Source organism: Onthophagus taurus, chromosome 3, assembly GCF_036711975.1.
Source record: "Onthophagus taurus isolate NC chromosome 3, IU_Otau_3.0, whole genome shotgun sequence".
Classification (NCBI taxonomy): domain Eukaryota; kingdom Metazoa; phylum Arthropoda; class Insecta; order Coleoptera; family Scarabaeidae; genus Onthophagus; species Onthophagus taurus.
The window spans coordinates 14,965,510-15,037,598 of record NC_091968.1 but is presented as its reverse complement, the minus strand read 5'-3'; the positions used below and the strand labels follow the sequence as shown (position 1 = coordinate 15,037,598).

The 72,089-nt window shown below is 34.9% G+C and overlaps 8 protein-coding genes across 10 annotated transcripts in view; 5 read left to right on the top strand and 3 right to left on the bottom strand.

Annotated features, from left to right (window-relative positions):
• Positions 1-1,809, top strand: part of LOC139429370 (uncharacterized) — a 3,142-nt gene extending 1,333 nt beyond the window's left edge. For all 3 annotated transcript variants that reach the window (XM_071195067.1, XM_071195066.1, XM_071195065.1), the window contains one exon: positions 1-1,809. This exon is cut by the window's left edge. In XM_071195067.1, coding sequence (XP_071051168.1) covers positions 1-579 — 579 coding nt within the window. In that variant the 3' untranslated portion in view covers positions 580-1,809.
• Positions 1,810-5,324: 3,515 nt separating this feature from the next.
• LOC139429460 (uncharacterized) lies at positions 5,325-9,517 on the bottom strand. The gene is made up of 2 exons (XM_071195223.1): positions 8,599-9,517; positions 5,325-8,539 (listed from the first exon to the last, which is right to left on the bottom strand). The coding sequence occupies exons 1-2, from the start codon at positions 9,155-9,157 to the stop codon at positions 5,325-5,327; spliced, it is 3,774 nt and encodes a 1,257-aa protein (XP_071051324.1). The 5' UTR covers positions 9,158-9,517.
• An 11,913-nt stretch (positions 9,518-21,430) lies between these two features.
• On the top strand, positions 21,431-22,159 carry LOC139429459 (uncharacterized). Its single transcript, XM_071195222.1, has one exon. The coding sequence runs from the start codon at positions 21,431-21,433 to the stop codon at positions 22,157-22,159; it is 729 nt and encodes a 242-aa protein (XP_071051323.1).
• Positions 22,160-42,356: 20,197 nt separating this feature from the next.
• LOC139429458 (uncharacterized) lies at positions 42,357-44,128 on the top strand. The gene is made up of 4 exons (XM_071195221.1): positions 42,357-43,275; positions 43,362-43,484; positions 43,545-43,628; positions 43,701-44,128. The coding sequence occupies exons 1-4, from the start codon at positions 43,188-43,190 to the stop codon at positions 44,126-44,128; spliced, it is 723 nt and encodes a 240-aa protein (XP_071051322.1). The 5' UTR covers positions 42,357-43,187.
• A 1,514-nt stretch (positions 44,129-45,642) lies between these two features.
• LOC139429457 (uncharacterized) lies at positions 45,643-47,407 on the bottom strand. The gene is made up of 2 exons (XM_071195220.1): positions 47,072-47,407; positions 45,643-46,692 (listed from the first exon to the last, which is right to left on the bottom strand). The coding sequence occupies exons 1-2, from the start codon at positions 47,405-47,407 to the stop codon at positions 45,643-45,645; spliced, it is 1,386 nt and encodes a 461-aa protein (XP_071051321.1).
• A 2,210-nt stretch (positions 47,408-49,617) lies between these two features.
• On the top strand, positions 49,618-51,280 carry LOC139429456 (repetitive organellar protein-like). Its single transcript, XM_071195219.1, has 2 exons — positions 49,618-50,371; positions 50,757-51,280. The coding sequence occupies exons 1-2, from the start codon at positions 49,618-49,620 to the stop codon at positions 51,278-51,280; spliced, it is 1,278 nt and encodes a 425-aa protein (XP_071051320.1).
• Positions 51,281-55,829: 4,549 nt separating this feature from the next.
• On the top strand, positions 55,830-57,122 carry LOC139429455 (uncharacterized). Its single transcript, XM_071195218.1, has one exon. The coding sequence runs from the start codon at positions 55,830-55,832 to the stop codon at positions 57,120-57,122; it is 1,293 nt and encodes a 430-aa protein (XP_071051319.1).
• A 9,461-nt stretch (positions 57,123-66,583) lies between these two features.
• Positions 66,584-67,240, bottom strand: LOC139429454 (uncharacterized). The gene has a single exon (XM_071195217.1). It carries the CDS (start codon positions 67,238-67,240, stop codon positions 66,584-66,586), a length of 657 nt encoding a protein of 218 aa, XP_071051318.1.
• Positions 67,241-72,089: the final 4,849 nt, after the last annotated feature.

The window sequence follows — 72,089 nt, the reverse complement described above, 5'->3', positions numbered from 1 at the left end:
TTGTCAAGGGGTTGCGTGAAACAAACTACCCGCCCAAACCCTTCTCCTGCTTCACAAGACTCCTGTAGATTGCTGCGCAACGCATTAGCCAAACCTCCCCGTAACACACGAAGAGTACCTACACTCGCTACAGTAACCAGACCTGCAACGGTGGTTACATCTCCACCAGAGGTGACCATCGACATCCGTGACAGCCCGCCAACTATCACAACTATCCCACCACAAAATGTGGTGTTCCCACCACCTTTACCTATCCCTACTATCCCGCAGAGGCAAAATCTTCCAGCTGTAAATACCGCACATCCCGACCCATGGGTTGATGCGTTTCTGCATTCAACAACCAACTTGGCAAGCAGTCTTTTGTCCCAAGAGGATTTTTTCATCTTGGGCTTGAAACCTCAATTGCAAACCAAAGTGACGACTTTGGAACATCATAAGCGCCACTTCGTGAACGCGTTGAATGCAGTAAACCAGAATCCCACCATCTGCTTTGCTGCTTCTTCAAACATCCTTAACATGTACAACACCAAAATTAACCTGTATAAGTCCCTTCTCAGGCTGCTGCCTGACAACGGTTAATAGCGTTTTTTTTTTGAAGCTCGTTCAGTTTTTTTGTCTCTTGCAGTGTTAACGTTGCAGGAGTTGGCTATGGAGAGCGTTAATTCGACGATTTCCCGTAAAGACCGTACGTTGCGGTTAGTAGATGTTTTACCAAAGACTCTACTACTAAACGTAATGTACAGCTGGGACATATGCTTCTGGCGTCGAATATCCCGAAAGGGCGATCGAATCAATCTTGGGGAGGTTTGCTTCCCCACCGTGGAACGCTTTGGAAAGAAAATGTCGCAAGGCACCGTACATAAGTTGTTCCACGGTTCTCCGGTTGATTGGAGTTCAACTTTCGGAGTGGGTCTTCAGTATCAAGCAAGGTATGTTTTTTATGAATCACATTTGGGCAACCTTTGCTATCGTTGTCGACGCCGCCTACACCATATTAGTATAACGAACGTTTTACAACTGGATTGTCGTGTGAAATTGCGCTCGAAAATAAAGTATGCATCTTCTGAACGATTGCAGACTATTATTTTAAATAAAAAATATTGGTGTGCGATGTGTTGTCGTGTGTCTTTGTTTCGAGTCTGTTTTAAACCACAACTTGAGGAGGATCAAAGTACTGAGGAATTGTCGGAGGGATGTCTCAGCAACTAATATGTTGTAGGTGGTTTTTTCAAATTTGTACACCATCCTTGTATGATACTGAAAATCGTTCGAATTGATGATATGACAACAAGTTCGCTTCCTTTTCACCTTTTCCGCTCCCATGCTTTTGTTTATATGTATTATTAATTATTTATTTGAATATTTACCGTATCTACTTATTGTTACCGCTCCCATGCTTTTGTTAATATGTATTATTAATTACTTATTTGAATATTTACCGTATCTACTTATTGTTAATTTAATACTAAGTAGTGTAAATTGTACTGTGACTTACACTGCTTTATTTTGTTTAATCACATAACATCTGTATGTGAATAACCCACTGGTGGTTCTACTACATCAACCATACAGATACTTTTGAAATCATGATAATAAATAATTTTGTAAATTTATGTATACCACGTCTTATTGTAAAATAAATATTGTGTAATATTACGCACGCTTTAAATAACTTTCAAACTCAATGTTAACAGTTTATATAGTTAAAGTGTTGTAAACCATTATTTTGAAACAATGATAATAAATAATCTGCTGAAATTTTTTGTATGCTACATTTTATGATAAAATAAACATTGTTTTCTACTACGACTTCATTTCTTGTTAATCTCCCGTTCAAGTATCACCCGTCAGCATGGTTGAAGACGTTAAGTTTGTTAGCCAACCTTTAACACTACCAATCTGTAATCTTCATAACGACTTCGCTGCAAATAAATTTAAACGACATAGCGAATTATTTGGTGGGGAATGTAAACGTGGTTTGATAATTGGTTCTTCGGGTGCCGGAAAAACAAACGTAATGTTAACTTTATTGACAGCTCTCAACGGGTTGCGCTTTTTGAATGTATATTTGTGCTCTAATTCACTCTACCAAATCAAATACGAATTTCTACGACAATTACTTAAACCTATCCGCTCTTGCGGCTATTATGAATACTCAGATGTCGGACGATTTCTACCACCGTCAAAGGTGAAAGAATATTCAATTATTATTTTTGATGATATTGCTCCTACAGAGCAACAGATTATCAAGGAATATTTTTCATACGGTCGTCATAGAAACGTTGATACTTTTTTACTCGCTCAAAGTTATAGCGCCATTTCCAAGCAGCTTTTACGTGACAATTGCAACCTTTTAGTTTTATTTAAACAAGATCTCACTAACTTGAAACATATTTACAACGATCATTTGCTAGGGGACATTACGTGGGATGATTTTGTCAGAATTTGTCGAACTTGTTGGGATACACCGCACGGTATATTAGTTATTGATTTAGATTGCGATAAAAATAACGGACGCTATCGGAAAGGTTTCGATGAGTACATTATACTGTAAAACCATTGACTTTACGACTGCATGCTCAGTCTCTGTGCGATCATTACACTATCACGTTGAACTATGAATCGTAATGTTGCACAACAGTTAATAGCTGCGCGAGAAGATGTTAAACATAAAATACGCACTTTGAAAGGAGATATAAAACAGAAGCAGTCCATTGCCGAAGCTCAACTCGCTCCACTGAAAGAACCTCTGACAGATATTTCCAAAAAATTACAAACTGTCAATTTATTAGCGCTCGACAATAAATTCGGGATAAAACGTGATTTATTTACCCCGAAAAAGGAGCAGTCACCAGATATCTCAGCCTTACTGGCTGACTTGCAGAAACCTTCTAAAGGACTTAAACTGGAAACTCCTAGAGTGAAACCTAAACGTAGAGTTACGTCAACACCCATTAAACCGGGAGCTAGCATGGATGTTTCACCGGAACTCGCACGGAGTCCGCAATTTCTCAGCGACGAAGAGGTGTTCGAGGGTCGAGATACTACACCTGAGGTTTCTGTTCGTGAGTCAGACACATCTTTAGATGTCTACGAGCGGGACGCTAGGGAGCAGTTGGCGCGCATGAAAGAGAATATGGAGGGAATGATGGAACAGACAGTTATTCGAGAAGCTTTAGGACAGCTGGACCCCTTACCACGTACCTATGTTACGGGTTTAACAGTAGATGTAAATAACGAGTTCGATCAAACTTACGGTGTTCGTGCACTTACCGATGGATTGTATATCGCAAATCAACCAATAACGTTTGACGGGAAAAACATTTTGGTGGGTGAATTTACGTATACAGGAACACCGGGGTTATACGAGTTGTTATTCAAAAATAAACCGGGTAAATTTACTTTACCAGATGCGAGAAATTACAAAGATATCTTACAACGTTCGAATGTACATAAAAGAGATTATGACGCTTCAAAAAGTATCATAACTGATGATGAAAATGAAAAGTTTGTGAACATAATCAAACCAATTTCCTTGGGTCAAAGACCAAATGTGTACTGGGCTCGATATTGGCCAAAACCTAAAACTGGATCAGGTCACTTAAATAAGTTGTTAGTACCTGCTGCAATTAAAGAGTACGAATACTGGGACGACGTGAACGAATTAGTTGATCGGTTGCGTTTACTACTTGCTTCCGAAGCAGCAGGTCATACTGCTCATCATAACGAAATTATATCCCTCATAGAGGAATTACGGGAAGCGCAAGTCATTCGTTAAGGGTATATAAACTTTTTTCTGTTTCTGTGACGCTTCAGAAGCCAATATGCCTTTAAACCGTTTTGGTGAACATGGTTCTACATCTATCGATAAATTTGGTAAGCATGTTCACCACCATGTTATACAGAACCACATAGCAAGATCCGAAGTTCTACAACCTTCATCAACATTTATTTTAACTTTACGTGGTGATGGAGATGTTGATCCAAAAACAAAACTTTATAAAATCACAAACAAAAGTGGAATTACGGATTACATCAATTCTTTCTACGAAGGTATGATAAAAGATGTTGTAAAGTCCGCTCATGTTCAGTTACTTGTTAACGATATCGTTATTAAGTCGCTCCAGGGAGTCCAACTCAAACGCGGAGATACCATTAAGTGTAAAAATAATGCACCGATAGGAGGACTACCTTTTCTTGTAGAGTTGTTGATTGAAGGGGTTGTAGAGTAATGGTTAGTGTTAAGCGAGATCTCGTTAACGAACTACATGCACCTGCGAGACGACATTATCGGCGACGCCGCGTTCTGCTTCACGGACTATTGGATCTTTATCAAGCTGATTTGGTTGAAATGATCCCATATGCGTCGGTCAATAAAGGTTACAAGTATATACTGACTGTTATCAACGCTTTTTCAAAATACGCATGGGCCTTACCACTCAAAACCAAAACTGGGAAAGAGGTTACTCAAGCTATGAAGGACATTTTGCATAGTAAAAAGAATATTACTCCGAGCAACTTACAAACCGATAATGGGAAAGAGTTTTACAATAGCGATTTTCAAAAATTAATGGAACAACTTAACATTAATCATTACAGCACCTATTCCACTTTAAAAAGCTCGATTATCGAACGGTTTAATAGAACCCTAAAAAATAAAATGTGGAAAGAATTTAGTATGCAAGGAAATTATCGCTGGTTAGACTTACTACCCAAATTACTAAAATCTTACAACAACACAATACATCGCACCATTCACATGAAACCTTCAGCTGTTAATCGACGAAATGAATCTGCTCTGTTAAATACTGTATACAATTCCATTAAAGTTGTCGACCCCAACCACCATAAATTTAATGTGGGGGAACACGTGCGAATTAGCAAGTACAGACACGCTTTTGCTAAAGGTTACCAACCAACTTGGTCCAATGAAATTTTCACCATAGCGACAGTTCAAAATACTAATCCCAGGACTTACCTTATTAAAGATGGTAGAGGAGAACCCATTCTTGGAGCATTTTACGACGAAGAATTACAACGTGTGAAACACCCGGATGTATTTTTAATTGAAAAAGTTCTTCGTCGAAAAGGAAATAAAGTCCGAGTGAAATGGTTGGGAATGGATAGCTCTCATAATTCTTGGATTGCAAAAAAGGATGTATTATAATTTTTACACTAAGAAAATAAAAAACTTTTTTTTTTAATTTCGTTGATTTTATTTCAAGTAACCTTTTTAACAACCTACTTTCTACTTTATATACAAGTTTTGTGATACAAGCAAGTATTTTTTTTTTTTTTTTACAAATTAACTGATCGCAATTTAACTAGCCATACATGTTTACGTTTAACAACTCCAATAAGTTGTCCAAAAGATCTTCCCTGCGTAGATCTTCAATAAGATAGTTTCCCCAAGCTAACGTATGACATCCATCCTCCATCACGTAACGTTTATCGTCATGTGCAGAGAGCGCCACTTTATTCTTTAGTTCTGTATACATCGTGTGATAGGAGGAGCGAAAGACATACATCTTTTTTCGCACAGAACCTCCATCTTCGATAATCCGTTTATATTCTGAAACACTTAAGTTTTTATCGATAACATACTTTTTCACACCCTTGGCACGCTTGACAACTCCTTCCAAAGTGTTAATACAATAAGCTTTAGCTCCTGTACCATAAAACGATGTTAATATCGTATTTGGGTACTCATCTTTCATTTTTCCAACTATCGGCGGCCCTGGAGGAATATTATGTCTGTTGTTTAACTTGTAATTAGAGGTATCGAACATCTCTATATTTTCTTTGATATCCTGGTATACATTCTCAGTAAATATTTCGAGAATTAACGAATCCGTATCTGTATATAACAATAATACGTTTTCACCATATTTCTCTTTTAAAAAATTATAAAAAAAGTTATAAATGACCGCTTTCGACAATTCCAGTACGCTAAACCCTACATACAGAGGTTTGTTATATTTGACCTCCACCTTCTGCATTTCAATGGCTGCCAAATTATGGCAGAAAATTTTCGATGACTTGAAAGTCGGCTTTGCGATAAGAGCTTCTGCACCGGGTCTCCTGTAACGATTCTCCCAATGTGACACTAATCGTATATCGACTCTATTTTCAACATTTTCCATCGTTTTCCCATACACGATATTATTCATTTGTTTATAATGATTTTTCCCAAATTCATTCGTAGCATTCATTCGTTTCTCAGAGTTAAAATCGATATATAGTTTCATCCACGGCGATTGTTGAAATTGCAATGCACGGTGTATTTTGGTTAGCTTAAGACCTTTTTTCACACATTCACGTAGGTTTACATAGTGAATTATGTATTTCGATTTATTTTGTAAGTTCGCAATCAACTTAGGATGCTTCGATCCGGGAGCGATTATGTTTTCGGGACAAAACGGTAGATCATCATGCTGGTTGTGTAACCTTTCGGGATACTCCAAATCCACTTCAAAGACATAACCAAGGTGTTCATCATCTAAACACTCCACATCTATATCTGCTATTTCTTGGTTCGACAACCATCGAAAACCGCCTGTTGGTAATTTACAACTCATTGCATACCCATACAAATTGGTAGCGTCCAAGTATAGAATATATGATGATGGTTTTTCCGGGTTAAAATCGTCAAGGAACTTGTTGTTTGCTATTGCAGATCGTTTTACACACATACAGAGACCGCCTCTAATTCCTTTCTTAAAAAAGTGTAACATGTCAATGTCTGATAACAATTCTAATTTTACACCTGTCATTTTTAACAGAGCATCCCACCCAAACCCGGGCGCAGTATAATAATGGCAAGGATCCAGATTGTAATTCTCCAAAGATATTGTCCTGAAATTTTCAAAGACGTCAGTCAACATTAACACATCTGACGTCAAATACAGGTCACTGTATTCTCCCAACGTTGTACACTTAAATTTATTCCATACAGTCTGTGCTCTAGAGTATTGTTCCTTTGAAATATTACTTGAACTCAATATGTCGTAAAACTGTGTATGATCAGGCAATTTACTATACTCCAACTTTTCAAACGAATCTACGAACGAATATGGAAATACACCTTTCTGGCGCATCAATCTAAATTCTTCAGAGTCTTTGAATTTTTTTTTCACTTCCACACAATCCTTATCATCCAAATATGAAACCAACTTTTCCAAAGAACTCGCCATAAATCTAAACGAGTCGACGAATCTTATTTTCATAAACACTTTGCGTTTCTTTCCCTTGTTATCGGTTGTTTCTCCGACAACTATTTTTTTGGAAAAAGAAATATATTTTTCTTTGTTTTGTGCTATCACCTCTACTTCCTCCTTGTTTAGGGCAATACTTTTCACAAACATGTGGGCATCGTAATTCGACAGGTTGTGGAAAAACACAGGGATAAACATCGGTAATTTATAATTTATATTGCAGACGGAATGCGCAGGACCCCTATACAATCCTGTCAAGTGATCGTGATCACACACTTTCTCTTCTTTGTTTATTGGTTTATCACAAATGTGACATACGGAACTCAGTTCATGTACAAATTGGTCCAGACAGCTTAGCGGTATCATATCCTTTGTTTGCCTCAAATGTTGTTTATAGATCTCTATTACATCCTTCTCCAATCTTATAATAAATTCCAGAGCAGCGTTTCGCCCTCGGTATATTCGGAATTTCGATAAGTTATCATCGTAAGCACACTTAATGTAGTACGCAAACGCGTATGGTTCGTGTTCAAAACATCGGGCCGTATATGGTTTATTATCATCGTAAACTTTTCCTTCTTCGGGCGTTAAGGGTTTCAGAATCGCCTCGAAATCGGCGTACACCACAAACGGAACTTTCATTTTTTTTTCAAATCCTTCAAATTGTAAAACATTTTCCTTTTCTAGATGTCCGAACTTATTCACTTTTATTTGTTCGCTTGGTACTGTTGCTTTCACTTTTTTACAGTCATCCATCTGATGTCGTACCAACTTGTCTTCAGTTGAAAAGTATTGCAAACAACCCTCACAAATATATCTTTGATGTTCATGAGTCGATGATTGTGTATTTATCAGTCGAGATAAGTTTTTTATCCAACAATAGTGGTTATTCCCGAAATTGTCGCTGACTACTAATAAGTTTACATGACGCTCCCGTTTCTGTTTACATATACATACAGTTACAATATCATCTACCATTTTCTCTCCATTATACCAAGAATTTATACCATAGACGTTAATTGAAATGTTATTTTCTTCCTCAAATTTTGGTATGTCTCTGATGGGTACTGGGAATGTTACGCAGTCAAACTTTAATTCTGTTTCCCTATAATCTGGGTATGATGATATTCTTTGCGGTAAACCTGTGGGTTGGTACAGCGCGGATATCAGTGCCCAAGCAAAGCACTTATTATCGTTATTTTGCACGTTTATTACCGCTCTCTTCCCTTTTATGGATGTCGGTAAGTCGATGTAGCTCGATGCTCTTGTAGGATTAAACTTGTTACAGTTCACTTCAAGATATAATATTTCCAACAAGGTCCAACCTGCAGTATTAACGCCTTTAGTTTCGCATTTTACTACTTTTCTATTCTTATACTCTTACCTGAGTCCCGTTCTTGGAATTCCGACATTTTCACCATAATCTCGTCCATAAAGTCCTCGTATGTTTGGTACAAGTCTACGGCTACTGTTATAATTTTATTTTTTGTGTTGAATGATTTGATTTCCACTTCTTCCTTCGTATTTATGAAATACAATCCAAAAATTTCCGTATTCACTTTTAAACTACCATTTACATTCCTCACGGACTGTATCAAACTGATAACTTTTTCTCTAATTCGGTTACTGAATTCCTTCATGTCTACGTACTTCCGTTCATGATCGCTCACTCTAAAACTACATATTTTATCTCCAAATATCGAATCTATTTTTTCTACACCATCATCTATTATTACGAAGGCTTTCTGTTTATGTTTGTTGCTGCGCAGATGTGAGGAATAACATTGTCTGGTTACGTGTTCATCACATATTTCACACACTATAACATCTCCTTGTTGATCCTCTTCCACCTTTCGACGTTTCCCAATACATGCTGTGCGTTGATGTCTCACAAGATTATCTGGTCTAGTAAACTCTTTGTAACACACGTCGCAGGTCAACATGTTCACAACACTCTTACTTCAATACTGTTGAACACGATTTTCTATCTGCTATTTAAAGCATACCTCCTCCGAAGTGGGGTTTTCAATGAACTCACGTCGTGTAACCTTCATTTCAGGTCACGTACAAGGTCAACGTCATGGTCACAATTAAGGTTGACTTCAAGGTCTCCGTTGAGGTCAAAGTAAAGGTCATTGTTCAGGTCAAGGTTACTGATCAAGGTCATGGTCACTAAACGTGATCTTGACCTGAGGTGAGCTCAAAGTAAAGGTCATTGTTTAGGTCTAGGTTACTGGTCAACGACCCCCTTTGCAATAGCCGATTCTGGAACCTCCTCCCAGAACCTCAGGGCAAGGTCAAGGTCATGGTCACTCAACGTGACCTTGGCCTTGACCTTGACCTGAGGTTCTGAGAGGAGGTTCTAGAATCGGCTTTTATCTACTACTTATTGTATTGAAGAACAATATGTAGGTTTATTTCTTTGATTACAGGGTATCAATGAAGTAGTGTTTTGCAGGTGGCACTTTTGTTTTTGTTTGTCAATCATTTTGTCAATTAAGTTTTCTGGGAAATTATTGTTTTTTGTTATCTGTTTGATAATGTTCAATTCCTTCTTTAAGCTTTCCGGTTTTAAATATGTATTAAAGGCTCTATGTAAGTATGTTCGAATTGCTGCCATTTTATGAGTGTTTGACTGAAATGAGTTATAGGGAATAATTGAGTCTGTTTGTGTGGGTTTTCTGTAAATGTTGTAATGTATGTCATTGTCTATTTTATATATTTCGACATCAAGAAAGTTTATTTTATTATTATTTTCAATTTCTGTGGTGAATTTTATGTTGGGGTGTAGTTTATTAAGGTATGAGTGCATATTTTCAGCTATGGAATGGTCTCGGGTATCAAATATTACTAAAATGTCGTCTACATATCGTTTCCATGTTATGATCTTGTTCCTAAAAGGGTTGATATCATTTATTATATGGTCGTTTTCTAGTTTATTGAGGAAAATGTCAGCTATTAGTCCACTGAGGGGTGAACCCATTGGTAGACCTTCGTTGTACATATACATTTTATCATTAAACAGGCAAAAGTTTTGTTCGATGCATAGTTTGAACAAATTATATATGGTGTCATTTCTCCTTTATCCTTTAGTTTAGTTTCCAATATGGTTCTGATAATTTCCAATGATTCTCCAGTAGGTATGTTAGTGTATAGATTGGTTATGTCATATGAAACTAGAATCAAAGAACTCTGATTGACAAACAAAAACAAAAGTGCCACCTGCAAAACACTACATCATTGATACCCTGTAATCAAAGAAATAAACCTACATATTGTTCTTCAATACAATACCCAGGACATTTAACTACTAAAATAAAGAAAATTTTTACAAAATATGATCTTAATATAACTTTCAAAACGAACAACACTTTAACTAATTCCTTGATAAATAATAAACAATCGTTCAACACACTCGACAAAAATGGATTATATAAATTGGAATGCACAACTTGCAACGCAACATACATAGGTGAGACAGGTAGAGCACTAAAAACACGAATAAAAGAACATAAAACATAAAAAAAAAGAGACAATTCTAACTTTGGTAAACACCTAATATTTAATCATGACCACGAATTCAATGAAAACAATGATGCACACATACTCCACAATATTAATAAGGGACGTTTAATGGAATTACTGGAAGGATACGAGATTAAAAGATTTATATTTAACAATCCCAATACCGTATGCCTTAACGAACAAGTACAAACCTTCCAAAGACCAATTTATTCATTCCTAAAACAACCATTCACACCTACTAAACACCAAAATAAACGAGAGTATCAAGATAAAGTAGCGACTTGATTCTGCAATATTTTGGTTCCTTGGCTACTATTCCCATCCTATCCACAAAACTCCAAAACTTCCCATCACAACTCATCACAAACCCAACACCAATTTATAGAAAGTTTGATTTGTATTTGATTTTAATCTTAATTTAAGTTTGATTTTGTTATATATAGCATAACGATAATACGTCATCCAAAACTGGTTCCATAATACATGCCGATGAATTCCAGAATCTTCCGATTCAATTTTAATAGTTTATTTCTGTTTAATTGTTTAGTCGTAAGAGTTTTGAATTGTAATCCGAGGGATATGGTTATCTTTTATTCAAAAATTGACGTAAGTAGAAATAAGGACACAATAATTTTTAATTTTTCTTTAAAATTGACATAACCTAAAAATAATTTTAATTTTCTTTTCTTTTACACACTGTTTTAAATTTCAAACTTAATTTTGATTTGATTATCTTGTATTCATGTACAGGAATTTTCCTGAAGATGAGGACTGGATCCTCGAAACATGTAGAATAGAGAACTTAAATAAATATAACATTGAAAAAGTATAGAAAAAAGTATTTTCATCTAAATAGATATTGTTGATATTTGTAAATGAATTGCTTCTTTGTAAACATTTGTCACCGTGAGCGTATAGGTTTCCAAATGAAACACATCAGCATATTTTCAAGAACTCTTTGTAGTATTTTCTGTTAATATTTTTTTCTATCTTTATCCAGTCAGGAATTGTATAGTTTGATGATGTTGATGGTGAATGTGGTAGCGGTGCTTAGTCATGTTATTTTAGGTGAAAAATATCGAGTAATTGACATTCTTCGTGTTTTCGTTTTTTTTCTTTTTCTTCTTTATATTTTTTTTTTACTTCTTTATATTTCTTCTTTTCTTCATATTTCTTTTTCTTCTTTATATTTCTTCTTCATATTTCTTTTTCTTCTGTCTTCTTAGATGTTAATTGAGTCGCGCAGGCAATCGCGTTGGCAGGATCGCCATGTAATAACTTAATAAGTGTTCTTCTCTATTAAGTATTGGGAAGATTGGTAAAGGTGATCAATTAATAATTAAAGACTGTATCGTTGTCTTAACTTCTATTTGACTTCTTTGTAACTATATCTTTTACAATTAATTACACTATACTTATACTAGACTTACTGCTAACGTAGCACAACAAACCTTGTTATGTTTGTCGTACTAACCTTATTAAATAACCTTATTACTCCTAACCTACTTAATATTAATAGCAACATTACTATTAGTCATACGTTACAGTGGGGATAAAGAGAATAAAGAATGAGCAATTGAATCTTTACCACAAAATTAATTAAAATCTTGTTTGTGATAGTAGTGTTATTGTTGTCATTATGGCTGTTGAATCAAGTTTATTTTTTTTAATTCAATGTGATTTTTATAAAGAGTTGGAGCATACTTACTTTTATCACTTGAAAAGGTTTAGAGGAGAAGACAATCTTGCTGGTGTTCAGACCATTTTTGATAAAATAATGCTTCCTGATCGAATATTATCATATGCAAATTTACGTTTAATCTCTATTAACCTTTTAGAAGTAATTTTAAAAGAGAAACTCAATCTCGATCGCTTTTTTAAACACTCTATAAAGCTTCTAACTGATAACGACAATCATAATGATTTAAATCTTAAAGATTTCGATTTGATTGTTAATAAACTTGATTGTAAAATTGTCGATGAAATGTATAGAAAGTATTTACTATTAAAAGTATTTAAAATTAAAGACACTATTTCGATTTGTAATATAGCATGTAAATATAAAAACTTTTCCTACTATTACAATAAACTTATTTGTGATGCTTTGTATTGTGCAGATAATGAATTTGTAAAGAAATGTTTAGATCTATCATCAGAGTTCAACTATGAATTTCAATTGGAACCGTTCTCACCGTATATCATCAAAGCGTATTGAATTGGTTAACAAATAATGTAAGAAACGCAAATAGAGGAGATCTAGTTGGATGGTTATCTGGACCTGATTCAGCAATTTGGCCGTCAAAGAATCCTCAGGATTACACTGATGCTTTGAATTTAATTCAACCATACATAACATTTAATTCATACTACCTCCACTAGCACGTTTTATACAATAGATTTTATACAACTATACAGGATGTATCTCCATGACTGCAACAAGGGGTGATTCTTTACTGAATTTTAAGGGTAGTAATTTTAAGGGGGCAAAATTTTTTTAAATGACAACACCAATTTTTTATGCGATAATGTGAAAGAATACATTTTCTTGAGTATCTTAGAGCAAATTTTGCATTCAATTTTCTTATCTCCTCCCGAATTCGTACCTTTAAATCATCGATGTTCGCGGGTTTATTAACGTATAACTTACTCTTTAAATGACCCCATAAAAAGAAATGCAGGGGAGTTAAGTCTGGGGAACGAGGTGGCCATTCTAAAAACCCACGTCTACCTATTCATTTTTGTAGAAAAATATCATCCAAATACGTTCGAACGGGAAGGGCGTAATGAAGTGGTGCTCCGTCTTGCTGAAACCATAGTAATCTATCGAATTCATCCGGTTGATCTGCATCTGAGTATATCGCTATTAATGTTGGAACCACATCTTCCTGTAAAAATTGCAAATATCTAGCGCCTGTCAGATTTTCATTAAAAAAAAATGGTTCCAATATTCCGTTTCTCACTATACCAGCCCAAATATTAACTTTTCTTGGAAACTGTATGAGTCTCCTGCATCCACCTGGGATTCTCTAAGGCCCAATATCTGCAATTTTGTCGGTTTACGGTTCCACTTAAAGAAAAGGTAGCTTCGTCCGAAAACACAATATTTTTCGCAAAGATTGAGTCATTATTACACAGAATTTGCATTTGTTCGCAAAATTGCAGTCGACGGTCAAAATGATCTTCTACTAGTTCTTGAGTTAGTGAAATTTTATAAGGATGGAATTTATGTCGGTGTAATACATTGAGAACAATACTTTGACTCAAATACATTTCTAAACCTACTTCACGAGAAGCCATATGAGAATTATCAGCAACTCTTAAAAAAATTTCAAGTTGCGTATCTTCAACGATTGTGGGACGACCAGAACTTGGCAAGTCACGCACATGCCCATTCATTAAAAAGTAAAATGTTCAACAGTAAAATGATCAAAATTACCAAACAACTATTTATTTGTTTATAAAAATATCATTCAACGTAACCATAGCTACGAACAAAGCAAAGCCACTTGAATTATTTCGATAAGTTCATGCCATCGCGATAGTTTGAAAGCACTTTGAATTATTTTCAGCGCCTATTAGAAATTTTTCCAAATAAAACGTTTATTAATAACAAAACGTTCGAAAAAAATTTTTTTCGCAAAATTTTTCTTTTGCAACCTAATTCAAAGTTTGCTCTAAGATACTCAAAAAAATGTGTTCTTTCAGATTATCAAATAAAAAATAGGGTTGCCATTTAAAAAAATGTTGCCCCCTTTGACCCCGAAAATGTACGCCACTGTAAAAAAAATTAGACATAGGAAAACACGACAAATTTATTATAGTCTTTGCCACCTGAAAGGATTTTTTCAAAAAGAAACTCGTTTTGAAGATATTTCAGGTGTTCCAGATTTTTTATTCATCCTGTATACAATTTCTTTGATTTAAGAAGTAACAGCTGTTGTAACAATATGGCGGTCGGCAACATATCAAATTTTCCTAGTGTAATTATTTTGAAAATTGATCAATAGCAACCCTAGTTTTTAGCGTTTCAATTTGAAAACACTCCTCCGAATTAAAAAATAGGGTATAGTTACAAAGGAATGTTCTTACATAAATATCTCTCTGCAACTTATTTTAAATAAAAAAATATTTCAAAACAATTCTTTATAATAAATTCAAATAAGACGTCAGCGACATCCACGATATTACCAAACAACAAAAACGAAGTTTCCCCAAATAAACATATAACCTCAAATCAACTTTGGCGGCAAAGTGCATGACAGCACAACACTTCACAAAATTTAATCCTCTCTAATCATAATTTTACAAAATTCTCAGTGTAATTTAAAAGTGTAAACACAAAAAGAAATGCCCAGTAACTTTTTTAGTAAGATGTTTTTGTAACCATTGACGAAAGTTCTCTTTTTTAAAAATATTAATGTAATAATTCAAATAACGTAACACGCTTGTTTTAAGATTAACATAAAAATTGTTTTGTATTAATATAGGTATTCTTCTGATGATGCTATAACAAATAGCGAAACCGGTAGAGAAATAATAAAAATCCATTTAAAGTGCGAAAACGAATTTTATTTACATCAAACATAAAATGGAAAGAACATCATTAATAGTTATTTAACCAACAAGTCTATTAATCGCATTTTAATATACGAGTTAGTTACAATATTTTTCCGTTGACCGTCTTTTCAACAAAATAGAGAAAATCCATTGTTGAAAAATCTCCCAATTCTGTCACTGGCAAAATAACCTCATTTTTAATGTGTCATAATTTATTTTTGTAGTCTTACCGAATAGATATAGTGGTCGGTTGGGTCGGTATTACAAATTTCATTAGAGAATATTTATTAAATTGACTACTATATTAGTTCGGTCGGACTTTCTTAAAATCGTTTATTAATAGAAAATCGTTTATTAATAGGTGTCATTAATGAATGATTTTGTATACATTTATAAATCATATAAATACACGGTCGACGGAAAATAATATTAATTCTCAAAGTCACGGACAGGAAGACTAAGGTCTATAGCCCTTTTGGACTCTTTTTTATATTTGTTTTATACAGGGTGTATCTGAATGACTGCAACAAACTTCAAGGGGTGATTCTTTAGTGAATTTTAAGGGTACTTTGATATATGAACCATGGGCGACTTCGGCTCCCCTAAGGAGCTACACCCCTCCAAAAATGGCGGAAAATTTTGGTTTAATTTTTTTTTCTCAAAAACCATATACGCTAGGAAAATGAAATTTGGGGAATATGTTTAATTCATCATAGGGCACGTTTTGACCCTATTTGTACTTTCAACCCACCCTTCTAAACTACTAAACGTAACCACCCCCTTTACATTTTTGCTCAAATTTTTGTATGCAGATGATAAATACATTAGAAAATTTTTACATAGATAGATGAAAGTATTCTAAAACTTTTTTGTTTCTCTGAAATTTTTCCAAAAACGTCTAATTCTTGAGAAAAAATATAGTAAAGCAAACACTACCCGTTAAACAACGGGGTTGTCGATCAAAAGTTGGAATGAATTTTTAATGAAAAAATCTTAGTAGGCTTGCAATCTTTGTCAGAAATATTTTTGACGTTTAAATATCAGTTTTTCTTACTATTATTATTGTTTTTCAAATTAATTTTTGAATAAAGTTCTATCGCATTTACGCTCGTTCACTCGACGTTTCAAAATTTTAAATAAAACAATAATAAAGTAAGAAAACCACTGACATTTAAACGTCAAAAATATTTCTGACAAAGATTGCAAAGCCTACTAAGATTTTTTCATTAAAAATTCATTCCTCTTTCGATTAACAACCCTACAGCTTAACAGTTAGTGTTTGATTAATTATTTTTTTTCTCAGAAATTATTAATTTTTAGAAGAACATCAGAGAGACAAAAAAGTTTTAGAATAGTTTTATCTATCTAACTGAAATTTTTCCAATGTATTTATCATCATCATAAAAAAAAATCTAGGCATAAATTGAACGGGGGTGGTTACGTTTAGTAGTTTAGAAGGGTGGGTTGAAAGTATAAATAGGGTCAAAACGTGCCCTATTATGAGTTAAACATATTCCCCAAATTTCGTTTTCCTAGCGTTTATGGTTTTTGAGAAAAAAAAATTAAACCAAAATTTTCCGCCATTTTTGGAGGGGTGTAGCTCCTTAGGTGAGCCGAAGTCGCCCATGGTTCATATATCAAAGTACCCTTAAAATTCACTAAAGAATCCCTTGAAGTTTGTTGCAGTTATTCAGATACACCCTGTATATTAAAACTAAAGTAATTAATACAATGTATTTTATTATGTTTAATTTATTCATTCATTTTTAACAATTTTTCACGCAATATTTTGTCAAGAATTCGTTCAATTTCTTTAATACGTCTTTGAAATTGTTGTCTATCAATTACCGCCTCTATTCCCGTCCGCTTCTTGCTCTTTTATATACATCATCACACTACTTTATAAATCTCTATCTCCTCCTTAAATCGAACCGATTTCATATTTATTCCAGTGAAAACACGTCATATATGTAGGATCAAATTCCCCTAAGTACCAGTTACGAACTAGAAGAGAGCGGAAGAAGAGGGGATGCGAGTGTTACATGTGAGAGCTGGCAGTGTGTAACTAGCAATGAGAGATAGACATTGATGTTTGACCAAAAGTGGTGTATTTTTGAGGTTAGAAAAAAAGAACTAAATATCGATTTATTGTGTGTGCGTGTTTTATTTTTCTCCCACAACATCCAGTTTCCACAAATTTTGGGGGCTCAGCCGGGATTCTGGTTAATTAAAGGAACTGGAACGGTGTGCGGACGGGAAGGCGAGACGCTTGTTGAGTGACCTTGAAGTGACAACGTTTGTTTTTTTTTCCCGAGAAGTTGAGATTTTTGAGAAAAAAATGAATAAAAACAATAACCAACACGACCAGGGTGCGAGTGGCGATAATGTCGATAATTCGACGGGCAATGTGAACAAAGAGTATGAGCTGTTATTGCGTGAGCGAGAACTGATCCAACGTGAGCGAGAACTTTTGGTGCGCGAACGCGAACTGATGAATAACACGTTGGATAGATCGATGACATCATCATCATCTAACGATTTGAGACAGGTAGTACAAATGATTCCGGAGTTTAATCCGTCGCGAGTGGCCGGCTTATCTTCGAAACAATGGGTGGCGAAGATCGAACAAATCGGGAGTTCTTACGGCATTGACAATGATATTTTGACACTGCACGCTTCGACCCATATATATACTATCTCCTATATCGCTGACTCCCTATCTAAGCAATGAGTGGCGAGCGTTTCCATCAAAAGAAGACGGAATGATATATGTTTTGTCTTTGTCGTGCCCCCATGTCGCGAAGGCGCTTGCGCGAATCGTAAATTTTAAAGAGTTTGAAGTGCTTCGCGCGTATTTTATGCAGCTTTGAAATGTAATTATTGCAGATAATTGACTTTAATTATAAATTATCATAGATGCATCAAATAAATTAGAATATATGTACTTTTGTGTGAAATTGACGTTGAATATTGCTTTAAATATCAACTTTATGTAGGTTGTTCATTAAACATTATATTCTTTAAAATTAAATTAATACATATATACATAGTAATTATTAAAAATGTGTACCAAAATATAGTTATTAATTTTTAACATAATTTGTGAGTTCACGCCCTTTAATGAAGTTGTTACATTAATTAAAGATATAAAATATGTACTTAGGGTACTTACTATTTAATGTACATAATATTCTATCAAAATTTTCATCATATCGATGTAATTACTAATTAAATTTTTAAGAAAAATGTTTCAAGAAAAGGAGTGCTTTGAATTCTTTTTTATTACACTGAGATCGTTCCTTCTACCTGCTCAACCAATTTTTAGGCCCTAAAAATATCTTTTAACAAATTTTCTTCACTTTCTTAACAAATAATAATTACATTTTAAATTGCTTAGTCCTAAAATATGTTAATAATTATGTTATTATACACATGAAACCTATAATATACATAACTAAATATTTAGATTTTAGGTTATGTTTATGTCAAACATTTATTTGGTGATTTATAAACATCAAGGTCATCAGCTGCTATTAATTTTTAATTCACCGTCCAATAAGATAAAAGCGTACTCACCACGTGTTCACGCATGTCTCTTGAGTAGACGGGGGCACGACAGAGACAGATATATATATATCTGCACTCTAGTGTTTACACTCTTTTGCTGCCTTAGTCAGCGATATAGGAGATAGTATATATATGCTTCGACCAAACTTCGTGGGGCAGCGCGATTGTGGTATGACGGCGTACCTGAATGCGCCACAACATGGCAGAACTTCAAAACCGAGTTTTTAAAAGCTTTTCCTACCAACTTTGACGAATCCGCCATTCACGCTCAATTGATGCGAAGAAAAAAGAAGAAAGAAGAAACTTATGAAGAGTATTTCTACGAAATGGTGGCGATAGCGAAGAAAGGGTCCATCTCTGATCAGACTGTGATCAAATACATCATTGGAGGATTAAATCAACCAGACTTAGCAAAGGTGTTAGCATTACAGTTTCATTCTGATCCAATTGATTTATTACAACGTATCAAAAACTATGAAGCTACTTTTCAGCCGGAAAGATATGAAAAACCTACACTTAGCAGAGATCAGCAGAATTTCAAGCGAGAGGAGAATAGACTTCCCAAAAAGTGTTACAACTGCAACGAGAGCGGACACTTAGCGGTAAATTGTAGCCGACCAAAGAAACGACGCTGTTTTTCATGTAATCAACCAGGCCACATTGCAAGCGAATGTACCAATAAGAATTCGATTGGTAATAATAGAGCGAGCGTATCTACGGTAACAGTTACGGACTTTTGAGTTATGATGATTAACGTTGACGGACATGAGGTTAAGGCACTCATCGACACAGACAGTGATGTAAACCTTAACTGTCGAACTGCTTGGATTGGGAACTACAAGAACTAGATCATTTGGAAGCTGTACGACATGTGTGAAGATTAATGGCGACGAATATAAAACAAAAATGAATATGTATTGATTTTAGAAGACTCAATGAAAAAATTGTTAAGGACAGGTATCCTTTACCATTAATAGAGGACCAACTGGATAAGCTGAGGGATGCTCGAGTGTTTAGCACACTTGATCTAAAAAATGGATTCTTCCACGTACCTTTGGAACGAGAAAGTAGGAAATATACTTCATTTTTAACTCCAGATGCCCAATACGAATTCTTGAGAACTCCTTTTGGATTGTGCAATTCCCCAGCCGTTTTTCAGCGGTTTATCAATGAAGTCTTCAGGACACATATCAGAGAAGGGGAAGTACTAACTTATTTAGATGATGTTGTAATAGTGGCATCCGATGGAGAGCAAGCTTTGGATCGATTAACCCGTGTAATAAAAGCGGCAGAACGTTATGGTTTGTAAATAAATTGGAAAAAATGTCAACTGATGAAAACAGACATCACCTATTTGGGACATTATATTGAGTATAACCTTATCAGACCATCAGAGGAGAAAACGTTAGCTGTCTAAAGATTTCCAAAACCCACAACTGTTCAACAGGTACAGAGTTTTCTCGGCTTGACGGGGTATTTCCGTAAATTTATTAGGGATTATGCATACATTGCAAAACCATTAAGCGATTTGCTGCGTAAGAATATTAAATTCAAGTTTGAAACACCACAGGAGGTTGCATTTGCGACTTTGAAAAATTTATTGTCTAGCAGACCAGTGTTGGGAATTTATCATCCCGAAGCGGTAACTGAATTACATACGGATGCGTCAAAACTTGGTTATGGAGCAGTACTTCTGCAAAAAGGTGAAGACTGCAAAATGCATCCTATTTACTACATGAGTAAGAAAACAACTCCGGTAGAACAAAATTATTGCAGTTACGAACTTGAAACATTAGCTGTGATAACAGCCTTGAAGAAGTTCAGGATCTATCTACAGGGACTCAAGTTTAAAATTGTAACTGACTGCGCAGCGTTATCCATGACTTTGCGGAAAAATGATTTGTCACCTAAGTTAGCGAGATGGGCTATGTTTTTGGGAGAGTTTCAATATGAAATTGAACATAGACCCGGTACAAAAATGGCGCATTGTGATGCTCTTTCAAGGAATATTTTAACTGTTACCATTAATTCCGAATTAATAGAGCAGGTGAAACGAGCTCAAACTGATGATGAGTATGTCCGGGCAGTGATGAAACTGTTAGAATATAATCAACCACACGAAGACTATCAGTTGAAGTACGGAATATTGTATAAAACTGTACAGGGAATAGATTTGATTGTAATACCAAATAAGATGAAAATGGAAATAATAAGAAGAACGCACGAAGATAACGGGCATTTTTCCATCAGAAAAACTGAAGATATGATTTTACGTGATTTTTGGATTCCAAACATAGATCAAAAATTGAACAATGTATTAAAAACTGCATCAGATGTATCCTGGCTGAGCGAAAATACGGAAAGCAAGAAGGTTTTTAAACCCAATCCCAAAAGAGGAAATTCCATTACAAACTTATCACATGGATCATCTAGGACCACTTGAAACTACGGCTAAAGGCTATAAGTATTTGCTGGTAATCATTGATAGTTTTACCAAATTTGTGTGGCTATATCCTACCAAAACTGTTACAACGGAAGAAACTATTAGCAAATTGGAACAACAGAAGATGATATTTGGTAATCCCGAGCATATTGTCGCCGATAGAGGTACAGCTTTCACGGCAGAAAGGTTCAGGGCTTATTGTCGAGATGAAAATGTTCAATTAACCCACATAACTACCGGTGTTCCAAGAGCCAACGGACAAGTTGAGAGGATCAACCGTATAATAATACCGATATTAACTAAATTAACTGTCAATGACGAGTCAACATGGTTTAAACATGTCGGTAAAGTGCAACTATTCTTAAATAAAACGGATCAGAGAAGTATTCGAACTAGTCCAGGTGAAATCCTATTTGGAGTATTTTTGAAACACAAAGACGATATCAGATTAAAGGAAATAATCGAGGACGAATACCTAAAAACTTTTGTAGAAACCCGAGAAGAATCCAGAAAATTAGCAAAGAAAAACATACTGAAGATCCAAGACGAAAACAGAAAACAATTTAATAAAAAGAGAAAATCTTCAACACAGTACAAGTGTGGTGATCTCATCGTTATAAAACGAACCCAATTCGTAAATTGCGGTAAGTTTAAATCCAAATTCTTGGGACCTTACAAGATTGTAACCGTTAAAAACCATGATCGATATGATGTTGAGAGATTTGGTATGACAGAAGGGCCAAAGAAGTGGCCAAAAGAAGGCCACAGCGATGAAAGATGCATCTTCGATCATCAGAGGTTCAGTGCCTTTAATATGTTTAAATATATTAGGGTCGATGTTAAAAAAAATTGAAGAAAAGAAATTGTGTTTTAAAATAAATATATTAATTTTTATTTATTAACTTTGTGTTTTATTTATTCACCACATTCAAATTTAGGTGGCGCCATTGTATTTAAATTTTTCTGTTTATTTTATAGTTACTTTTAATACCAACCTATTTTTTTTTCCCCAAACTACAGTTGGCACCGCTCCCTATACTTACTACATTGAGACGTGACGTCACCGCAGAATTGGCAGGATTAACTTCCGGTCTAGAACTGGCATTCTTACACTACTGGACGGAGCGATTATCGGTCTACTGTCAGTGTAAATTGTAAAAATCTTACCTACCAAGTTGGATCTGACAATAACGTTAGCGGCAAGTTGTATGGCGATTAACTCCGCCTGTATGACGGTGGTACTTTTACCTAGAGGTTCAGATACGTGGAGTCGGAAATCGTACGAGAAGACTCCGGCTCCAGCTCCTTCCCGTCTCCTTGAACCATCAGTGTAGATTTTAAGGCTGTTGTTTACCTCTACTTCTGTGGAACTTGGGTGGGTGAGATATTTCTTCGTAAAAATGTGTTGTAGGTGTGTGAAGTCCGTTCTACATTCCAGAATTGGTGAGTAGTCCACCATTTCATTCCAGAGAATGGCATTTTTGCTATATCTCTCACCCATTAGAATTTTTGCTGCTCGCAGTCGAATCATGGTTACCAGTGCCACCTCTTGAATGAACAAATGAAGTGGCGTTAGGTTCGACATGTTTGCCATGGCTGCAGTGGGGGTAGTCCGCAGCGCACCTGTAACATGCAAACACGCAAGTCTGTGTACTTTTAAGTGCAGCAGTGGATGTAGAATGTAAGGTGTTTGACCACCATACTACTGCACCATATGTAAGCATAGGTCGGATTACAGCCGTATAAATCCAGAGGGCATTTTTGGGTGACAAACCCCATGTCTTACCTATAGCCCTCCGGCATTGACCGAATGCAACGTAACACAACTCTCCATGTCATTTTATTGTCAAGTGTGATGCCCAGATATTTGTCTTCTTTTGACAATACCAATGAAGTATTGGCAAGGGATGGCATTCTGGGCTTGCCAAACTTCCTCATCCGTGTGAAAAGAATCAACTCTGTCTTCTTAGGATTCACAGAGAGTCTTTGTTCGTCACACCAAGTCTTTATCAATTTGAGAGCTACTTGCATCCTATCAAAAAGCATGTTTATGTACTTGCCTTTGACGAGAATGGTTAAATCATCTGCGTAACCAACTGTAGTAAAGTTGGCTTCAGCGAAGCGTTTCAAGAGGCTATCCAGGGTAAGGTTCCACAAAAGTGGGGATAGTACACCTCGTTGTGGACAGCCTCGAGTAACTCCTCCTTGGAGACTGACATCGCCAGCCCTAAGCTTAACTATCCTATGTTTAAGAGTGTTCTCAATCCAACCACAAAGAGTCGGTAGAACATTATGCTCTAACAAGGCATCGTTAATACCAGAAGAAAGTTGTTTTATCAAAAGCTCCCTTTATATCTATGAAAACACCCAGGGCGGACTCTTTTAGGTCCAGCGCTCCACCAACAAAGCTGGTCACTGAGTGAAGAGCCGTTAGTGTGAACTTGTGTAAGCGTGTTGATTAGGATTTACTGGTTTAGTTGGAAGACAGAAATCTCTGATGTAGCGATGACACAGTCTTTCCAAAGTTTTCAAATGAAAGGAGGAGAGACTGATTAGGCTAAACGATTTCGGTGTGAAGACCCCGTTTTGGTATGAAGTTCACTGTGACCTCACGCCACCGACTGGGTATATAGCGCAGCGTCAGGCATGCTTGGAAGATTCCCACTAGGTAAGGTACTAAATCATCCAAGCCTCATTGTAAAAGGGCAGGTATAATACCGTCTGGTCTTGGTGTTTTGAACGGCGAGAAATTTTCACCGATTTCGTCACGTCGAAGTTGCTTCTGAAGAAGGTTGCAACATGGCATAAGAAACGACAAACATTTTTTCAAAAACGCACTGCTTAACCCGAATGTCTAACACTAAGTTCTAGTTTGAATTTAAATAACTTCATTTGTTAATATTAAAAGCGATATGAACACATCGGGATAATAGAAGAAGAGTTTATAACACTGCTTTGATGAAATAATCGACTCACTAATTATTAACTTTGGAGAAGACTGTGATCAAATTTATTATAATTATAGATATATTATAATAGAATCATAGAATCATTATAGAATCATTTACTTTAACCGATTGTGTACCAAGTGAACCTCTTTAAAAGTATCTAAAGGTCACATCCATAATTAACGAAGCGGAAGGAAGGGTAAAAATCGATTTTCATAATCGAACATTTAATCATATGTATTGAAAGTCTCTACACAAACTTTTCCATTCGTCCCCATAATTACCGACCAGTAGCATTCAATATGAAGAAAACACCAAGTTTTTATCTTTTGGAACAACGTTTCCGTAAACATAATTGTTGGCCCACCTCACAGAATTTCCTTCGTAACTTTCTCAGCGCAACAAATTTGATTGCTGTGAATACAGTGTGGGTTAGTTACCCATTAATATTAGAAATGATAAGTAAGTGTTATGTAATGATATCGATGAGAAATATTATCATCGTTATTATTTCAGATTACAAGACGAAATTGGAAAAATGTTTATTTCATATGCAGTTTAGTCTAATGGGAGCATTATTTGTTGTTTGTATCATCCAAACATTGCGTCATCGACACGTTTTATTTAAAATGATTAAAGTTTTGAGCGACTTTATTGAATTAGGTACTCCGGAAAAAGTTAAATTAGTTGAGACAAATACGAAAATATCATTGAAAATTGTCCGTTATGGAGGATTTCTTGTAGTATTTCTCATGACACTCTTTATTATGACCGATGGAGATTGTGCTAAACTGAAACGTGTTGAAGATTGTTTGCTACTTACAGTATTACTTTCCTTTTGATTTAAAACATTGGGAAATAACATTAATGATGATATTTCAAATGTACACGATACGATTTGTACTAAATGTTTTATTATTTATGTGTTTATTGTATTGGTATTCAGTGGAAAGATTGCTTTTGCGTGTTGAAAATATTAAGGAAATCATTGGAAATATATATTTGACGCGAAATACGAAAAGAAATTTAAAAATGTTGCGCCCTGTAGTTATATATCATCAAGATTTATTCAGGTATGTATTAATCTCCGAGGAATCTATTTGTTATTCTTTATCATATAACGTATCATATACGGTGTCCATCAAAAAGTCAGCAACACCCTATTGCCTACAGTTCCATTATACTCACGGTTCTGAAATTTTGTTTATATGGGATGTTCATCTCGATCTTTCGATGTTATTTTTTTCTGTCTTTTCGTTTCCTAGTTTTTGTGATTCTCACTTTCCGTTAGCAGTTATCAATTTATTTGTTGTGTAAGCTTATGGCTGAACGGTCAGTAATCAATCAAACAAAACCTTGTTTACAATAACAACTTTATTAAACAAAAAATTACGATAAACTATCTTAATCGTTTCGAACCACACCCAAACCGCTGTCTCTTCTCGTACTTTTTCTCTAACCTGGATATAATTTTTTATGTCAGCTTCTTCTTTTATTTGTTCTGGTATAGTAGACGATTCTCTTGTTCTGAGCTTGTACTACATCATGATTTCCGATGGTATCTTACCGGTACTCTTCTGCCAAGTCGAGTTAATAGCTATTTATACATCTGTTAATGCTTGGTCGTCTCATGTTTCAAGTTTATCTTCTACTAATTTTAATAATGATGGTAAAACTATTCAGTTATACTTCTCAATTTGCCCATTTCCCCTCAGTGTTCTTACTGCCACTTGTTCTAATTCTATATCATTTATATTTATATATATAAATCCAGATATCCAAAAATTTTGAATAATCTTTGCAATATATTTAATGTTTCTTCTGTTTTTGTTTTTTTCAATCATTGCCAAAATATGTTGGTTCCTTGCAATTGTTTTTTCTAAAGGTCCCAGATGGTCTAAATGTAAAGTCTGCCTAGGAATTTCTCCTTTATCAATATTGTATAAATAACCCTCTTTCACCTTTTGCTCAATTCGATTGTGCTCAAAGCAACTAATACAATTTTGCAAAGCTTTTTTAATGTATTTCTTCATATTTTTAAAATAGTTTCTTTTTGTTTTAATTCTTGAGTCGCCTTCACTCTCCTAAGCACCTTGTGGGTTGGGTGGGGTTGGCATAGAGGAAATATAATTTACATTAAGTATAGATCTTCGGATAATCTCCGTTGCAATCATCTGTCAATATTTCTTCTGCCCAAATTATAGAGTTCTGTTGATTCACACATGCGTAACCATTCGTCGAACTTTTGGTTTTCGTTGAAATAAACTCTTGAATCGTTTTAATGCCCAATTCGTTGTGTAGTTTCTTGTTTGTGATAAACCATTCGGCGTCCACAGCTATTCTAAGTATCTTATTTTGTAGTGCACACTTTTTTCCGATTTGATTCTGCCGCATTTCCCTATATCTCACAGGCATACATCACCATTGGGCGAAGTAACGAGGTGTAAATTAGAATGTGCATTCAGAATCGTCAAGAATCTGTCAAGATCAATGATCGTTCCTCAATACCCCTGCTCAAATTGGGATGGATTAACCTTATATCACTCAAATACCCTGATAACACCGATTTGAACTTGTTCACGTCAGTGTTCCTGGGGTTTCGCTTCAGGTTTTTCCCGAACTTTTTTATACCTAGATCAAAAGTGATCCACCTGTGGTCTGACATTGAAACCAAGTCAGAGACTTTCCAGTTGTGGAATTCATGTGAAATACTCATCGAGGCCAAGGTAATATCAATCACTGATTGACCTCTGGCAGTAACAAAGGTTGGCTCTGAGCCCCGATTAAGTAAATCAAGATTGCTGCTGAAAATAAAGCTGAATAAAAGTGACTTAACCCTGCTGTTGTCCTCGGCACAGCCCCAGAATACGGAGTGCGCATTGAAATCACAGCCTATGACGAGATTCCAGTTACTGGCGTCCTCGGCCAGACTCAGCTACTCCTGAGAAGGGGCCGGGCCCTCGAACGGAAGGTAAACTGAAGCCAACGTGATATCCGTATCGCTACGATTGACAGTACAACGAATTCTAACAGTCGTTATGTCCCCTCTTGTATGCTGTGGCAGCAGAAAGGCCTGGACGTAGGCATGTAAATGGCTGTTCTTATTTTGTCACTACCAAGGCAGCTGAAAATAGAGCCTTTAAGTCCACTGAATCCTCGAGCATCAGGATCAGGATCAGTGCTATCGCGTTAGTCATCATATATAGGTGTTGATAGAGGGTGGCAATTGTAGTGAACCACCCTCAATTCGTCCCCAGAAGTAAATACATCACCTTTGCAAAGATCCATTACTTTGGTGGGGTGGTAGCCTTAGCCAAAGCTATTTTACGAGGGGGCGTTTCCAAAATGATTCGTCCAGCAATGGATCTAGGTTGACGAGAGTCGCCTCGTCTACCTCTTTGGGTGTGTGGGGGTTTTTTCACATATTATAAAAATAATATAACCAGTATTTTTAGAACAAGATTTTGTATTTGTAAAATAAAAGAAATTGACTTCCTTTTTTGCTGAAGTCTGTTCAATCAATAAAAAAAATGAACTTATACATAGTAACGTAAAATAACGGATTTCTTGATCTTTGAAAAAGTAAGTAAAATCAATGTGGCAGGGAATATGTGCAACGCCACAGGGTGGAAGCATCTCTGTTTCCATCCCGTCTGCCAGCTCCTCTTCCACAGCCACAATGTTGTCCTTCTCAGGATCTTTCAATCTGCTCACGCGGGAAAAGGTGATAATATCTGTTGTCTATTTAACTCATACAGCAATCTCTTTTTTATAATCGTCTCAAGGAGCTTTAATAACGTGCATAATAAACTAATTAGCCTATAGCTTTCTAGTTTAGATTTGAATTTATCTGGTTTATGGAGTAATAGTATATTAGCATGTTTTATTGAATAAGCTGGCCAGGTAAGCATAATGTTTTCTTGGGAGGTTCATTGAGATAATATTTGTTATGAGGTCATGACCAGGAGCTTTCTTCTTACTTAATTTATTTTATTTTTAATTATTTATTTGTTTGGAATCCCAACAGGGAAACCCCCTATAGCGGCATCCACTAGCAATAACAACAAACATTATTAAACGATCATTCGTAACTATCATCGTTACTAATACTAATACTGACAACAATCCACAAAAATTATACATTTAATAACAATCCATTAAATTACTCGTAGTATCAATATTAGGACAATAGATATATTAAAAATATCCACATGACAATGAGAGTCGTGCGTATTCATTATCCGGACTAAAGGAGAATTAAGATGAATATTTGAAGATGAGCGACCAATCCTAAACAATAATTCTCCACGCGTTTGATAAGGAGGGACATAAAAACATAATTTACCCACCAAATCTGAAGCATCCAAGAAATTGTTGACCAATTTACAAAAAAAATAAATCAGAGCTCAGTCTTCGCTGCCGCAGTGTATAAAATCCTAGTACTCTACACCGTTGAAAGTAATCACAGTAAGGTAAAAACGTTTTGTGCGCTAATTACCTTACAAATCGTCGTTGAACGTATTCAATGCGATTGATATGTGCAGCATACTGAGGGTTCCACACCGTCGACGCGTACCCAAGGACACTGCTGACGAAGGCCATGTAAAGCGATTTAATGCATTGAATGTTCGTGAACAGACGACATAACCTAATCACAAAACCCAATCTCCTCAAAGCCTTATTAACAATAAAATCCAGGTGTAAATTAAACATAGGCCTGCTGTCAAGAATAACACCAAGATCGTTAATGTGGTCACACGAAACGAGTGCAGCAGTTCCCAAACGGTAAGTATGGTTCAGTGGGTAACGTTTACGCGTAAATGTGATTGTAGAACACTTATTGTAATTGAGAAAAAGGCTATTATCAGCGCAATATTATTGGAACCGGTCCAGATCACTCAGAAGATTTTCACAGTCACGGGTACTCGTAACATTCAAAAAAATGTTGCAATCGTCAGCATATAACAATAATTTTGTATGGTGAAAACACGTAGATATATCATTAATATATGCTAGAAATACAATTGGACCAAGGTGACTTTTCTGGGGAACGCCCCAGGAAGCTGCACCGAAAGAAGAGCTCACTACCAAGTCTCACGGCCTGGCACGGACCCGTGACGTACGATCCCAACCACGACAAGAGTCCTTGCGGAACATTAAATCGGCTTCACTTATGCATTAAAATGTTGTGATCAATCTTGTCAAAGGCTTTGCTAAAAGCAGTATAGATTGCATCTACCTGATTAGAACAATTAAGAGAGTTATGAATGTAATTAGTATAAGAAATTAAATTAGTTTCAACCGATCTTCCGGGAAAAAAGTCATGTTGTTCCGTGATCAGATAGGGTTCCAAAAAGTTAAATAGTTGGGAATATACGATTCTTTCAAATACCTTGGATATCAATGACAAAATAGATATAGGTCGTCAGATTTAAAAATCGGCAGCACAAACCCCCTCTTCCACTGAACTGGGAAAGAGTCAGTTTCCAAAGAAAGAGAGACGATTAAGAATACGTCCTCTTTACCAAATCACGGCCGTACACCCTCAGAACCAACATTAGAGAAATTAGAAATATTACTGCGAATGAAAGCCGCACCGAACTGACGTGCGAAAAGGGAACAAATATCTTGTACATTATCTGCAAAATCGTTACCAAGTTTCATTACGGTAGGGATACCCGCGCATCCACCTCATCTGTTTTTTACAAAAGACCACAAACTATCTGGGCATTCCACCATGACAGCCTGCATTGACTGCAAGTAATTGTCAAAATCCGATTTAATCAACATTTTGGAACGCTTACGTAGGATCGAACAGGATAAATAAACATGGTAATTTTGAAATCTTTTCCACTTACGATGAAACTTAAGCTTTTCACGAACGACTCTCACCGTGGATGCAGAATACCACGAGTGAAAACGGCGCCTCGACACCGAACGGTGCGGGACATGAGTGTTGACAAGGTCGCAGACAATACTATAAAAAGCATCAACAACACCCTCAACTCGTAACCCAGCAAAGCGCTCAGATCAATCCACCGCGCAAAGGGCATTATTAAGCGTTACATAATCAGCTTTTTTGTACAAGTATTTAACAGTAAGACCATCCTGAATAACATTTAATCGAACATTAACGACAGAAAATTCGACCGCCGGATGGTGCCGATCCGCATCAACCAGTGGATCTCGGCAAGATACAATTTCACGCACAGAATCACTGCTACATAAGACGAAGTCAAGAATTCTCAAATTATCGTTAAGTACGTTGTTGAATTGAATTAAATTACAATAAACAAAAGTTTCTAAAAATTGCCCAGAGCGCGGATCGACATCACCAAACGGCTCAAGAATTCCAGATTCAGCCTGACGCCAGGATATTGAGGGTAAGTTAAAATCGCCGGTAATTACAATAGTAGTTGACTCAGAGATGGAATCTCGTAATGAGGCCAATTTTTGTAAAAACATAACTAGTGGATCTATTTTACCAGGAGAAAACGAGAAACACAGTACACGAAAAAACGACCAATCGCGCACTTCACATCCACCCATAAATCCCAAATGAATTGGTTATTTCATGAATTTTTTTGGGTGATGTAGGACTTGTAGCAATTTTACTTGTTTTTATATTTTGCTCTATATGTATATGGTCGAATATGCTGGATGTGATGTGCTGGGTTTAAGGGAGTAAATACACAGGTAAGATGTTCTGCGAGTGTTACATTACACTTTATCGTTTAAAATAGAATATTCTTATCCCATAATGAGTTCTTCTTCATCTAGAATTTTTCGTTCTAATTCCCTGATATCTTTGTCGCTCTCTTGACTAGCCACCAAATTTGCTATCACGTCTTCTGTGACGTTTATTACATTAGTCTTGTATACTCTGATGTCTTGTATACATCTGTGACGAAATTTCGGAAAACGGAATACTTGGTTGTGAAACATACCCATTTGCATTCATACTTTTCTTAAGTGTTTGGATTTCCTTGTCTTTTTCTTGTACTAACATCAAAATCGAATTTAAGTGGGTAGAAAGTTCAGCTAGATCCGGCCCTGACTTTGGATTATTTATCACTTCGTCAGTATATTCTGTACCTTTATATCATTACTAGGGCCCGGAACTTTTGTAACGGTACGATACGATTTACCCCCTCCACTTGTTCTCCTAGAAAATGAGTCGGTGGCGTCAAGTCAACTCACCTGATCGGTTGTTATTGACGACCGACGATCGGTTCTTTATTGCGCATCAATGTCAACATTGTCAACTGTCAGTACGATTTCACTGTTGTTCAAATGTGCAGTATTCGACGCTTTTCATTCGCATAATTTCGTCAAATTTGCTATTTATCTTTCTTTAGTTACCTTTAATTGGAATTTGGAGTTCTGTTTGAGTTCGTATTATAGTTTTTTTTTTTAAGAATTGTTTTTAGTTTCACTTTGTGGTAAAATTGTTGTTCGGATTTGAAAATTGTTCAACAAATTGCCGAAAACAATATACCTTTAACTCTTAAGGAAAAATATGGTTCAATAGCTCAGTATTTTATTTATGCTCCACTTACAAGTTGTGATGTTAAAAGATCATTTTCTAGGTACAAACACATTTTAACGTCAACTAGAACGTCATTTACAGATGAAAATTTAGGCATGATTGTTTCAATATACGTTAACAGCAATATTTTTATATCCGTATCCGATTTGTGATTGATATTACAAATCGGATCCTGTTTGTTTGAATTAAAGTTATAAAATATATTTTTTTTTAATATTTTCAAATCGTACTGACAGTTGACACTGACGTGTAATAAACCGATTGTCGGTCGTCAACAACAACCGATGAGGTGAGTTGACTTGACCCCACCACCTTATTTTCTAGGAGAACAAGTGGAGGGGGTAAATCGTATCGTTCCGTTACAAAAGTTCCGTGCCCTAATCATTACCATTAAATCGAGATCACAAAAAAAAATCTGTGTCAAAGCCAACCTATTTCTGTATAAAGAATTCGACGAATCAACTTAGATTGAACGATCGCTATGGATATCGCATATGTGCTGCCCACTTTTGACCGACACTGTGTATTATTTTATGGTTACAGAATTTTTCAAATGGTAAAAGAATTCTTTAGTAGCTTTATTGTACCTACAAAGATTTTCATTTTACTTTCTTTGACTGCCTCTGCCACCGGATTTGCTTTGGTACGAGTGATTATTGAGTGTTAGTAATTCAATTAATTGAAGTAATATTTTTAGAAAAAGGATTTAATAAGCTTTTACATGACCATGGTCAGCTTCTTAACATTACTTCTAACCCATTCAATGGGACAAAGAATTACTTCAACGGTACTTGTAAGTATTTGTGGAATAAAACGATATTAAAATATTATTTGAAATAGGCAAGTAGTGTGGCTGAAGCTGTTTATGATCTGAATTGGTATGATGCGGATATCTCAACACGAAAATACTTTTTACTGTTATTATGTATGAGCCAAAGGATGTTTACTACGGATATACCATTATTCGGTGAAATGTCCCATGCAGCAGCAGCAAAAGTATGTAAATTACACTATTCTACAAATTTAAGGTAGTTAATTGTGTGTTGTTTTTAAGGAGTACAAGAGGGTTTATGTTTTTTGTAATTGGCTGTTAAAGGTTACTAAATAAGGATAGTGAAACACACGATAATTTAATCAACAATTTATGTTTTTTGGTGTAAGAAGATAGAGTTCCTACTAAAAATAGAAATTAGTTGATGTAAAATTTATCTAATTATTTTTGTGAAAATAGTTCTTTTAATAAATATATTAGGTACTATTTAATAGTTGATTTAAACAATTATTGTAACATAATAAGAAAATGGATCATTTTCGGATCTCGGAGGATATCTTGGCTAAACTGAAACTCTGAGAGGTTATTCCACGTTCTAGTCGTCAACCCCGAGAAATGCACGTTGTCCTTAAAACGCCATCAAAGATGAAATGAAGAGAAGGAAGTGATATAATACTTGTGATATAATGACTACATCTACATATATAGTTGTTGAGCGCATTCTTTACATCTTTGTGCTTCTAAAGCTTCTGCAGATTTACCGATGCAAGGTTTCAACAAAAAAGCTTCAATTCGGACAATTTTAGAGATAAATTAATGAATAAAAAAACAAAATGCTCATAAAAGAAACGTCTTTCATATAGGGTGTAAGCACTTTCTATACCATTACTTGATTAATACACAGGGTGAGTCAAAAATTAGGAAAGAAACATTGTTCCAGTTGTTCCACTACCATCCAGGAGTCATTGAAAAAATGTCCGCCTTTTTAATTTTTTTTTGAAAGACAAAGGAACTGGCTACCAAGAAATAAAAAAATAATAAAAATCGGCTCACTGGTTTAAAAAATATAAGTTATTAAAATTAGGTCAAAAATCAAGTGCGTCACTTTTTTTGGAACTGAGTGTAGTTTTAAAGAATTTAAAAAATAAATCAAATTAAATCTTACCATAAAAATTTAGTTTGTTAGTGTTACACTTTAAATACTATTAATTTTTTTAATAATAAAATGTTAATAAGATGTCAGCAATCATTATTATTTGATTTTGTTTTACATTTTACCCGAAATTCTGTACATTTTTAATAAATTCAGTAAAGGTCGAAACCGGTTCCAAGGAAATTAAATAAAGCAAGAAAGAAGTTCTCACAAAGATTGCTCGTTTTAATTTTTCTGCCTACGAATTCGTCTAGATGCAAACGTCCTTTTACCTCATGCCAGTCCTTTATATTATTTCTCAAGCTGTTATGTATTGCTATCAATACTCTAATTTTGACTCTTGTTCACCCCACTGTAAGGATTTCTTTCTTGAATCTTGGCTTTAACACCATTTAAATTACCCATCATTAGAGATGCATTATAGGATGCAAATCCTATTATATTTGTTATAGATATATAATATTTGTGTCATATTAATAAGTTAATATTTAGATGTACATTTGGTTGCCTATGTTTTTATATAAATATAGGTGGCGTTTTGAAATAAAGTTCAGCTCTTATCAGAAAATGAATCGTTTAACTTGACATGGCGCTGCGAAAATCACATGCGAAGACGTAAAATTTTTTAAAAAATTAAAGAGAACCAAACCTTAAATTAAAAAAAAAAATGGATCTAAATGATAAATTTATTCAACCGATGTGTATACCTGGTAATCTAGCTGAAAATTGGAAAATATGGAAGCAAAAATTTGAAATTTATGCGGTTGCAACTCAATTAAATGGAAAAGGCGAAGATGTCCAATGTGCGCAATTATTGTACATGATAGGGGATGCAGTTCTTAAAATATACAATTCATTTAAATTCACGGACGAAGAAAAAAATAAAATTGCACCTTTAAAACAGATATTAGAAAATCATTTTGTGCCGAAGAAGAATTTAACGTATACAAGTTTTACAAGTTTTTTATATTAAGACAAGGTACGGAAACAACTGAACAATTTATTACTACTCTAAAAAATCAAGCTTTCCATTGTGAATTTGATGGACTAACAAATGACTTGGTAAAAACCATGCTGATTACCGGAATCAATGATGGGGCGGTGCGAGAGAGATTACTTCAACGGGATTCAGACTCGTTAGAAAGGGCAATTGAGTGCTGTATTATGACAGAGACTGCTCGTCATCAGCTCGAAGACATGAATACAACATTAAACAAATGATGTAATTAGAAGACAGAAATTCGAAAATATTCAACAAGCTTGACCATTGTTGAACATTTTCGAATTTCTGTCATTTATAAATCACAAACCTGGTTTGGAGAAAACAATAAAAAACTGCACCAGATGTGGTCGGTTATAAATAAATGTATCGCTTTTGGTAAGAGATGTTCTTATTGTAATAAATTGAACCATTTTGCAAATTTATGTAAGAAAAAACTTAATTCATCAAAAACGCAAAGAAAGATTAATCACTTAGATTCTAATTTAATGGAAAATTTAAGTGAAGATGTAAATCAATTACCTATTGACTCAATCGAATATAATTCACAAAATGAATTATGTTATAAAAATTTACAAGTTGAAGATTCACATAAAATAAAATTTAAAATTGATACAGGCGCGAATGCAAATGTAATATCTTTGAAAAAGATAAAAATGATAATTTTTAATTGTAAAAAAATTCAAAAATCAAATGAAATCTTATCTACATTCACGGATCAAGTAATTCCAATAGTTGGAAAGTGTAATTTAAAGATTCAATATTTAAATAATATGAATATTTGTACATTTTTTGTTGAAAAAGGGGATAATGACTCAATTTTAGAACTGAATAGTAGTCTTCTGCTAAAAATTATTAACTTTAATCAACAAAAAGTAATTAAGAAAATAGATTCAATAGATATGGGTTATAAAGAATTAATTAATAAATACAAAAATATTTTTACGGGTATTGGTCGAATAGGCAAACCTTACCATATTGAAATAGATAATAGTATTAGTCCTGTAGTTAAACCGATTAGAAATGTTCCTTATTCATTACAAAATCAATTTAGAAATTACTTGAAAAGTTTGGAAGATTTAGATATTATTAAAAAAGTAAATTATAGTACCGAATGGTGTAACTCATTTGTGTTGGTTAAAAAATTAGATGGTTCGATTCGTATTTCTCAATACACCGATAAAAAATCAAAAATATAAAATACCAACTATTGATGACATTATCTCAAAATTGAACGGTGCGAAATATTTTTCTGTACTGGACGCTACTAATGGGTTTTGAAATATCCCTCTAGACAAAGAAAGCTCAGATTTATGTACGTTTGGAACTCCTTATGGACGATATAAATTTGTAAGATTACCATTTGGTATAAAAACTGCTAGCGAAATTTTTCAAGAAAAGTTTAGAAATGTGTTTGATATAAGTGGTGTCGAAATTTATGTGGATGACGTATTGGTGTATGGTAGCACTAAAGAGGAACATGATAAAAGACGTATAGAAGTATTTAAAAAGGCCGAGGAGGAAAATATTAAAATTAATTTAAATAAATGCAAATTTGGTGTAAATGAAGTAAAATATATAGGTTATAGATTTACAGATAAAGGGATTTTGCTAGATGATAATAAAATTAATGCTATCTTAAATATGCCACGTTCAAGAACAATAAAGGAAGTTCAACGATTTTTAGGTTTAGTTACTTACGTAGGGTGATTTATAAAGAATTTATCACATCATACACAGCCATTAAGGGACATCATCAAAAAAGATAATGCTTTTGTTTGGGAAAAAGCACAAGAAAACTCATTTGAGAAATTAAAGAAAACAATAGTCAGTCAAAAAATATTACAGTATTTTGACCCAAATAAACCGATAGCATTATCTGTAGATGCTTCTAGCTTTGGTTTGGGTGCTGTATTAATGCAAGATAATAAACCATGCGCATATGCTTCTAAATCAATGTCAGACGCTCAGAGAAGTTATGCACAGATTGAAAAAGAATTGTTGGCTGTATATTTTGGCGTTAAGAAATTTCATCAATATGTGTTTGGAAGAAATTTTATAGTTGAAAGTGATCATAAGCCATTGAAACCATTTTTAAAAAACCATTAAATTCATGCCCTCCTCGTTTGCAACGATTGCTACTATCTTTGCAAGGTTACGATATTAATATTGTGTATAAACCGGGAAACAATTAATTATTGAGGATAGGTTATCCAGAGCTCCCTTGAAAAACTTATTTCACAATGATGTAGATTTAAATGGTCAAGTATGTGTTGTAACTAGTAAAATTAACATTAGTTCAAATAAATTAAAATCATTAATAACCGAAACTGAAAATGACAGTGAATTAAAACAAGTAAAAATTTACACAAACAAAGGATGGCCAAGCAAAATTAAAAATATTCCTAATAATTTGAAAATATACTACAATTTAAGAGCTAACATAACAGTAATAAATGACTTACTATATTTAACTGACAGATTAATTATACCAATATCTTGGAGAAGTAAAATGTTATCGCTAATTCATACAGGTCATTTGGGTATAACGAAAAGTTTACAAAAAGCAAGAAATTTTATTTTCTGGCCTGGTATAACCAAAGATATTATTAACTTTTGTAATAAATGCGATATTTGCTTAAAATATTCTACATCCGATATAAAAGAACTAATGATAAATCAATTTATAGAAAGAAAACCGTGGTATAAAGTTGGAATTGATATTTATGAATTGCACAGTAAATGTTATTTGATGTTAGTAGATTACTTCTCAAAGTACCCAGAAATAGTTGATTTAAACAATGATTTAACAGCTGAAAACATAATTGAAAAAACAAAGTCAATTTTTGCCCGACATGGTATTCCATCATATGTTGTTTCTGACTCTGGTAGACAATTTACAAGCGAAAATTTTAAAGAGTTTTCAAAAGAGTGGAACTTTTCTCATCAAATAGCTTCTCCACATCATCAACAAAGTAACGGTTTCGCTGAGAGAACTATCCAAACAGTAAAAAAGATGATAAAAAAGACAATTGATAGCGATAACGACAAAAATTTAGCTCTATTAGCCTATAGAAACACTCCAGTTTATGATATATACACACCATCTCAATTACTTATGTCACGTTACCTAAGAGATAGTTTACCAATACAAGAAAAATTATTACAACCAAAATTAATTAACAAAGCACTTATACATAACAGAATCGTAACTCGACAAAACAATAATAAAAAATATTATGATTTATCTGCGACCAAGAATAGAAATTCTTTGAAAGCTGGCATGTTAATCAAATATCAACAAAAGCCGAATGACATTTGGCATTCAGGTGTTATTGCAAAACAGATTAACCCTAGAACTTACAAAATTAAAAAAGGAGATGGTAGAGAAATAGTACGTAACAAAACTTACATCAAAATAGATAAAACTGATAAAACCAAGCCTTTTGAACGAGTTTGTGTATGATAATTATAGTGATGTTGATGATAATACTAATGATGATAATTTAAGTTGTGATGAGGTAGATACGAAAAAAAAAGATTAAACAGTATGAAGACAAATTAAGTCCCCTAAACGATTATACTCTGTTTTTAAACCAGGGGAGTATTTTAAATTTGTCACCAGATTGACCTTGCACGTGATTGGTTGAATGCGAGGAAGGTCACACACAGGCAATTTTGAATTTGAAGGTTAGGTTATTGACAATTCGACAGTTTCGGGTCATTATTGTAAATTTTGTGTTCTTAAACCCTTCTTTATTATATTTTGAAATAAATACACTCATAACTTCAATGTTAATTTGTATGTTTAGTGTTGACGATAACAAACGAAAATAAATACAATAATTAGTAAATAAATATATAATAATAATTATTAATTTAAATTTACCGCCAAAATATCTAATGATATTTTCTGATGATTTTTCCTAGTGTAAATCTGACTTTCGCGTTTACTCCTCCTGGTTTAAAAACAGAGTATAGTTTATTAACTTCCTCGTAAATTAAATTTAATTTTAAGTTTTTGTTTTCTCATGTTATCTTTAAGTTATTTACTTTACTTTAAGCATTTTTTTTAATTAAATTGTGATTAGAATAAGAAAATATTATGGAGGATAAAAAAGTCGAAAGCATGAAGCGTTACACTTTGGAAGTCTTTGCCTCGATGACAATTGTAATAAGAACGGTTCTGATATCAATGTATAAAACTTCACAAGCCCTCGACAGCACAATAACTAAATCAAACTTTTAAACACAGTAATAATTATTTATTTTAACAAAAATAATATTTAATTAAAACATAACCTGCGGGGATATTTTACAAAACTTTCAACCACTTTATCATTAAAATTATTTAGGTTTTTATTTATTATAGCTCTGTGTACACTCATCATGGCCAGACCATTAAGGCGATTTTCTGCCATGGTGCTTCTTAGCCATGTTTTTAGTCTTCTGAGGCTGCTAAAGGATCGCTCTACTGTACAGGTTGTGCATGGTAAAGCGATCAAAATTTTCAATGCTTTTTCCGTTTCGGGAAATAAGGAATTTGTTTCTTTTAGGACATCAACAACTGTAAGATTTGTTAGATTAAGCCTATCGTGCCACAATCGCTGCCAAAGTTCGATTTCATTGCCAAAGTTTCAATTATCAGGGAGGTGATAATTGAATGAAAGTATGGTATTACTAAAGACCTCTTCCAGTATTCTGAAGGGCTTTCTGCTGGATGATTGCTTCTATGATGTTGTTTCCCCGTAATACGCGGCAGTAGGTATAAAACAAGGCTATCTCTGACGTCAGAGGTAGCCGTAGTCAAGGACACCCTTCCCCCTCCACCTCCCCGGCTTCCAGCCGACAAGGTTGCCCTCTAGCGGCGTGTAGCTGAACTACACGCACGCCGTCGCCGCCGTCGCCGCCGTACCGACGTCGCTGGCGCGCGGGTTCGCGGTGCCGGATGGGCTGGTGCCGCGCGGAACGGGTTGGGCGGGTGCGGGGCGGTTGGTTGCTATACTAAATTTTTTGTTTGTATAAATATAAACAACTGACGTCGTTGACCGCAAAGATTGTGTTATTGCATAATAAGGAACTGTTGCGGTTACGCCAATGATAATAATAATGTACAAAGACTTTCCGATCGTTTGTTCGGATGCGACGTCATTAAACGAGTAAGTGAGAACCCAAAATTCATTGGAGAGTAATATGCGCATGCTTGAACAAGGAGAAGGATTTTTGTTTGCAGGATATTCATTAAATAAAGAAAGAAAGAATTAGTTTTAATTAATATAATATATTGATAAAATGAAAAACAAATTACGAGTTCATACAAAGAGGAGAAATGAAATTTCCTGTGAAATGATCATGATGTCGAACTTTAGGATTTGCAACGGAAAATTCGCAATGGCATACAGGACAGTTATATGTGGAATGATATATAGATATTTCAGTTGGAGTCAGTTTCTTTATGATATTTGTAGTACTAGCTTTTAAAATTAAATGAAGTTCTCGGCTAAGTTGCTCTAATTGATCTATAAACCATGTTTGAGGATTTTTTCCTCGATACAATTTAAAGCTATTGTAGCTATTATTATATGAACAAACGATATTAAATGCTACACTGCAAGCTTCATGTAATTGATAATGCAACGTATATGATTTTGTATCTGTATTAGGACAACCATCAATTTTTTTGAGTAATGATTCAAAATCTGCGTGTATTACGAATGGCTTTCTGATTAGTGCCTTAAAATTTTGAAATTGTAAAATACGTTTCTCAGGGAGAGTAATCTTGACAGCTTTATGATTCATACAATTTAAGGAATGTTTTTCCAATAGAATTTGTTTATTAAAATGATTAAGACAACGATCACATATATATAGTTTAGTCTTATCTTTAGTAATTTTTTTATATAATAGAGCAGATAAATCATGTATTAAACAATAATGATGTAAGCTGTTACTTTCTAGAATTAATAAATTAAAATGATTTTCTTTTACCTGTTTTGTATGAAAATAGGGGCCTATTAAATCTAGTTCATCATTGAATCCAAAAACGTTAACAGAAATTGTTGGATTTAGTTTTTCGAACTTAGAAATATCTGTTAATGTAATCGGAAATTCAATTCCGTTTAGATTAAACATTTTTTCGATATTAAAAATCGAATAAGAATTCATTTCGCATGAATACATTTTATACAAACCCGCCAGTATACAATATATGAAGCATAGATTATCATTATTACGTATATTGAGAATGACGCCTTTTTTCCGTGTTGATAATTTCGGAGGTAGTGGAATATAGGTTCCTGCTAGTAACGGAGAATATTTATTGATACATACCAATAAATAGTTAATTGAAACGAATGACCATCCGGAATTGCGTTCAGCGAACTCCCCCATCTAAATAATTACAAAAAAGAAATAAATAAAAAATAAATAGATGAATGTTTAGAAATGTAAAAAGTACTTGCCTGATTACATATATCCTCATTAAAACCCTTCAATATAGTAGTAATGGAAGAAGACTGCAATACTACAGCGTTGGATGTATTAAAATATTTAACATCTTCTTCTCCGCTTGTAGGAATGATGAAATTAGCGGAAAGTTCTAAGTTCATCTTTATCCCGGACATTTCACGTTTTAATACATTTTGCACTCTCGATTTTATAAGAAATATGCAATCATCTAAAAATGTTTTGGGCTCTTTGTGCACTAAATTGATGATAGCTCCAGTTCGAACACGAGATTGAAAAGCGGAAGTTATGTCTTGCCATCTAATCCGATCGCTGCGTTTCTTATGTAATCCTTTCCCATATTTAACCCCTTTCACTACTTTTAAACTATTTACAATTTTTAAGTGTATTTGTTGTAGATCGCATAAGATTGATTGATAATGCCTCTTAACCCCTATTCCTCCATTTTTAGTACGTAAAAGCTTAGTTAGTAATCGAATATTTCCTCTATTTAATTTTTGTAATCTTTTAATTTCATCCTCAGATCTACAGAGATTCAATAACTTTCTAGTTGTTTTAACAGTTTCAATTGTTACAATTTCCATTATGATCTAACTATATCTAGGTGTAAACTCTATTAATCTATTCTAATTTAAGCATCTAAATATACCTAATTTAAAAAAATTTTTTAAACTTTTATGAATTCAAATTCATGTAAAAGCATGTCTTTCCCTACAAATTTACGATTGACTAACGTCAAACCAATTTGGGGATGTTCTCCCGAATTAACCATCTCAACAAACTGATTGCTTACTTGATATAAATACCTTTCCGGAAGAAAGACAATGTTCTCGTTCAGCTCCGCCAATAGAGTCGGATATTTTGCATTAAACAATTGCTTTAAAGTAACTATTGGATGTATTTCCCCAATCTTGAATTTCATACACGATATTTTTGGCTTCCTTTCGTAGACTGACACGTTAGCAGCTTTTAATTCTGCATCAAATATGTTATCTCTAGTTGAAGAGGAGCTTGAACTGCTGTCAGAGATAGCCAATTCTTTTTCGTCTTCCTTATCGCTTCCCGAAAGAGGATGCCTGGTTTTACACTTTTTAACTGTTTTAGTAGGACAAGATGTAGGAACTAACGAAGTTTTTTTTTTTTTTAATTTAGGCATTGTGAATAATATTTGTAATGTGAACTCGTGTAGTGATATTCGACAAATGATAAATCCTCTAGGCTGCAGCGTTTATATAGGAAATTATTTGGATTAGATAGTTCTAATTTAAAAAACCTCATTTTGCGACTCAAAATCCGTTGGACCGCACACGCAAAAAAAATTTGCTGGGATAATTGAATTAAAACGGAAGAGTGTGGCAAGAAAAAATGATAGCAACTATCAAAGATTTTGTAAACTTGCATGACACCGCAGAAGAGGAAGTTTCTATTGTTTAAAAAAAAATCCGTTGGACCACATATAACAAAATTTTCTCGAATTAATTAGAAATTAATCTTTTTGTAAAATAGGAAATTTCTATCGTTTTAAAAATCTGTTGAACCGCACGGTTGTTGGAAAAAAACATTTTTCGTTTGTGTAATTATGTTAAAGCGGAAAACCGTGGCGAGGAAAAACGATTGCACCTATCTAAGATTTTGTAAACATGCAAGACACCACAAAAGTGGAAGTTTCAATCGTTTTTAAAAAAATCGTTGAACCACATACGTGATAGATACGCAAGAAATGTTTTCCTCTTACGTAATGCCAGCAACTATCAAGGATTTTGTAAACCTACATGACACCGCAGAAGAGGAAATGTCTATCGTTTTGCTAAAAAAAAATATGTTGAACCACAGACGCGATGGTTGCAAATTTTCCTCATGCGGTGAAGAAAAAAATTATTTGAAAAAAAACCGTTGCACCTCAAATGATATGAACTTCATATAAATACGCCTGATCGTTTACCGTTTCTCATAGTTTGTTCTCTTACCGTGTTGTGCTACCGTAACGATTCAAAATGCCAAAATATATTCTTTATATTAATGAACGTGATGATGGAGCAACGGAAATCGAAATTTTCGGTTCCGATTGCAAGGTGGTGGACGGTAAGTAGTACACATGTAAATGTTTATTTATTTTTAAAATTTCATATGAGTTTATTATTGTTTTACTATTACTGTCTCATAATTAGATGCGAAATGCGATGTTAAGTGGTGTGAGATCATAGAAATGGTACGGAGACGGGAGAAATCCCGTCATCCTACGCAAGAACATGTTGGGGGTGTGAAGAAAGAAGTCGACGATGGCTTTGAAAGTAATTAATTTATTCTTATTTAATTCCTACCTTTTTATTTATTTTTTTTTTTTTTCGTAGTGGCTTGGGAGGAAAACGAGAACCTCAAGTCGCCCTCACCTCACTCGAAAGATGTAGCGAAAGAATCCAGCGATGCTTTTGAAAGTAAGTACTTAATTTTTTCTTTTTTAATTCTTATCTCTTTAATAAATTATATTTTCTGCTTTTTACTCATAGCAACTTGGCAGGAGAGTGATAGTCCTAGGTCACCCTCACCTCGCTCGAAAGGTGAGGTAATGGATGATGAGGAGCTCATCGCAATTAATGGTCATGATGAGGACTATGCGCGGGGCATATCGGATTTACAACAAGCATGGGAACATCCCCATCGATACGAAAGAGTGGCATCGCCTCCAACACTAATCCCGTTGGAAACACCTACATCTACCCGACAAGCATGGGGACATTCCCATCGATATGAAAGAGTGGCACCCCCTCCAACACTAATCCCGTTGGAAACACCCAGATCTTCCCGCTATTATGCCCCTAGAGGATTGGAAAAAGCCCCCCAAAAATCGTTATCGGAAAATAAGACGATGATCAATATTTTAGAAAAAATCGTTGATTTAAACGAAGAAATGTATAGAATTTTAGAGAAAAAATAAAAAAAGTAAATTTTTATTGTTTTTTATTATATTGACTTACATGTACACTTTAACATTTCTTCTTAGTTTAATTTATTCAAAAATAATTTTAAAAATTTTGAAATTAACTTTACATTTTCAATTGCGCAATTACTAAATGAATTATTATGATATACACAACTATTTTGCGATGTTGAAAGTAATGGACAATTTAAATTATCCTGTAAATTAATAATTACAGTTTTTGTCTCTGGTAGTAAATCCCGTAACACCGTTTCCTTTTGCGAACCCTTTACAAATATCACCTTCGCTTCACATGTATGCTCGAGCAGAATTTCTCTAAGTCGATTGTAGGGTACATATCCATAGTCATAGTTTAAATGATGTAAGTTGTTTTGTTCCCAAGCAATCTGTCGTCGTTCGCGTTTATTAAGCTTTTCATGAGCTACGTAAAAGGAAATGGGAAATCGAGTAACCATCACTTATAGCTAATTCTTTTACCCGAAACCCTGATAATAGAGTAAAGCCCTGCATATCAATGATTTTTATTGGATTTCGTGATGCCATAATTTTCAAACGATGTGAATGTTTTAGAATTGGAGATATCAATACCTCTGTTTCTTTAATTCGCTTCAAAAATCTTGCTTTGGAATCTCGATATCAACTAATTCGATTTCATGAACGGTTACACTTCGACAAAACTTGACCTTCCTACTCATTTCCCTGCTTCTCTTAAAATTATTGAATTACATGTATTTAATTTAGATTTTAGCCTTCTTGTTTCTTGTTCGCATGAAGAACAGTGCCAACTACATTCAGGGCTAATTGTAGATATCGCATTCGCTGCAACCTGAAGTTGCGGTTTAGGCAACACTTCTTGTGCACACTTACTAGCCCACATAGATATTTCCAACCGTAAACCTGAATTTTGAGCCATACAATTTGCCAAATCTTGTCTTATTTCAATAATTTCCTGCAACTTTTCATCGAGCGCTTCTTTTAATGTTGCTATTTTCTGAATTGAATCCAAATTTTTTACATTCTCACAACATTCTTCTAAATCTGTAAGATCTCTATGAGCCATTAACGATAATCTTACATATCTCGCATCCAGGTTCTTATTCCATAATTTACAATCTTTTAAATCATTCATGCAGTTCACGCTTTCATTAGCTTCCGTTTTATGAGATATTACAGTTGCAGAAGGTTTTAAACCTGTTAGCGTTGTTTTGTAGGGTTTTAAAGTTAATGGAAATATTGTCGTTATCGGTGTTTCCGTAGGCTTTAAAGTTATTGAAGTTAATGAATTATTCTCATCGATGTTGACAGGATTTTTTTTCTTTTTTTTTACCGGTTTTAAATTAAGCATTTCACTGGAAAATGATGCTACTTCCAGTTGAATCTGACTGTTGCGGTTTCGAACATTATGAGTAAGCGAACTAGATCCATTTTTAAAGTAAGTTAGATTAAAATGTTCAGCGTGAATGTAGCACCAGTAGCAGCAGATACATAATAAAAATTTAATAATCATTTTTCTAAATAATTTTTTGTACTAAACCTGTTAACGGTCTATACTGTATGATAGTATCATGAATTATGAGACAGAACGCAGAAATATTATCATTAAATGCAACATCGCTCTCCAAATCTAGTTTAATATCAACTGTAGAGGATTTTATACTTTCCAGTTGTTTGGAGCAATCTATAACGAAAAGCGGTATATCATGAAATTGATTAAAATCCAGTAGTGGTTCTCCAATTTTATTTCCCCCATAATAGCTTTTTCTGAAGCTTGTATACATATTGTAGGCGTTTCCATAACGTTTTTGAATCATGGATAAATTCAAATTATCGTATGGATAATGAGAAGAGTTTAGGTGTAATTTAATATTATTCATGTTGGCATGCTGAAAATCGGATGAATCAAAAGTAGCATCGTCTTTTGTTTTAGATTGAAATGCAATTATAACATATCGAGGTCTTTCCAAGCTAGTACTCGATTTTACAGACCAAATATCTTTCTTTGTAGGACGTAGAGAAGGTAATTCAAACAATTCCCATTTTCGGAACGGTAACAATATAGGCATATCCTTATTAAGAGCATTTAATAATTGTAAACGATGTTTATCATTTACAGTTATATGTCGTATTCTCCAATCGACATTGTTGAGGTATATTTTCATTTCTTTCGTACCATTTTTTAAACTATTTTTATAGCAATTATCATCATTTCGAGCTCTTAATAATACTAGCTCCTGTCTAGCATTAATAATGATTTTTTTATAATCTTCAGCAAATCCTAAGATAAAGTTTAAAGGTATGCAAGCAGTGAAATGAGGAGTAATAAACGTTGGTTGTTTATTTTGCGGTTTAGGAATCCATCCTGCTGATTGCAGCGCTTTACTTTCATTATCGCTATAGGAAATGTATCCCTTTATCGTTGATGTAATTCCTGGTTTTATGTTTCTATCTATTTCAACACCATTTATCTCGTATCGTATTTCATCGATTAGAAATAAAAAAGCATTGTTAACTAGTTGAACATCTCCAGTTCCTCCAACAGCAGGCGTTTCTTCTATTTTCCCCTGAATAAAAATATAGCTATCGTGGGGATATGTGTATATATCTTGATGGTTTATTGGTATTCTAATTTCATCACTCGCATTGAATGATTGTATGCGAGGTAGATATGTATGATATTCTTCACTCGATAAACTATCATCAAATATTGCTGCATCGTACACATTTAAAACTTCGGCACTTATTTTTAGGTTTTAATTTTAAATCCAAGCGATTTTAAAAACAATTTATTTTTGTTGGTTAAACGTTGATGTTGTTTGGTAGACAACCCGGCACCAATTATAGTTCCACGATGTTTTATCACGTTTTTATATCCGCAAATTGATGAATTGAATACTAATCCCATTTTCTTTTTTATAAAATTCGCTTCAATTCAAGTCTAACAACTATTTCCTCACCGCGAAAATTCACAGGTTTACCGTTTTGATCGATAATAGACAAGGTTATGTTGCTGATCGTTCTACGACTGCTTATAGGTAAATAAACAATGTTTTTTGGTTCTATATTTATAGCATAACCTGGAGCAACTTGAGGTGAAAATTCGAACAAGGTGTGCGATCTCTCGTTATCGTAAAAAGCACTCGTTATGATATTGCACTCGAGGCGTATACTTGATACTCTGATTATTTGTATTGGTTGATCAGACTCGCTCATTACTCCTGGTTTTATTATTTTACTATGAACCTGTAGGTATTTCGATAAATTCTCCTTTACCTCCATAGTATATTTTATTACATCCCGTCTCGATATTTGGAATACTATTGTACGTAAATAGACCTATCAAGCCTAATGCGTACTCCGATGTTTCCTCCAATTCTAGAGGAGGATAATAATCGGCTGAAAGGATATTCTTCCTGCCTCGCAACGTGAATGTACAAGACATGACTAATGATCATTCATCACGGTCTTATTTTAAATGTACTTTCTCTAAAAAATCTAAACATAAATGTCCACAGTTGACTGCATTAAATTTTTGATATCTCTTATGATTATAAAATAGTTTTGTATTGGGTCCAAAGTAATTTAGAAGTTCTTTAGGAGGCGTTAGGTTACCAAAACTATCAAAATATTGCACTAAATTATTATTCTTATAATATGCAACCCAATGCGTGCCAGATCCTTGAATTGAATCTAAATTAACTACTGCACATTCCTTTTTAAGCGGTTTTTTAGGTAATGTATCACGCATGTACACTCCTCTAAAATTAGGTATGTTTTCTCGCCCATAACGCATAATAATATCATCCGTTAAGGGCGTCTGCGAGAGTTTTTTGATTTTTTGTTTCCTAAAAATAAACCCAATCCTTTGCGATATGGTTTTAGAAAAAGACCTTGACCGGATTTTTGTTTTCGATTGCTATCGCTTCCATTTCCTTGTTATGCCGTCGGTCTTCGATAAATTTTTCTTTAGCTGCTCTCACATCTTTTACTGCTTTGACGACATTGCTTACACCGGATGCGAATGCACCGGCGGCCGACAAACCAGCAAATAAAGGTACGAGAAATGGTAGAAAACCTCCTGATTTACTAGCGATACCACTACCATTGACGGAGGGAATTGCTATAATACGAGGTGTGCGGATCTTTTTCTTACCACCAACATTTTTTACCGTCTTTTTTGCTATACCCAATGCATATTTCGCATACTTACTTAAATTTTCATTAGAGAGATTTTTCGATTTTAATTTAATTTTGATTGGTTTCAATACGTTTGAATTAAAAGCAACAGAGCCTCCATTTTTATGTAGCCCTCTCCTTCTTCGTTTATACTCCTTCATACCTAATCCTAATTTCCTTTTTGTTTTCATACCGCTAGTTACAAGAAAAGCGCTTGTTTTTTCTCCAACACTTGAATTTTTATCTAGTACCCTATTCCACGCTTTCTCTTCTAATATCTTATCGGCTTCGTGTCGTGTATGTAAATCTTTATTCTGCAAATAGTCGATATCGTGTTTTTTGCAAGCTTTATCAAGAGAATTCATTCCGGGATCTATACGAGTTAATCGCTTGGCGAGTTTTGTACCGGGACCGCAATACTGATAACCCGGAATGTGTAATTCTATTGGTAATTTGTTTATAAAGGAATTAAATACACCTCCTCCCTCGATGTCTCTAGTCATTATACTAACATGAAGAACACCGTAATACGCATATATAAATTTCATTTTCTCTTATTCTGCAACTAGTGACTAAGCTCATGTAGCCATATAAAGATGCGCCTTATAAAAGTAAAAAACAAAATTGAAGTACACGACATCGATGATCGAGTAGTAGTAAAAAATTCGTTGTTAGCTAGACGTCACGGAGAATAGTTACCGAACACTATACGAGCAATAATAGCAGGACCTAGTAATTGTGGAAAAACTAATGTAATGCTATCCCTTCTTTTCGATCCTAATGGTTTAAAGTTTGAAAATGTATACGTTTATTCAAAATCGCTATATCAACCAAAGTATAAGTTTTTGGAACATATTTTAAATGCAGTGAAAGGCGTAAGATACTTTCCCTATAAAGAGAATGATGAAGTAATTGAACCGAATAAGGCGTTACCTAATTCAGTCTTTATTTTCGATGATGTTTCCCTTAGCAACCAGAAAATAATTCAACAGTTCTATTCCATGGGGAGACATAACTCTGTTGATAGTTTTTATTTAGCTCAATCGTATTCCAAGGTACCTAAACAATTAATTCGAGATAATGTTAATTTAATGATTTTATTTAAACAAGACGCCTGCAATCTTAAACATGTATTCCTTAATCACGTTGATCCGGATATGAGATTTGAAGATTTTCATTCCATGTGTAATCTATGCTGGAAAAATAAATACGGATTTCTCGTTATCGATAAAGATAGAGATATAAAAGACGGACGCTATAAATTCAAATTCGATGAGTATATATTGTTATAAATAAAAATAGCTCGTGTAGTCATGGAAAAACCTACGAAACGGCTACATCCTAAAAGGACATTAAAAACAAAAAAATCTGATAAATTGAATTCAGATATAATTCATCTCAGCGATGCTATTCGACGTAAATATTTAGCCATTAAAGTTGGTAAAGAAGGACAAGAAAAAGAATTAGAACGTATCAATAAACCAATAGTTAAACCTCTGGATACGTTAATTGAAACGCTTAAAAAACATCCTAAAACGGAGCAAACTGAAACGAAGGACGTTAAGCCGCTACCACTTAAAACAGAACCGTTGAATCAAAATAAAACTCAACCGACAATTTCACCTCTTCAAGCGAGCGATGAAATATTCACGTACGAACCCGAATATTTCTTATCTTCAACAGATGAAAGAAAACAAGAGGAGCCAATGAAAATATCGCATGAATCAACGAATGAATATCTTGAACAATATCATGAACTACCTAGAAAGTATATACATGGTTTATTAACAGGGAAGGAAGACTTTCATGATCCAACATTTGGTATTGTACATGATCCGGTCGTTGAGTCATGGAGCATTGGAAATAGTAATGTTACGTTTGATGCTAATGGCGATATAATTATTGATACCACTAAAAAGAAATACAAAGGAACTGCTGGTCTATATGAATTGCTGTTTAAAAAAATTCCTATGGAGTATAGCGAAAATGATATGAATAAATACCAAGAGATATTGAATCATACAAAGGCTCATAAACGTAATAATGATCCTAATGAGCAAATAAAGGGTAACAAATCATTTAAATATAGAAACATTATAAAGCGGATGATTGATAGTCAAGGAGGAGACAGCACGCCTCGCACTTCTCGTAAAAGAACTAAGTAGACGGCAACAGCAATCAGTTCATGTATTGGATTCGGACATAGCTCCTCATCTTTAAATTTAATAGCTGGAGATACTAGACCCTATCAATACGTATATTTTGATGATATAAATGAACTTGTAGATAGACTGCGATTATTAGTTAGTTCTCAACAAGCTGGTAATACATCTCATAATAACGAAATTGTATCTATAATAGAAGAACTAAAAGAAGCAAACATCATTTATTGAAATGGATAAATTCGGAAACTTTCATGAAAACACTATACAAATTGTATATCACAATGTAGGATTTCATATGGGTATTACGAACGATGGAGATGTAAACGGAGAAAACAAACGTATATGTAATGTATCCAATCCTCTTAACGAGAATGATGTTGCAACAAAAGATTATGTTGATAAACTTGCTCGAAAAGTAAATTATCGTCTTAAAAGCGAGATTTCCCGTTGCAATAACGTATTTCGTATATACGATAATGGTTTTCGTGATTTAAATAAAGCTACTGATTTTCTCAATGAAGAAATTGTGAAAATAAATGAGTTAACAGAAAAACATAATCAATTAAAATTAGATATGGGAAAGACTATTTCGAATCTAACGAATACATTGAAGCAGAATTTGAAAGATAGCGAAATCTCTATTCAAGAATATATAAAAGATAAACAGGATGATAAAATGCTTGATGTTATTTCGAAAATATCAGACGTAGCCTATGAACTTAAAAATATTTTAAATACAACCAATGAATTAAAATTACGCATGGAAAAATCTTTTTCTCTCATAGCTACCGAACTTAATTTAATAATTTAGATTTATTGAAATATAACCTAATCGAATAAAAAAGGCTGCTTATTTAACAAAATTATCATTATATTAAGTACTTTTATTGTATTAACATGAATGAGATCGACATAAGAAAGCAAATAATCGAAGAGTTACATAAACCATCCAGGAAACGTTTTCCAAGACGACGAACAATTGTTAAAGGATTAGATGATTTATGGCAAGCGGATTTGGCTGACATGTCAGCACATGCTAAGAGCAATAAGAACCATAGATATATATCGATTGTTGATTGTTTTTCAAAATATCTCTGGACTAGAGCTTTAAAGACTAAGACAAGTAAAGATGTGCGAATAGCATTAAGCAGCATTTTCTCTGAAGATAAAAGGATTCCGAAAAATTTTCAAACTGATGCAGGAAAAGAATTCTATAATGTAGAACTAAAAAAATTGCTTGATAAACATAACGTAAACCATTATTCCACATTTACCACCATGAAAGCAGCAATGGCTGAACGAGTCATTAGAACACTCAAAGAAAAATTACAGAAAACGTTTCTAGTTTGGATTAATATACTTCAAGACGTGACTAAGCACTACAACAATACAAAGCATCGAACCATAGGTCTAGCTCCTTCTAAAGTTAACAGGGAAAACGTAGATCGAGTGTTAAATAGCGCATATACTCAACTAAAGATTGCTGGGGTGGGGAAATTTATTGTAGGTCAGGTGGTTGGTATTAGTAAACATAAATCTTTATTTGAAAAAGGGTATACAGCTAATTGGAGTATGGAATTATTTAAAATAAGAAAAGTTCAAATGACAAATCCTCCTACTTATCTGCTTAATGATATGGAAAATAATCCCATTTTGGGTGCTTTTTATGAACATGAACTTCAAGCTACTAATTTCAAGGACGTGTATCTTATTGAACGAATACTTAAACGATCGAAAAATAAAGCCTACGTTAAATGGTTAGGGTTTCCTTCTTCACATAATAGCTGGATTAATAAAAATGATGTTGTGTAATTAAATCGAAAACAATAAAATAAAAAATGATAATTTTCATCAAGTTCTTTATTTATCCTACTTTTTATACACAGCTTAATATTATCACACCAAATTGTATACAACTTTCATAAATATTATTAAATAAAAGTATGCAACTATATGTAATTCCTATTAATATTATTATTGAAGCAAATATAACTATCGCAATATTATTATAACATATTGAAATTAAATCAATATCGTATAATACCGAAATCCATTTACTGGTTATAGTACTATTATCTTCCAAAGTGAATTTGGCTTTAAATGTAATAATGGATTCACGCGAACAATTTGGTATAATAGAAAATACATCTTCATCCATCATCTGCTTCATGGGTAACCACTTTATATCTAGATCTTTTCTTGTGTAATCCGGATCGAAACTAATTGATACCTCTTTTGTAGTTTGAGGTGCTTTGATGAGTAGTGTACTTTGCATTACTGTGTAAAATATGGTGAAATTCATTATTCTTCTCGCGACAACGTTCAAACAATTAATATGTGCATATATCACACTTCTCAACACATACACTACACTTTGTTATAGAGATTGGCGGTCCGTCTATTTCATCACCCCCACCACCAACATTATAATGTTTGTAACAGGGTAAATGATATTTCAATTTTTCTTGCTTCTCTGGTGAAAGTTTACACCAAATGCTCTCCAATTCCTTACATGTTACAAAATTATGTTTCTTATGTATGATATAGACGAAGTCTTCATTTGAAAACATCACCCGCTTTCAAAGCACCTATAGCAGACTTTATTTGATCCGGAATTAGCGTAATTATCTCGAGCGCACACTCTCGATACTCCAATTCCTCAAAAGGAGTGAGTGAGGGAGTAAGACTTGACATTCTTTTTATATAGTCCGCCATACTCTCGCCTTGAAATTCATCAAATGTAGTCTTTGTAATCGCATAGTAATTATTTCACGAAGTTGCTTAAGATTTTTATAACTTGTTGAATGAAGTACTAATTCCGTTCCACGAGATTGTATCCTTATAATTTTTCTATGATTTTTAAGGTTAGTGTTTTTGCAAACTTAAAATATATTTAAGTAAGTGCTTAATTGCACTTCTTTAGAATCAGTTTGCTCGATTACATCACTACATGAAGATCACTTTTTTCTTTGAAGTAAATGTTGATCTGCCTTAGATTCATGTATTTCCCAAAATTTATCCCATTCGTACGATGTCAATTGAATGCATTTTCTTTTACTGTTTGCAGCTATTTTCACCACAGGATATCCACCGCGCGCTAAACTGATACCCGTACCAATACTCAACGAATGAGGGAGATCATATCGCTTTTCATTTATTAATTCATACTCTTCCGCTATTTGTCGCTCGAAATCCATAAGCAAATTACTTATAAAATTTGATGATTCCAACACTTCATGTTCCATTGTACTACCGACGTATTGAACGTTAATCAACAAACTAATTCTTTTTTTCCTTTATTCAGTGAATATCCTACAAACAAAATCCTTCTTCATGTTCAGGCATGCGTACACTACTCTCCAACGATTTTTTTTGTCTCACTTAATGACACCGCATCCGAACAAACTATCGGAAATTCTTTGTAGATTACTATTATCATTGGCGTAACCGCAACAGTTCCTTATTATGCAATAACACAATCTTTGCGGTCAACGACGTCAGTTGTTTATATTTATACAAACAAAAAATTTAGTATGGCAACCAACCGCCCCGCACCCGCCCAACCCGTTCCGCGCGGCACCAGCCCATCCGGCACCGCGAACCCGCGCGCCAGCGGTAGCGGCGGCGGCGACGGCGTCGATGACGTGCGTGTAATTCAGCTACCCGCCGCTAGAGGGCAACCTTGTCGGCTGGAAGCCGGGGAGGTGGAGGGGGAAGGGTGTCCTTGACTACGGCTACCTCTGACGTCAGAGATAGCCTTGTTTTATACCTACTCGCGGCATTGATGTAATGTCCTCCTCCAGTCCGACTTTCTCCGCAGCAGCAGTAGCTTCCTTTATAATTTCGTCTGTCACTTTTTCGTCGGATTTTCACGGTGGTTTTTAATTAAAAGTAAAATCCTTTTAACGTGTTCCGAGGCTTTGACCACGTCAAAAGCTACAGATTGGAGTACGTTGACAACGGGTTCCATCAAAGCCGAGTATTTGGCTTCGAACCTGCGTTCTAGGAGGAGGTTCTTGAATCGGCAAATTTCTTGGGGGTCAGAGGAGGTTCGATGAGGAGAGGAGGTTCTTGAATCGGCGATTCTTTTGAGGGTCGGAGGAGATTCGATCAAGAGAGGAGGAGGTCAATTAACTTGAGAAGGTCATGTTATTTTGACGAAATTATTAAAAATGTATCTTTATTAAAAATGTATCTTTATTAAAAATGTATCTTTATTTAGGTTATGTTATTAAAAATTTATCTTTATATGTAACCTGTTTACCTAGATGAAAACAATTACTATGTTTATCCTTCGACGCTTCTCAATGAACTGTTAATGTTTTCGATATATCTCTTAACTTATTGTACACAAAGGTATACGGTTTTGGGACATGTAGGTATACAAATAAGTCAGTCATGATCTACCTGCGGGATATTTTTTTAAAATTTATTGTGTAAAGGTATACGGAGCTTTAAAATGTGCGAGGAGGTTCTTGAATCGGCAAATTTTTTTGGGAGGATACGTTCGAGGAGGAGGTCAATTAACTTAATGTGAGTCATGATCTACCTGCGAGATATTTTTTTAATTTATTATGCAGAGGTATACGGAGTTATAAATATACATGTATACAAACGCACTCGATGCATCCTCCTCCTCCCAATAAGTTTCAGGAGCGGTGAGGGTTTATAAACGCCTGCGAAATGTGGTATTGACGTAGTTCTTTCATAACAAGTAGAAGTGTACAACATTAAATTGTAAAATGGTCGTGTGTGAGGATTGTGGAAAAAGTTTTACTCGAGTTGACAATTTAAAAAGACATCAACGATTATCTTGCATTTTCAAGAGAATCAAGCTTGACGCACCGCAAATTCCAAAAGCAGTAAAATGTGAGGCTTGCGATGATTATGTAAATAGACAATGTTACTCTGCACATTTACGAAGCAACGCGTAATGTGACATAATATACCTATATATTAAAAAATAAATGTTTCAATATTTTATTTGGGATGGACTTTAATGCAAATTCTCTATATTTATGGAGTTAAATTTAAACAAATATAATCCTATCAGAGCATCTAATTACATCGATCTACCATCGCAAATAAAAGCAAAGCGTGCTGTGATAAATATACAAAACGCGGATGATGCATGTTTTGCATGGGCTGTAACATCCGCACTACATGAACCGAACGGTTTACCACAGAGGACATCTTCGTATCCGAATTACCTAGACTGCGGCTTAGACTATTCAAATATTGTTTTTCCAGTTAAATTACGAGATATACCTGTATTTGAAAAGCAGAACAAACTATCTATTAATGTATATGGAATAAATGAGTATTTTAAAGACGGTGTTATGAATTATGACATAATTACAATGTATATATGTCGACAAAAAGAAGAAAGACATATAAATTTATTATTGGTTACAAATGATTCCGGGAATAGTCACTATTGTTGGATAAAAAATCTGTCTCGATTACTATCATCGCAAGCATCGCAGAATGGTCATGAAAAGTATATTTGCGACGGATGCTTGGTATTCTTTACGTCAGAAAATAAACTTATCCGTCATCCAAGTGACGATTGCAGCAAGGTAAGGGCAATTTTACCAACAACAAATTTGAAAATAAATAAATATGGAAATGAAGAAAAGGAAAATATACTACAGTTCGAAAATTTTGAACGACAATTAAAAATACCGTTCGTGGTGTATGCAGATTTTGAAGCATTACAGAAACCGATCGCCGATGCGGAAGCAACAGAACTTAACGATGATAATTCATACTCCGTCAAATGTTTCAAACACGAACCTTATGCATTTGCATATTATATAAAATGTTCATATGACGAATCATTGTCGAAGTTTGAAATATATCGCGGATGTAATGCTGCTCAAATTTTCATGAGCAAGTTGGAACATGACGTTCTGAATATATACAAAAATTATTTAAGCCAACCAAAAGAAATGCTCCCATTACCACCTATAGATAGATTAATACATGAGATGCAGGATATCTGTCACATTTGTTCGCACAAAATAAAAGAAGGTAATAAAGTGTGCGATCATGATCACCTAACTGGGTTGTATAGAGGACCCGCACATGCTGTATGTAACATCAATTATCAATTACCAAAGTTCATACCGATATTCTTTCACAATCTTTCGAACTACGATTGTCATATGTTTGTGAAAGATATGGCATTAAAAGAAGAAGACGTGGACGTTATAGCACAGAATAAAGAAAAGTATATATCATTTTCGAAAAAAATTATCGTAGGAGAAAACATTGACAGCAAGGGAAAGCTAAGGCGGGTTCATATGAACTTGAAATTTGTGGATTCATTTAGGTTTATGGCTTTATCGCTAGAGAAGTTGGGTTCATTTTTGGAAGACAACCAATGCGTTCATATCAGAAAATATTTTAGGAACGAAGAACAGTTTCGACTTATACGTCAGAAAGGAGTTTTTCCGTATTCCTTTGTGGATTCATTCGAAAAGCTGAATCTTACCGCTCTGCCAGATCGAAGTAGTTTTTACAATACTTTATGCGACGATAGTATAACCGAAGAAAATTATTGTCGTGCACAAACGGTGTGGAACTTATTTAACTGTCGCACTTTAGGCGAATATAGCGACATTTATTTAACGTCTGACGTTTTACTTTAGGCGGACGTATTTGAGAATTTCCGAACCATCTCGATGAAGTATTACTCTTTAGATCCATGTCATTACTTCACAGCGCCGGGCTTCGGTTGGGATGCATTATTACGAATGACAGGGGTAAAATTAGAATTATTAACGGACATAGACATGTTACACTTCTTTAAAAATGGTATTCGCGGTGGATTAAGTATGTGCACTAAACGCAGTGCGAAGGCTAACAATAAATTAATGATGGAATTTGATGAAACCAAAGACCCATCTTATATTTTGTATCTCGACGCTACGAATTTGTATGGACACGCAATGAGACGAAAATTACCGACGGGGGGATTTCGATGGCTATCAGATGAAGAGATTCAAAAGTTAGATATTTACAATACGGAAGACGATTCCGAAAAGGGTTACGTGTTCGAGGTAGATTTAGAGTATCCGGAAGCAATACATGATGAACACAACGATTTGCCATTTTGTCCAGAACGGATTGTACCGCCAGGTTCAAAAAATGCAAAGTTAATAGCAAATTTGGAAAATAAAACAAAATATATCATTCATTACGTGAATCTAAAGCAGTGTATTAAGTTCGGATTGAAACTAACGAAGATTTACAGAGTATTAGAATTTAAACAATCCAACTGGATGCGGAGCTACATCGATTTCAATTCCGATAAACGTGCGAAAGCTAAGAATGAATTTGAAAAAAATCATTACAAAGCAATGAATAACATCGTATACGGTAAGACAATGGAAAATGTGGAAAAGCGAGTGGATATAAGACTAGTTACCCACTGGGAATGTCGTCATAAGAAACCGGGCGTGGAAGCCCTAATAGCTAAACCAAATTTTAAATCTTCAATTTAAATTTTTAAATTAAATTTTAATTCTTAAATTTTAAAAGTTAAATATGGAAATAACATAACACTTTTATACACCAATACTGACTCCCTAATCCTAGAAATTACTACTCCCAATGTATCCGTTAGAGAATATACACAATATACCTCGCGGTCGATCTGTGTTGGGAAGAATGTATATTGTTGGTTTAACAACTGATTTAAGAGATGATTATGATCGTTTATACGGTGTTCGCGAAACTCCCGAAGGTTTCTACATTGGAGTCAGTCCTGTTCACTTTGAGGATCAGGATATTCACGTTGGAAACTTCAAATATACGGGAACCGTTGGTTTATATGATTTACTATTTAAAAACGAACCGCGCAAATTTACAATTCAGGACATGCGCAACTACAAAGATATCTTACTACGTTCAAATGCTCCGTACATTAATTACATTCCAGAGGCAGGTATGACTACTGAGGACGACAGTGAGAAATTTCAGAATATTATCAAGCCTATCGTTGAAGGTAACAAACCCAAGGTGCATTGGGCTAAATACTGGCCGAATCCGAAGAAAAAAGTCGGTGGTGTATTACAAAAACAAGTCGTCCCTGGGGCTCTTATCGAATACGAGTACTGGGACGATCCCAACGAACTTGTCGATAGACTGCGTTTGTTGATGGCCTCGCAAACGGCAGGTCATTCTGCACATGTCAATGAAATATCATCGATAATATCGGAGCTAACAGAGGCCGAGATTATACGTTAAAATAATATCATAAATATACGACTCTCACATCTTTTGTTTTAAACCACCGACGTTTATGAACTAGAGAAGATGAGTTTAAGCAAGTTCGGAAAACATTCGTCTAGTATGACGATCGATAAGTTTGGTAAACACGTACACGGACACAACATTGCTGCTCATTTTAAGAAACGTGAAAACGTACAACGATATTTCAAACAACCAACAATACTTACGTTTAGCGGAGATGGAACTACGGATACAACGGATAATTATTACATTGTTCAAAATTTAGGTTACGTAAGTAAATATATAAACTTTTTCTATATTGGTGAAATAGTGCATCACCGATTTGAAGGAGACGTTGAAATGATTATTAACGGGAGTATCTTCGATCCAAATAAAAAGTTAAATGTTCTCTCCTTTAGAGATAAAATAGTTTGCAAACCCACAACGAAGACCACTTTACTCAAGAAACCATTTATGGTAGAACTGCTCATTGAAATATCCAGAAAATGAGCGATATTAAAAGGTCCGTCGTAAACGAGTTGCACGCGTCCGTGAGGAAAAAGTATAAACGCAGACGTGTTATTATAAAAGGTTTAACGGACTTATTTCAAGCTGATTTAGTGGAGATGATACCTTATTCAAAAGCAAATGGTAATTTTAAATATATTCTAACAGTTATTAATGCTTTCTCAAAGTATGGATGGGCTGTACCACTAAAAAACAAAACTGGCAAAGAAGTTACGCGAGCTATGGAAACAATTCTATCGAAAAAGCGGAAAAACATACCGAAGAATCTGCAAACGGATAACGGAAAAGAATTTTACAATGAGGATTTTAAAAAGCTCATGTCACGATATCACATCAATCACTACAGTTCATTTTCCAATTTAAAGAGTTCTATTGTTGAACGGTTTAATAGAACAATAAAAGAAAAAATGTGGAAAGAATTTAGTATGCAAGGTAACTATCGTTGGTTGGAATTGCTTCCCAAATTAATTCTGGATTATAACAACCAAGTTCACAGGACGATAGGAATGAAACCTAGCGAGGCAAATAACAGAAACGCACCGACACTGTTAAAAACTGTTTATAATTACATAAAAATTGCCGATCCTTATACCAAAAAATTTAATGTCGGTGATCACGTCAGAGTGAGCAAGCATCGACACGCCTTCACCAAAAACTATACTCCCAATTGGTCTAACGAAGTGTTTACAATACATTCTGTTCGTAATACTTTCCCAACAACATATCTGCTCAAAGATGCATCCAATGAAAAAATTATGGGTGGTTTTTATCGAGAGGAATTACAAAAAGTTAAATATCCTGACGTCTATTTGGTGGAAAAAGTGCTACGGCGAAAAGGAAATCAAGTGTTTGTGAAATGGTTAGGATTAGGTCCGTCTCATAATTCTTGGATCTCAAAAACTAACGTTCTTTAGAACGTATATGTCGTATATATAAAGACCTATATAAAAGTTCACAAGACTTTATTAACAATCGAACATTACAAATACATTATTATTATTATTATTCTTTACAATTTTTTCTAAAATTAAATTCATTTATTCGCATTCAATCTTTTTATCAACCAATGACCCCACGCCAAAGTAATACATCCGTTCGGTAATATGTATCGTTTATCATCGCACGATGAAAGAGCAATTTTATTCTTTAATTCGGTATACATAGTATGAAATTCTGATTTAAAAATGTACATTTTTTTGTGAATCGATCCGCCACATTCAACCACACGTTTATAGTCGGTCACGCTTAAATGTTTATCTATAACATATTTCTTTACTCCTTTAGCCTTTTTTACATTATCATTCAACAAGGTGGTGCAGTACGCCTTAGCTCCTGTTCCAACAAATGACGTTATGCACCTGTTTGGATATTCATCTTTCATTCTTCCCAACACAGATCGACCGCGAGGTATATTGTGTATATTCTCTAACGGATACATTGGGAGTAGTAATTTCTAGGATTAGGGAGTCAGTATCGGTGTATAAAAGTGTTATGTTATTTCCATATTTAACTTTTAAAATTTAAGAATTAAAATTTAATTTAAAAATTTAAATTGAAGATTTCAATTTAAATTGAAGTAACCTAAATTTTGAACAATGTAATAATTATCCGTTGTATCCGTAGTTCCATCTCCGCTAAACGTAAGTATTGTTGGTTGTTTGAAATATCGTTGTACGTTTTCACGTTTCTTAAAATGAGCAGCAATGTTGTGTCCGTGTACGTGTTTACCAAACTTATCGATCGTCATACTAGACGAATGTTTTCCGAACTTGCTTAAACTCATCTTCTCTAGTTCATAAACGTCGGTGGTTTAAAACAAAAGATGTGAGAGTCGTATATTTATGATATTATTTTAACGTATAATCTCGGCCTCTGTTAGCTCCGATATTATCGATGATATTTCATTGACATGTGCAGAATGACCTGCCGTTTGCGAGGCCATCAACAAACGCAGTCTATCGACAAGTTCGTTGGGATCGTCCCAGTACTCGTATTCGATAAGAGCCCCAGGGACGACTTGTTTTTGTAATACACCACCGACTTTTTTCTTCGGATTCGGCCAGTATTTAGCCCAATGCACCTTGGGTTTGTTACCTTCAACGATAGGCTTGATAATATTCTGAAATTTCTCACTGTCGTCCTCAGTAGTCATACCTGCCTCTGGAATGTAATTAATGTACGGAGCATTTGAACGTAGTAAGATATCTTTGTAGTTGCGCATGTCCTGAATTGTAAATTTGCGCGGTTCGTTTTTAAATAGTAAATCATATAAACCAACGGTTCCCGTATATTTGAAGTTTCCAACGTGAATATCCTGATCCTCAAAGTGAACAGGACTGACTCCAAACCTTCGGGAGTTTCGCGAACACCGTATAAACGATCATAATCATCTCTTAAATCAGTTGTTAAACCAACAATATACGTTCTGGGCAAAGGATGAAACTGACTCAAAGCGGCTTGTACCTCTGGAGACTCCAATCTTTCTTCTATTTCATCTTTAAGTCGTTCTATTCGATTATGTGCGTCCGAAATAAGAGCTCCGGTATCCTCGCTAGAATCGAGGAGTTCTTCTTCTTCGCCCGGCGGAACTTCATATACTTCTTCTTCTGCATGAGCTAATGGACCAAGAGGAGAAGACGTGGGAGAAGATACCAACCTTTTTTCAGGAGTCGATGTAGCAAATTTTCGTCGCTGTTCTTTTAATGGATCTTTCGGTTTTCGAATAAAATATTCGATCTCGGTTTTAGCTGGTACGTCAGAAATATCCGGCGAGTAGCGTTGTATCTTAGATATCAATTTTTCTTCTTTTGGAGATAAACTTCGTTTTGGAATGGATAGTAAAGGCGCAGTGTCAAGTTTTGCGACAATATCCTGTAACGGTCTCGCGATGGGTGCATATGCGGTTTCCTCTAAGTCCTCTTTTAAAGAACGAATTTTGTCTCTCACAACTTCTCGTGCTGCGATAAGTTCTGCAGCTATCGTCTTGTTCATTGTATGATGTATGTGAAGTTACTAAGAACTGTACAGCTGATGTCGTTAGTTTTAAAGTTCACTGAATTTATCAAAACCCTTACGGTAACGTCCCTTAGATACACTACAATCTAAATCAATAACTAGGATGCCGTATCTATTCTCCCAACAAGCGTCGCTAATTTCCTTTAGCCGATGAAACTCCATATCGCTCATTATGTGATCTTCAAACACGTGTTCTAAATTTGTTAAGTCTTGTTTAAATAACACTAAAAAGTTACAATTATCGCGAACTAATTGTTTTGGAATTGCACTATAACTTTGACAAATTAGAAAGCAATCAATGTTTTTATGCCGACCATACGAAAAAAATTCCTTAATGACATTTTGACCTGTACAGGAAACATCGTCAAATACGACTATCGAATATTCTTTCGCATCTTCCGGTCGAATGAACTCATCTATATTAGAAAATTCATAGTAACCGAAATCTTTTATAGGTTCAATTAAACGTCTTAAAAAATCGTACTTATTTTGGTATAACGAATTGGAGCATAAGTATAAGTTTAGGTTGGGCGGTGGCTCAGCGGTTAAACTCTCGGATTGACACGCAGACGTTCCGGGTTCGAGCCCCGGTTTAAACATATTCACCAAGCCGCCCACCCGTCCTTCGGAGGGGACGTTAAGCCGTCGGTCCCGGCAACCAGTCGTACACCTCTGGTTGTCGTTATCACCCATGTGTGTAAGGGGTTTGAACACATGGCTGAACGCGCGTTAGCGCTCATGAAGCACACACCTCGTGAGAGCGTACCCGGGCCAGGGTTGATGAGCAGCTTTGCTCCACCTTGGTACGGAGGGGCCAGCGAGTGAGTGGCATCGTTGAGCGGCACCTGACAGGGGCGAACCCGCACTGGGCCTGTGCCATAGCACGCCCGGTGAGGGGGGTCGGTCAGGAAGCGGAATCAGCCAGAATTCGAGTTAAGCTCGCGTTTAACATCTCAGACCTCTTAGAGGAGGATGTACAAGGGGCCCGTTGGGGCCTAGGTGCCGCGTATAGTATACGCACTCCCCGTAACATACATACATACAAGTTTAGGAAGCGGAGGCCATTACGTGCAAGTAAAAGCGATAACATAGCATTTGTTTTTCCTACACCAGAGGGTCCTACAATTAAACCTCGCTTACATTTTCCACCAAATAAATTACTGTGCCTTGTAAAGTGTTCTTCGGTCGTACCTTTACTAAAATTTAGTATTGGCAGTGTTAGCGGTTGCGGTAAACACTTTAGTTTCTTATCGATCATGATTCTCGCACTAAATGAATTATAACATTAACAGGATAAGACTGAATAAAAATATAGCAAAAGTAACTTTATATAGATATATAAAATATATTGAGTATATTGGAACTATAAAATAATAACAATTTAACTTAATAATTAACTTAATAATTAACTTAATAATTAACTTAATAATTAACTTAATATTAACTTAATAAATAAAAGAAGAGAAGGAGTAGTTACCACTCCTCCTCCTCTTCTTGATATCTTTGGTTTATTGCTTCGTAAGGAGGTGGTGGTGCTGCTGGTGCCGGAGTAGTTGCCGGAGTCGTTGCCGGAGTCGGTGCCGGAATCGGTGAACTAACACATGTACAACGGTTAATGTGCATGTTTTGCACATGCACTTCACCCCTCACCACAGCCGATTCTGACACACTCTGCAGCTGAGAAGATAAAATTAATGACATGGAAAAAAGTATTATAAGTATAACGTACCAACTTAAATATAGCATCTAATTTTACCTCCAACGAGGCAACTTTCTGCTCCAATTCACATAGTCTTATCATATGATTAACTCTCATATTATCCATATGATTGTCTCTCATATTATCAGTCATCTTTAAGCTAGGAAGGGAAGTTTACGCTATTAGTAGTGAAACTAGATAAAATACATTCAGATTCAGAACGAAGGAATTTCGGTGTTAGGGATATTTGAGTTAGTAACGGGAGCCAATGAAGCTTTAGAAGAAGAAAAAGAAGCCTTAGTAGCTTTAAGATACTTCCGGTTACTACAGTGTTGTGATACCGCCATTAAAGCAAGAGAGTCGTCGGATTTATCGGACTCGTTCTCGGTAACCACTTTCGACTGTGTCATTTCAACCTTCGACGGGGTCGCTTGTTCAACTGACACATACTTGCGTTGGTTACGTCGCGAACGAGCACGTGCCTCCCTTCTTTCTTGTCTTTCCTCTCTATACCTTTCTGACGGTACCCACACACCTGCAAATAAAACACGTCAGCAAAAAAGAGAAAGCTGAAGGATGTCTAGGACTGGGAAAAAAAATAATTTTAAATATTTTATAAACATGCAAAACAAATATAGTTTTACTCACCAAAAAAAGAGAAAGTTGTAGAAAGAGCTGTAGTGATGGAGAGAAAATGAACGTTATAATAAAGAAGGTTGTACTTACCAAAAAACTGAAGAACACAAACACTTAAGTGACTTTCAAAGGTTGGGAGGTGCCTTCTTATAGTAGTGTAATGAAGGGGGGGCGTGGGGTGGGGCGTGGCAAGGGGGAGGAGTGGGGAATGGGCGGAGTTAGAGTGGGGGTACTTTTTTTCTGGCTCAACTTTCCTGGCAATTAAGGGGGGGGGGGAATTTAGATTTCCCCCACTCCCACCCCCACTCTTCCATCTCCACTTTGGGAGGAGCCTGAGGAGGAGCATGGGAGGAGCATAGGAGGAGCATAGGAGGAGCTTCAATAAACAATTATTTTCCCTTTTTCTTTTCTCTTTTTTTTTTTTTCTTCCTTTTTTCCTCTTTTTTTCTTCCTTTTCCAATTTAATACTTTTTCAATTTACAACCCAAGTCATACCAACCCAACCCAATGTATACATACCATGTATTCATTTAGATTAACTATTTTTTCTTTTAAATTAAAACAACTTTTTACACTTTTTACAATCTTTTATTATTATTATTATTAATTTACAATCTATAACTGACAATGTTTATATACTAAACCTTACATATAGAACAATCCTTTCTTGCCGATGGTGGACCATCAATATGCGTTTCCCAATGACGCAAATTATAATGTTCAAAACAGGGCAGCTTGCTTTGTAATCGCTCATCGTTTCTATACTTCAACGGTAATTTAAACCAAACCGCCGAAAAATCTAATGGCTTTACTTTATTGATATAATAATCGATTGGTAAATAACATAATTCGTAGTTTTTAATATTCGCAAAAGATAAATCAGATTCGTATCTTTCCGTAATATCCCACACTTTATTAATTATAAAAGTTGAAAGTCCCAATCTGGTAACTAACCGCCAAAGACGTTCCATCTTGAACTGCTCTACCGCTACTACCCGTCTGCCTTTCTCAATTCGTTTACATATAGTTATAGATGTCTGAATACGTATGAAAATAAATAAAAACATTCGATAAGGAGCACATACTTGGTCTCTTTTTATGATAGGGACACATCGGCGCACCAACCTCCAATTTGCATTCATTTTCCGGCAATTCTTTTACCGGTATTGTTAAAATTCTTCTTAAAAATGTAGCTTTCTCACGTCCTTTTACGTACGCTACTTTTGTCGAACGACACAAATAACAAACGATCTCATCGAAACGAGACGCAGGAACAAACCCGTCGTTCCAATCAATACAATGATGATGACTCATTAACCAATTCGCCGTATTGCGAAATTTGGTAGATAGTGAAGAAAAGCTTCGACTAGGTTGAAACACGTAATGACTTATACAATGATTACTGTCGCAAGAAGCCAGTTCCTTGGGGATAAATTCTTCATCGTTTATCGTGAAACCTTGAATGTCCAAAATAATAAAATCCCTTTGAAAAACCATAATATCCATAATATACCACTCTATGCAAACGTTTCCTTCGATGTTTAGAGATACACTAAATGACGTTGCTTCAACAGTACCACTATATTAATTGCTTAACCATTTTCGTAAGAGGCGAATATACAAATGCACTGTCATGCAGAATTAATGCGTAAGCTGTCGTACCCTCCGGAATTGGATTTTTTTATTTCTACTCCGCTTTTATGTATTGCTTCCTGTTGATACGTGCAATCGATTCCAATTAACGGCGCGTAAGTTTTAAATTCTTCCGGTGAAAACAAAGGTTCGCTTTCTTGATAGTAGTATGCTTGCTGAAATCTTGAATACATATCATACAAAATCGCATAGTGATTGTTATCAAAATCCACATTCAAATTATCGTACGGAAAACGTTCTCCATTCAAGAAAACGGTTACGTTCGTTAAGTTTATATTATCAAATAATGCCATGTTTCCTTTAAATATACCCTTTCGATTTGTTTGAAATCCGATGATTATAAATCTAGGCGTTTCCAATTGTGGAGCAGTTTTGACGGCCCAAGATTGCTTCGTAGTTTGAGGTAATTGAGGGTACTCGTGTATTTCCCACGATCGAAAAGGAACGTATTAGCACAAGTTCCTGTCGAACGTTCATCATAATCTTTCTGAAATCTTCTGCGAATCCTAGCAACGTTTTTAGCGGAACGCTAAGACCGAAATTTCCATTTTTATCTAAAGACTTTGAAACACCCGCTATATCATCTTTCCAAGGTTTTATGTGCCAACCGGCGTTCTCTAATTTCACCACCTCGTTCTGTGTAGATGAGAAATAACCCTTCATGCATGAGCTTATACCGACGTTCCGCACACCATCAACATGTACTCCTTTAATAAGATATCGAATATCGCTAAACATAAATGCAACGGGATTGTTAACCAATTGCCCCGTTGCGCTGGCATCTTTTGTTATACTTCCGTCCGCGGCTAACTTACGAACGCTACCCTCGACGTATAGATAACTCTCGCTCGGTAAATTATAATTATCTATTTCCGGAATTGAAATTCTAATTTCGTCATTGTTATCGAACGTGGTCGATCCAAACGGTTGATGCGAATGGAATTCATAACTTACGATAGAGTGATCTGTTTTTATCTTATCGGTTACTTTTAAAATGTCCATTACTTTAACACTTCGTATCCTAACTGAACTAAATACCTTCGATTGACTGGTGATAATCGATGAATGGATCGTCTTCTACTGCCGCTACATTGACTGATGACGCGCGCTTTATAGTTTTCTCCATTAAACAATTTTCTCGCTCTGTCTCTTCTTGACCACCGCGTTCTTTTGTTTTGATATAACACTGTCATAACGTTAGTCAAATTTAAATATTTCAATTTAAATAATTCAATTTATCGATCTCAGGTGAACTCTCACTGTTATTTCTTCTTCTCTGAAGTCTACCAAGTTTCCGTCCTGATCAAGTATACGTACTGTTAAGCTACTAATCACGTTCGTTAAAACCGGTAAATAAATAGGCAGTTGTGGTGATTCGATTATTTTAAAACCTGCCATAACGTTTGGGAAAAAATGATATAAAACGTGCACGGGAACTCCGTTATTATACGATCCCGTCACTAAATTACAATAAATTTGTAAGGCGGTCGTTTTATTTATGTTTACTACGAAATCGGATTCCACTTCCGTATCTCTAGGTAATATTTGAGGCTTGAAGCCAAGTAACGGCCCTATAGAATTATCGCATGCAAAATTAATTCGACGCGTACTTTTTATTAAAGAATGTTGTGTGTTATTATTCCCCTTAATCCTTATTACGACTCCTTTAGCGTGTCTTTTGTCTAGCTGTTCATTCACGAACTCGGCAATATCATCAATATCGTACGTTCCAACAGGTACTATTATATTGTTTTTAAAATGTCCTGTCTTATCTTCGTATTGGATTACGTTGTTGTTTTTATTAACGTTTGCTAAACTATTAAACGTTTCGAAATTCAATAGAGCCAACTCGTAACTACCAAATTCGTTCAAATAGATCGGAGGATTAAAATTACAAGTCAATTCAGATGACTTTCCAGTCAACGTAAATGTATATGTCGTGTGTATTGATTCTTTCTCCATTACTTCTAAACGTCTAAACGTCTCTAGACTCTAATAGATCCTTTTATTACTTAGAAACTTCAGACACAACTGTCCGCAATTTTGATCTATTTCTCTTTGATATCGACAGTAATTATACTTTACTTGACCACCCCTACCGTCTCACAGCAAATATTGTTCAATTTCTAATGGCGGTCTTAAATCACCGTAACTGTCGAAATAGTATATGTCCTTGTCGTCTTTTTTATAGGCGACCCAATGCGTCCCTCGTCCTTTCAAGTTGTCCAAGTTAACAATACCTCTTTCCTTCTTTTTAATCTTACTCGGGAGATTGTCTCTCATAAATATACCCCGGAAATGTGGAATTTTTAGTACTTTCGCAAACTTTTCCAACTCGACGTTAGTTAACGCACGACGAGGTATTCGAACTAGTTTTTTGAACTAGTGGTTATACCGCAACCTTTCTTATAGGGTTTTTTGAAGTAACCTGTGCCGCCAACATTATTCCCCTTTCCTTCAATAAACAAACCGCAACCTTTCTTATATGGTTTTATATAAAATCCGCTACCTACGGCCTTTGCTTCCATAGCCTTGTTATGTCTTCGTTCTTCATCTAATTGCTCTCTAGCTGTTTTCGCGTTGTTTATAGTTCTTGCAATAGCGGCAGCACCACCGCCGATACTACCTAGGGCACCTAAAGCTGCGAACAGGGGAATTAAAGGTAAAAATCCTCCCGTTTTCGGAATTCGAATAACTCGACCTCTAGGTCCGGAAATTCTTTTTCTTATCTTTTTCAAAGCTCCGTACGCCGCTTTAACGTTTGTCAACAAATTCTTAGCACCTGATCTCGATATTGCGTTGCGAGCGAATCGAAGTGCATCTACAAAAGATATAGCTCCACCACGCTTTACACGCGTTCGGACTTTTTTTAAAAGTCGTCGACCCGTACGATTTCTATTTCTACCTACGCCCATACCGACCGCTACTTTTGCTTTCATTAAGGCGGCAACTGCGGACGATGCCACTTTTTCTCCAAGAGTAGACTCTTTATTTCGTATTCGTTCTTTCTCTGCTTTATATAATGCTCTGTCTGCGTCGTGTCTAAATTTTAAATTTGAACTGACCGTATATGCTATATCGTGTTTCTTACACGCTTCGTCTAATGGATTCACGCCTCGATCTCCTCTCGATAATCTCTTTTCCAACTTGGTACCCGGTCCACAAAAATTATATCCTGGCAAATGAAGTTCTATCAGAAGTTTATCTATCAACTTGTTAAAAAACCCTCGACCAATTCGTTTGCCTGTCAAACGATAACTGTTACGATTAGGTTCTAACAAATTCATTTTATAATTTCACTCCTTCTTCCTTTTCTTCACAGTTAAAAACTAGAAATGAAGCTCTGCTGTTGTGCTTTAAGCTTTTATTCCTTTTAAATATTTTACAAAAACAGTTCTGCTCTTAATTTATACTTAAATCTATTAATATTATTATTATTATTATTATTCAGCTACACTTAAATCTACTAATATCCTAAAAATTAATTGTTACTCAGTTAAAAACATTTCGATTACTCTACAATGCTAAAACGTTCTTGATATATATTTAATCTATAATCTACATCTAAATATTTTTCTAATAACTTATTTACGTTTCTTATCCTAGTCTTAAATCTAATTCTGTCCAACATCTTTTCTTCCCAGTCACTTATCCTTGATTGTCTGTAAGCAAACGTCCAAGTGTGCATTCGGTACACTCTATTTTTCGATTCGCAAAACGTCACTTTTTTTCCATTTTATTCACTTCACATCTTCATTAATGCGAGCAAATCTAAATCCAGTAATACCTTATCCATACCGTATACGAGCAGTTCTTTAGTTACGCACAAATGTTCACTTGGTGCACCGTTTGAAGCAACCAATATATTCGATTTTATATCACCTTGCATTGTTGATACCACATCGATCACGCTATCGTAATAATTTTTATATTCCATACACTTTAATACTTCTACCCTACTCGAAACTAAATCGCTAAGTTTCCACAATTCGTGTAACGAGTCGTAAGCCAGGTAAAATATTTCTGACCCCCTTTCCATTTTCAACACTTTTCGTACATTTTCTATCCATTGGCTGCTGCAGGTCATGCCGCTTACAACGAAATGTGGTGGTGTCGATAAATCACCAACAAAACTATTCATAATCAATTGTCTGCTATTAATCACATTTTTCCATTCGTCTTCGGTAAAAGTTATGAATTGCCCTTTTCCCATTAATCTTATAACCGGATCAAAATGTAGATTGGCAGACATGCCAACCGATATCCATTTCGTTCGACTTTTATTTAAATAATATGTACTCTCGGAGAATAATGGCGCTTGATTACCTTTTTGGAGATTATTTTTCACTGCTTCATTTAATACTACGTTACTTGTGAAAGGTAACTTTACACAATTTTCTACATAATGTTGTTGATTGCTAGGAAATACGTACTCCGCTAAGTCGGAAGCCAACAAATTAACTCCATCGAATACCACATCCTTTTTTCTTTGATTATCACTTCCTAGCGACACATTTGTTGCAGTTGTCTCATTACAATTACCCTCCATTTTGATGTTTCGGGCAGGTTTTTTATTTTCACCCTTTTCAAATAAATTTACAGCAGCTCTCTTAGTTGGACATTTGGGGTTCGGTCTGGTTGCCACTAAACATCAATATTATTGTTTACATTAGTACATTATCTACTTGTATTACATTTGAATTACTTACTCGTTACGTTAAAAATCCTCTGTACTAAATGCACCAAAAATCTACACGATATTTTTAATATGTACTAAATACACAAAAACCTTACTCTGAAGCACAACACTCTGCGGTACAACTTCGACCAACGTTTGTATTTATAGCAATACATAAGGTTGCTGGTGGGGGGAGTAATATTTCACATCATTACCGAATATATCTATTATACATGGTCTAACACGTCATTATATCGTGAGACGTCAGACAAAACGCATGACAAATTTATTAAGAAGCTCTTAAAAAATATCTCGCAGGTAGATCATGACTCATCTACTACTAACAAGTTAGTTGACCTCCTCCTCAAACCTGTCCTTCCAAAAAATTTGCCGATTCAAGAACCTCCTCGCATATTCTTAAATACCCGTACACCTTTACATAATAAAATAAAAAAATATCTCGCAGGTAAGTTATGACTCACTTATTTGTATACCTACATGTCTCAAAACCGTATACCTTTGTGTATAATAATAAATTAAGAGATATATCGAAAACATTAACAGTTCATTGAGAAGCGTCGAAGGATAAACATAGTAATTGTTTTCATCTAGGTACATATAAAGATAAATTTTTAATAACATAACCTAAATAAAGATAAGAAAATTTAAGAAATTTTTAATAATTTCGTCAAAATAACATGACCTTCTCAAGTTAATTGACCTCCTCCTCTCTTCATCGAATCTCCTCCGACCCTCAAAAGAATCGCCGATTCAAGAACCTCCTCTCCTCATCGAACCTCCTCTGACCCCCAAAAAATTTGCCGATTCAAGAACCTCCTCCTAGAACGCAGGTTCGAGGAGGAGGCGAATCTATACTACTGCCTACTAAGATTTTTTCATTAAAAATTCATTCCAACTTTTGATCGAGAACCCCGTTGTTTAACGTGCAGTGTTTGCTTTATTATTTTTTTTCTCAAAAATTAGTCGTTTTTGGAAAAATTTTAAAGAGACAAAAAAGTTTTAGGATACTTTCATCTACCTAGATAAAAAATTTTTAATGTATTTATCATCTGCATAAAAAAAATATTAGCAAAAATGACAAGGGGGTGGTTACGTTTAGTAGTTTAGAAGGGTATGTTGAAAGTACAAATAGGGTCAAAACATGCCCTATTA

What these genes read in the sequence shown, in the direction of transcription:
- LOC139429460 (XM_071195223.1), bottom strand. Translation starts at nt 9,157, where the DNA reads ATGTTGACCTGCGACGTGTGTTACAAAGAGTTTACTAGACCAGATAAT. An exon ending in ATTCCAAGAACGGGACTCAG is followed by an intron (nt 8,540 to 8,598) that starts GTAAGAGTATAA and finishes TTAATACTGCAG; the next exon opens with GTTGGACCTTGTTGGAAATA.
- LOC139429459 (XM_071195222.1), top strand. Translation starts at nt 21,431, where the DNA reads ATGATATTTGGTAATCCCGAGCATATTGTCGCCGATAGAGGTACAGCT.
- LOC139429458 (XM_071195221.1), top strand. Translation starts at nt 43,188, where the DNA reads ATGCCAAAATATATTCTTTATATTAATGAACGTGATGATGGAGCAACG. An exon ending in AGTCGACGATGGCTTTGAAA is followed by an intron (nt 43,485 to 43,544) that starts GTAATTAATTTA and finishes TTTTTTTCGTAG; the next exon opens with TGGCTTGGGAGGAAAACGAG. An exon ending in ATCCAGCGATGCTTTTGAAA is followed by an intron (nt 43,629 to 43,700) that starts GTAAGTACTTAA and finishes TTTTACTCATAG; the next exon opens with CAACTTGGCAGGAGAGTGAT.
- LOC139429457 (XM_071195220.1), bottom strand. Translation starts at nt 47,407, where the DNA reads ATGGAGGTAAAGGAGAATTTATCGAAATACCTACAGGTTCATAGTAAA. An exon ending in TTCGCGGTGAGGAAATAGTT is followed by an intron (nt 46,693 to 47,071) that starts GTTAGACTTGAA and finishes ATTTTTATTCAG; the next exon opens with GGGAAAATAGAAGAAACGCC.
- LOC139429456 (XM_071195219.1), top strand. Translation starts at nt 49,618, where the DNA reads ATGGAAAAACCTACGAAACGGCTACATCCTAAAAGGACATTAAAAACA. An exon ending in TCCTAATGAGCAAATAAAGG is followed by an intron (nt 50,372 to 50,756) that starts GTAACAAATCAT and finishes ATCACAATGTAG; the next exon opens with GATTTCATATGGGTATTACG.
- LOC139429455 (XM_071195218.1), top strand. Translation starts at nt 55,830, where the DNA reads ATGTATATATGTCGACAAAAAGAAGAAAGACATATAAATTTATTATTG.
- LOC139429454 (XM_071195217.1), bottom strand. Translation starts at nt 67,240, where the DNA reads ATGGACATTTTAAAAGTAACCGATAAGATAAAAACAGATCACTCTATC.